The sequence below is a fragment of the Thunnus albacares genome, chromosome 2 (genome assembly GCF_914725855.1).
Source record: "Thunnus albacares chromosome 2, fThuAlb1.1, whole genome shotgun sequence".
Taxonomy (NCBI): domain Eukaryota; kingdom Metazoa; phylum Chordata; class Actinopteri; order Scombriformes; family Scombridae; genus Thunnus; species Thunnus albacares.
The window spans coordinates 6,591,234-6,663,322 of NC_058107.1; the positions used below are offsets into that span (position 1 = coordinate 6,591,234).

A 72,089-nucleotide genomic window follows, 5' to 3' on the forward strand; every position below is an offset into this window, starting at 1 on the left:
TTTGAAATGGACATTGCAGATTTCCTGTTGGATTTAGGTCAGGGGTGTCAGCGTATGATTTGTAGGTCTTGATGAGACGAATAATTGGGTTTTGGTTCGATCTCTCTACGACATTCCTACGGGCCGTGGCGGCCGTTTTAGATACATAGGTGGCGCTAGAGAGCCCATTTTGGCACTTTGGGGTTTAACTTTTACATTTTATCAAATTTTTCACCATTCCTGATGTGTGTGCCAAATTTGGTGAGTTTTTGAGCATGTTTAGGGGGTCAAATTTAGAGTTAAAGTGGCGTAATAATAAAGAATAATAAGAAGAAAGAAACAAACACACGAAAAACAATAGGGTCTTCGCCCTTTGGGCTCAGGCCCTAATTAAAGCTGCAAGCAGCGTTGGACGGGCCTTCGCGCCCTTGCGCACAGCGAGCCGCGGCGCAGTCAGTTGAGCTTGTGGGAACCAAGAAAACGTTTGGAGATGATTAGTGTGAGAGTCTTTTGACACACAATACTAACCAGTGTCTCTCTGTGAGCCCACCCCTCTGTTCACAGACAATTATGAATTATGAAATCAAAATATTGTTAACCTTAATCAATAATTCAGGTACCAACTGTAGGGTCTGCGAAGAACACAGTTAATTATTTGCTATAATTATCAATTATCAATAATAATTAATTATAACAATTAACAGAATTATTAATATGAACTAACAGATACGAAGCACCACCCCGAAACCGGGACCAGTAACCGAGCAAGGTAGTCTCATAAATGGGAGTTCTCCTTGAATGTTAATATCTGAGAGATAATCATTCAAGGGTGAACAAAGAAGGGTTGAATTCGAGCTCTGACTCCTTCAATCAGCCACTTTTCACAATATGTTACCAATAATGACTAAAGAACTTCTCTTTAAAGATATAACAGTGTTTATGAAACTTAGCAAAATTAACAAAGTTAACAAATGCTTCACTCAATAAATAGCTATTCTAAAATCTAATTCTACCAAACAAAACACAAACAGCTTTGCACAGAGTTGGACACTTGCAGGGGAATGCGTGTATGTATGTATGTATATATATATGTGTGTGTGTGTGTGTGTTAATAGCAAGAGAGGAAGGAGGGAAAGCGATCGTGAGAGAGAGAGAAGCGGTTCTTTTTCCACAGAGAGCGCACGTATGGACGGCAGTCTGTAACGCACGTTGTCTGGTTTAAGATCGACAAATCAGTTTACTTTCTCACTCACGGCAGCACAAACACAGTAGTCCCGAGCGGGACAAACACAAAATAGTCAAGCGTGGTGAACACAACTAACAGGCAGCAAACAGGCAGCAGCGGAGCGTTAACTGCAGCATGACCGAAAGAAGCACAACCAGTTAGCCTCTGCTAGCCTCTCAGCTAACCCCGGCTTTCTGTTTAGATCCAAACGGAGCACCGAGTCCCGAATTGTTATTTAGGTTAAAGCGGAGAGAATCAGCGGGTCTGTCGGCCAGCTGAGTGAAGTGAAACCTGCGGAAAAAACACCGTGACCATCAAGGTAAAACAGGTCGGCGAAAACACGGCAGCTGGCTCTGAGTGGAATGGCGGAGAGAACAGCAGAGATGACTCGGCGAAGACGCGCAGGGCAGAGCCGGTCCACGTTATCCCGAAGTAACTTCATTTCCTCTTTCTCGGGGGAATTTGAGGACGCTGGTTGCAGCAGCGGTCTCTCTCGGGTCTAGGAATGTGTTCGGGTGAACACGGGCAAAGTCTCGTCTCGTCCGACGAGGGGAGTCTTCGATGAGGGGAAAACATGTTCGTGGGGTAGTCAAGCTAACTCACAGGGGAACAGGAGTTACCCCTAGCTCAGTGACATGGGAAAGACGTATATTTCGGGCGTGCTCGCTTATAAAGGGGTGGTGATGTCATGGCTGCGTCCTCAGGACGCTCCGCTGTGCAGGAGCGTCTCCGCCAATGAGGGACCGATGTTGACTGCTCCCTGCTGAAGTGTGAAAATCGCAAAGCATCCTTGGAAATGGAGTTTGCTCCACCCTCATGGCAGGTCCATTACAGTTTTAATACGGAGCTCCGGAACTCCAGCCTTCCTGAGTTTTTCCCTCATATAGGCTATAGTTTTTCTTAATCATTACTACAATATATGATTACATATGTAATAGTCTCCTCAGCCAAGTTAGAAAAAATATGTGCATGTATGAACAACAGCAATTGGAGAAGATGACAGTCAAAAAGTAATCATGTTAAATAATCATGATCTCAATATTGAACAAAAATGATTGTGATTATAATTTTTGCCATAATCAAGCACCCCTAAAAACAGCAAATTGTGATTTACATACACACACACACACACACACACACATACACACACAGAGAGAGAGTTTAAATATGTATGTGATAAATTGTAAATATGTATGTAATGAATTGTTTTCTTTAAGAAACTCTTACTTGAACATTTTTCAGTGTGCTCCTAAAGTTATATGTATGCTCCTAATTTCTGTCATTTAGGAGCACATGTACTCCTTGAAAAAAAGTAAGGATTGCACACTGCTGTCACTGCTGCAGTCCAAGGGCTTCTGTCACAGGCAGTAGATGTTTACTTTACCCATCCCCCCCCTCCCATTCTCTCTCTCTCCCTCACAGTTGGAAGGAAAGATTTCAAAGTGATCTTCTTGTGGAAAATCCTCATAAATCCCATAACTTTGGCCAAATCCTACATAAAAATATCATTTTTTTGTAGGAATTTTTGTCGCGAATCCATTGATACAGGTTTGAAAGTGGTGGGACTCATAGTTTAGACGCCAGATGCCCCAGTTTGGCACAAAGTCCATGCCCAGAATTTGCCTCCCCATTGGTTTACATTGTAAGGTGTAATGTCGCACTCCAACTTTCAGGGCTTACTAAATCTAAACCGTTCGAGTTATTACAAAGTTTTTAATAACTTTTGCTCTACACAGTGTGATAAGTCATGTATTCAAGTTTGAAGCCGATACCATTAACGCCCTAGGAGGAGATAGCGTTTATTCAAGGTCCAAAATTGGCAAAAAATCATACTTTGAAATGGACATTGCAGATTTCCTGTTGGATTTAGGTCAGGGGTGTCAGCGTATGATTTGTAGGTCTTGATGAGACGAATAATTGGGTTTTGGTTCCATCTCTCTACGACATTCCTACGGGCCGTGGTGGCCGTTTTAGATACATAGGTGGCGCTAGAGAGCACATTTTGGCACTTTGGGGTTTAATTTTTACATTTTATCAAATTTTTCACCATTCCTGATGTGTGTGCCAAATTTGGTGAGTTTTTGAGCATGTTTAGGGGGTCAAATTTAGAGTTAAAGTCGCGTAACAAGAAAGAAAGAATAATAATAAACAAACAAACGCACGAAAAACAATAGGGTCTTCGCCCTTTGGGCTCAGGCCCGAATAATAAAGAAACAAACGCACGAAAAACAAGAGGGTCTTCGCCCTTTGGGCTCAGGCCCTAACAATAGGGTATTCGCCCTTTGGGCTCAGGCCCTAATAATTGCATAAAAGATGCACATGAAAATGTAATAATTGTACAAAAAGGGATATTCACCTTTGAGAGCAGACCCTACTGACTTATCAAAATTATGAAACTTTAACTGTCTTGTGGAAAATTTCAATCTCAGTGTACTAACTGTCACGGTTCTTTGACGACAAAAAGCTCTGAGCGCAAGTCGGTCCCCATATCTTACGATATACTGGCTTAACTCCTCATCTGTCATAACACCTATGATGTTGATGTCAATCTGTAAAATGCAAGGCAAACGTTTGCAAAATGACATTGCCTACAGAAAGCTAGTAACATTAAATGTAGGCTATTGCTTACTTTATGTGAAAGTTAACAATCATCCTCACCTTGTTATCTTTGGGTTGGCTGCTGACACTATCAGGTATATTCCGCATTTTCAGGAACGAGAATAAATCTACTTCTGCTGCCATCCTTTGTGTTTGTGTTGGAGGCTTAATCACATCAAGCACAACTCCTACTGTTGATTATTCCCTCGGTTTCTGGAGCATACCAGTGAATGTAACATGTGCACGGGAGATTATCTCGTGCTCACGAGATGTTTTTCTCATGCGCACAAAGAAGTATCTTGCGCGCACGAGAAACATATCTAAAAAAAAAATTTTCCCCTTGTCCCTTTAGGGGCTCCGCACTATTCAAATATATGAGTATTTTTCTGTGTCCAGCTGCAGTTACTTATTGTCTCTACACACCTGACAGTACACATGTCAAACTTTGACCAGGTCATGTGCATTAAAAGTCTTTCCTTTTCTAAAAATAGACTTGATGAAAATTAGGAAATTAATTTCTTTTACACACAAACTCATCAAAAGTTTTCAAATTATTAATTGAAATTACAGTGAAAGGTCCCAAAACTTGCATAATTTTGATGATACAGGGGTGAGCAAGACAGACATGTCTCACCCTGCAGAAAATTCTCATCTTCACACCGTTGAGATTTGATGTTTCACCATGACAGAGGAAATTGCTATAATTTTATTGTACATGCCCAGTCTGCACCAAACTTCACATGTTTGTAAAGTCAGACCTATCAGCCCACGTCTGGAGATATCTACATGCCCGTGTCAGAAGCCCTTGGACTGCACCGCACTCCGATATGCGCAAGGGTGCAAAGGTCCGTTCAACGCTGCTTGCAGCTTTACTTAACTATGAAGTTACAGAAATGAAATAAAACAGGGTGATTTTTTCACAGAAAACTGGTGTAACTGGTGTGCTGAGTTAGCCAGGGGGTGACACAGGTTAAATACACATTACAGTGCTTTCACATCTGCTATGATCACAGAAAATACAAAGCTAACATCTGTAACGTCAAGGCATGTTGACCAGTTAGATTTGTAACATGAAGCTGTTTCAGTTTAACACAATGCAGTCAGGTTAACATTGGATTTCTGTTAGCTAAGAGACCACTAGGTAGTAATAATGTTAGCACAACACACTTCTGAGCAGCTAGAAATCAATGTGAATAATTTAACTACAAAAACTAGCTTGCGGTAGTGTCTTGTGTTAGTCAGGAACGAGTGTTTTAATGATGTCAGACACTTACTGATCAGCTGCTGATGTTGGTGACTCCTGCTGCTGCTCCTGACTGACGGCTAACATTAGTTACTCCTCACCAAGCTGCAAGAAGTGCACTGTCCACACTGCAAAAAATATCTGATCAACAGACATTTTTTGGTCTTCCACATCTTCCAGTGCTCATTTATGAATATTCTGAGTTTGTTGTGTCCTTTATTTCAGAGTAAGTCACTCTGCAGTTAAATGTTAGCTGGTAAAGTTAGCAAGCTGTAAGATGTCAGAAAGTCGACTTTCTGAAAAAAATGACACAACACGCTCGACTCACAATAATAAAGCAGGGTGCTGAATCCTTTAAGTAATGAAAATGAATAAAAAAGGCTAGGACAGCACATCTAGTTTACTTTTTTTAATTGGGCAACACACCATTCTTCAGCGTGTGTTCTGGCAATTTACACACTCAACACAGGTGGGATTAATTATAGATATCCACAACTGGTACAAAAGGTCCATCCCAGCAGAGGGCGCTACAAACATATAATGTGGATTCATGACACATTATAGAAATGAATTCTGTTTAGTTCATGAAAAACAAGCAAATAAAATCACCTTACCATGTAGCAGATTCTTGACATAAAGCAAATCATAGAGAATTATATTCAGTTCATAAGAAACGAGAGAATGAAATCTCCTCATTCAACCCATTGGAAATGAGGGTATTCAGAGAGTGTATTCAATATGTCTCCCTCTGCTGAAGGATTCTGTCTCTGTTGCCACCTCTCTGTGGCATATTCACAGTTTCAATCGCCATGTAATGTAGGTCACACAAGCTATGGTTATGGCTGTTAAAATGCCTCGCCATTGATGATTTATCGTCATGATTGTGGATGGAGCACTTATGTTCACAGATCTTGGTTTTTAACTCTCGTTTTTTACCAACATAATATGAATTGCATGGCATTTTCACAAATAAACAACATATTTTGTATTGCATGTGATTCTGCTCCTAACCTTAATCTCCACACCAGATTTCAGATGGATGAAATAATTACCCTTAATCATAGCCTAACAATGTACACAACTATTATGACAAGGAAAATTTCCACTGGGAATCTGAGACAAGAAGTGAGTGTGACTCTAAGGCAAATCAAACCTCACAAAGACATCACATAAGTTATAAAAATATCTAGGTGCAGTTTGAAATGCACTTGCAATATGAGGGTCGCTCTCCAAAATGTGCCAGTGTCTACTCACTGCTTTTTGGACTGACTTAGAGATGGAACTATATGTAGAGACTAATGCCAGGCCCCAGAAAGAGGTCTCAGGAACTTGGTTTAAGTAACTCTGATTGCTGAACTAGGTGTACCCTCTTAAGATGATTATGCATTAATGTCTCTCCATACCCCCAGTTTCTAAAGAAAGTGCACTTTATCCATCATTGATACCGTCTGACAACTTTACACCAAGGAAAAACAGACAAGAATACGAGCACTCTGAAAAAGAAAATCCTATATGGTAAAAAGATTATGTAATCCAAAAGCTGCAGTGAAACCAGCTGCAGTGAAGTAAATTACTTTGATGCCTAGACTGACTCAGTGACGCTGTTCAAATTTGGGATCACATGATGTTTTTCTTTGGCTCAACCAATCAGCTCACGACTTCACAGACAGCCTATCATGACCTGATAAACGTTGAGACAATTTAAAAACTGAAAGTAACAGCGTGCAGAAGCATGACAAAACAATGCCATCTTGAAGTATTTGAATTCATATGAAAGAAATAATTATTTCAAACTCACGTTTAAATTATTTTATCTGCACCATGAATTTGAGGGTTTTATTTGAAAGTATTACAAAATAATGTTTGGTGATTTTCAAGGGAAAGCTGCTATCTTAAATAGAGTAACATAATGGTGTCTGTAGTAGTATGAATATTACTGTGATTTTCTACAGCAACATAATGGTTTCTGCAATGGTATGAAGATAACAGTGACTTTCTACAGTACTATAATAGTTACTGTGATTTTCTACAGTAGTACAATAGTTACTGTGATTTTCTACAATAACATAATGGTTTCTGCAGTGGTATCAATATTACAGTGACTTTCTACAGTATTATAATAGTTACTGTGATTTTCTACAGTAGTACAATAGTTACTGTGATTTCCTACAGTAATGTAATGTTTATTGTGGCTTTCTATAGTAACATAATGGTGACATAATGGAGCCATCTTCCAGATTCGGTCTGGGGGGCAGACACCCTCTCTATGTTTAAGAGTAGGCTTAAAACTTTCCTTTTTGATAAAGCTTATAAACATAGCACAAAAAGTTATGAACTTTGTGTTTGGTAGATTATTTCTTTGTTGTAACAATGCTTCTTGGCAATAAATCTTATACCGTTGTAAAGCCTATTTATTTCCCTTTTAAATGGTGCCACATTTGTGAGGAACATGCATTTGTGGGATGAGCAGCAGAGCTGAGTATATGGCTTACACCCATGAAAAATATGCCAAATCTTCTCTGCCAGTGCCAAACGGCTTATTTTGCTGTTGCTATTGACAATCAGGCACCTGATTGGCAGCACCTGTGAGCATGGGCCCTGCTACAGTGATCAGTAGTTGTCAGCTCCAAGAATCGGCATGCCACGTTTGACTGATTTGCCGATTCTTGGAGCAGACAACTACTGACCACTGTAGCAGGGCCCATGCTGATTGGCACCTGATTGGCCTGACTGGGGGTACCAGAAGCTCAAAACAAGAGTCAATAACAACAGCAAAATAAGCCGTTTGGCACTGGCAGAAAATATTTGGCATATTTTTCATGGGCGCAAGCCATATACTCAGCTCTGCTGCTCATCCCACAAATGCATGTTCCTTACAAATGTGGCACTATTTAAAAGGGAAATAAACAGGCATTCCAACAGTATAAGATTTATTGTCAAGAAGCATTGTCACAACAGAGAAATAATCTACCAAACACAAATTTCCTCACTTTTTGTGCTATGTTTAGTTAGGGCCAACCAAGCTTGCCCTGGACCAGCCCTTAGTTATGCTGCTATAGGCCTAGACTACCAGGGGTCTTCCCAAGATGCACTGAGCTCCTCTCTCCTCCTCTCCATCTGTAAGTATTCATATACCATTACTGCATGTTACTAACTTGGCTTCTTCTCCGGAGTTTTTTGTGCTTTGTCATCTGCAGGGATGCCCCAGGGACTGGACTGTGGCCCTTACCCGTGAGGATGTCCTTCTCCAGCCGTTGCTGCTGTTTGCTGTTGCTAGTCATGTATCTGATTGATTTGATTTATTGATTGGGACAGTGTGCAGTTTTAAACATTAAAGATGCACTGCACCGGAGTTAGCGCGAAGCTAATTTGCATCCGTAGTCCCCCACAATCAAAACATACAACAGCACAACAACAAGCAGTACAAAGAAAAAAACAAAAACAAAAATAAAACAAACAAACAAAAAACAAAAAAAAAACAAAAAACAAAAAAACAATAAAACACACTGAACATATCATACAAAATACAAAGCTACACACAACAGCACATCACATACACCCACAATGTCAATCAGAAATTGATGTAACCTAGACTCAGTGGTCACACAGCTGATTGGTCTTTAGTACATTTTTTAGTTTGGCCTTGAATGTATTGATTGAACTACAGTTCCTCATATCATCAGGTAGGGCATTCTACTGAGTTGTGGTGTTCACAGAGAAAGCTGACTGCCCAAATGCAGTGCAATGAAATGGTATGGTACAATCTTGTATAGAGGATATTCTGGAGGATCAATTTTTTCACCTTGGATGAAAATATCAGCATTAGGAGGTTGTACCATAGTTTTAGAGAAAAACATACCTTTTGTCTTGTTTACATTTAGACTCAGACATGATTGATCAAGCCAATGTGTCATCCTTTCCAATGCAATTGTTATCTTAGCAGCAACTAACTCAGCTGTTTTTGCATGTGTGTACACAATGGTATTATCTGCATACATTTGTAGTTCTACATCATGACACTGTTGAGGGAGATCATTAACATATAGGCTAAATAATAGGGGACCTAACACTGACCCTTGTGGAACACCCATTGTGCACTTCATGTTACTGGGCAGTGTGTCACCAACTTTAACACATTGTATCCTATTGGATAAATATGAAGACATCCATGCCAGTGCTCTAGATGAGAAGTTAAATTTAGAGAGTTTTGATATTAAAACATCATGATTGACTGTATCGAATGCTTTACACAGGTCTAAAAATACAGCACCAACTACTCCTCCTTTATCAAGTCTTGATTTAATTTGCTCTATTAAGTGCAAGGTAGAAGTTTCGGTGGAATGATTTGCTCTAAAGCCAAATTGCATACAATGTAGACCAAAATTGCTCGTATTAGGAAATGTTGTCAGTTGTTTAATGACAACTTTCTCAGCAACCTTTGAGAGTACTGGCAGTATATTTATTGGTCTGTAGTTACTGGCTTCAAGGCAGTCTCCAGATTTATAAATAGGCGTGACAATGGCACATTTCCAGTCATCAGGAAAGGAACTGTGTTTAAAAGACAAGTTAATTAAATGAGCAATATGGGGAGTTAAAATATCTTTGTGTGATTTGACAGATATAGTGTCAAATTGGAAAGCATCTCTACTTTTGGAGCTTTTTAAGGAACTGATGATTTTGTTTACTTGTAACTCATTAGTCCCTACCAGCTCGAAAATCTGACCTGTAGCATCAATAGGAACAATATCCAGTTTTTTTTCGTAATTTTTTTTTCTTAACTCATATACGGACTCAAGAAAAAAATTATTAAAGACAGAAGCAACAGTAAAATGATGTTCAATTAACTTTCCCTGTACTTTGGGTTTAAAATCACCTTTTGCCTCATTCAAAATATTGAATGAGTTTCTCTCTCAACCTCTCTCAACCAGTCAAAGCAGATGACCGCCCACCTAGAGCCGGGTTCTGCTTGAGGTTTTTTCCTGTTAAAGGGGAGTTTTTCCTTACCGCTGTCGCTAAGTGCTTGCTCATGGTAGAATTGTTGAGTCTCTGTAAATAAGAGTCTAGACCTGCTCTATGTGAAAAGTGCCCTGAGATGACTTTTGTTATGATTTGATGCTATATAAATACAACTGAATTGAATTTAATTGAATTACTGTGATATTCTACAGTAACATACTGGTGACTTTGATTTTCTACAGTAATGTAATGTTTACTGCAACTTTCTACAGTAACATAATGGTTACTGTGATTTTTGACAGTAGTATAATGGTTACTGTGATTTTCTACAATAATATAAAGGTTATTGTTATTTTCTACAATAATGTTGTTTACTGTGACTTTCTACAGTAGCATTATAGTTACTGTGATATTCTACAGTAACATGATGGTTACTTTGATTCTCTACAGTAATGTAATGTTAACTGATTTTCTACAGTGGTTGGATTATTACTGTGATTTTCTACAGTAGTATAATAGTTACTGTGATTTTCTACAGTAATGTAATGTTAACTGTGATTTTCTACAATAGTGTGTTCACTACTATGATTTCCTACAGTATCATGTTGATTACTGTGTTTCAGGCCTAATACACAGTATTATACTTTAAAAATGTAATTAACTGTGCAGAAAAAGTAAATTACTATAGATTTCACAGCCATTTTTTACAGTGTAGATAGAAACCAAAATACCTCCGGGATTAGGGTTATTATTCATTGTCCATCAGGGTCTCAAAATTAAGTGTCTCATCAACTCCACTCCACTGTAATTTAACTGTCTCACCCTCTGACCATAGACTGTATATAAAGATGGGCATAGTGAGATGTGGCGTCATCCGTTGGTTTACAGTGGAGCCAGTTTAAAGCCCAGCCAACCATCTTTTCTGTTTGGAGCCAGGACTCCAGATAAGAATTTCAGGATGTTGCCTTTCATGCTCCAGAAACACACCCCGCTACCTCAGACCGAGATGAACGCTAGCTTACTGGAAACACTGAGCACTGCACTTGGGCTAACGTTAGCTACTCTTGCTTAATAACATGGCAGATTTCATAACATTAAACTAATCCAAAAATGTTGTGACAACAGTCAGGTTCAGTGCGAGTCTTGAAGCCAGGGAGAGTAGCAGGTGTTTCAACTGTCAATCACAGCTGTAAATCAATGCCCACATGGGAGACATCAAAGCTACTACAAGCAATGGCACCCCCCCATACACACACACACTTTACCCTCCTCTCACATTCACTTTAAGTCACGATCAGTGTATACCCTCAAATGCCCCTATATTGCAACACTTAAAGTTAAAAGACGCAGGAGCTTTTCTGTGTTCATATCAACAACAGTGAACACAGCAGCTATGAGTGCAGTGCTTTCAGTCTGTCCTTTAGGTCCTGTGGGCTGCCACTGCTTCAGCCCTGAATAGTTTGAGCTAAGCCCCACATATTTCTGCTCCTCAAAACTCATGATCGGTCAGGATCTGACTGTAATTATTCCTCTGTGTTCTGCTTCACATCTACACCATTGACTGTAGGCCTATGTAAAGAGATCAGCGGTTACATACAGATTCCAGGTTCATATGGTGGAATTGTTTCTAATAAAGCAGCCCTTATGGATGAATCCTGCTCTCCATCAGAGCTGTCAGGACATTTTTATTTAAGTTAGCTAAAGCCCAAGATATGCCTTAAACCCCACACCCACTCGGATTTTGCCCTTGCCGACTACTATGCATGGCTATAAAACTATACGAGTTGGTGTGGGGGTGTTGTTTAAAGTGCCGGTGAGACGATCAAATATGGTCCCACAGGTCCGGTTGGAGTAGTGCTGATCAGAAAAACACTTTGTAGTGGTTTGTAATGCTCACAACTCCGGAAAGTTATCATGTTACAACCCTGTTTACCACTGTGCACATGTGGAATGCGTCTGTGTCTGCAGACCCTGAAAAGTATGAGTGGAGCCATGTACGCATCCGCAGCCTGTGTGCAAGTCCACAGACTCTGACAGGCTCATAATAGATAAGACCCGTCTTCTTGAAGCCTGGCAACGAATCAGAAATTAAAAATGGCAATCTGTGACTGTGACAGTTCACACACTTTTGGTTTTTAGTGTCATTGAATACATTTGGCAGATAGGACTGTTGTTTCATGAGTTTTTGAGACGTTTCTGCACATGGTTTCCTTCAATTTTCTTTCAGCTCAGGCCTTCTCACTTCAAAATATGGACATTGCTGTATTCAAAACAGTAACCTTTAGATGTACAGTAGGTATACAGCTGAGTGTTGGTTGAAGGAGTTGACGCTTGTTTTTTGCATCATGCATGTCTGCAGTGGATTTAGTTCCTAGTTGCATTCCTAGTTCCTACTGCATTTGCTACATCGTTGCACTTATTTCACTTGCACTGGAAAGTAACTGTCACTACAAACACAGGCTATGACTGAAAAGGAACTTTGGGGTTGGGGATGTTTAACAATAATTGCAGTATGACACTATTATATCCAGTTGCCACTGTCACTTAAGTGTACTGTACAAGAAGAAATGATGTACTGAAGAAAGAAGGGACGAACAATATGTGTACAAATACAGGCACTCAATGGCATTAAGAACAAAATAGGCTTGATACTGCAGATACTGCTACTACTGGATTGCCTTCATTTCAACCTTGGCACTCTTCCTCAGGTAGCAACAAGAAATAAAGAGAAGGCAGGAAGTGATGTGGTAAATACAGCATAATGTAAAACTAGACAAAATGATAATGGGATGGTTGCATTATTGATAAAGAGGATTAGAGTATTACACATGTTGCTTTCTTAGTGACTTATTTAACTCAAGAAAAACAATATTCATAAGGGTAGACATGCTGAAACATGTATGTCTGAAAGCAGCCTGCTAAATAAACCAAAAATATGTCAAAATGAGGTGATAATGCTTGTATGCAGAACTATTTAAACCTATTGTAAGAGAGGTTTAAATGAGACATGACAGTGCGAGTTCCTCATTAAGCCCATGGCCTGTGTCCAGGCTAAGGGCAGTAATCATATTCACCACCTTTGCTTGTTGGTGTGATGAGTCCACTGCCCAGAACGTCAAATCGCTGGAAGAGTGTCCCTGTGGAATAAAATGTGTGGCAAGGGGGAATGAGTCTTTTAATGACAACTTTATGTTTGATTATCCCACTTTGGAGGGTGCATTAAGTTTAACTGATGTACAGTTTAGGGCAGGGGTACTCAATGGTATAAATGACGCCCTTAGAGGTGTATGTGGTGAAGGAGGGTGTGTGACAGTTACACCAGTAATTTGGTTATGATTAGTCTGCAGCCTTAGAGGATAAATTAACAATTTTTCCAAGTGTGTCTTAAAACACACTGAAAAAGGTTTTCCTCGTTATGATCATTCCTTCTGTTCATACTGGCCATTAAAAGATCCCCTTCAAATGTGCTCTCAATGTAAGTGATGGCGGACAAAATCCACAGTGTCATTTTGTGCAAAATGCAATTAAAAGTTCATCAACTTTGATTTGGACACCCGACTGTTGTTTTAAGACAGACGACTGTGAACACATCCTTTAATCTGAAAGGGGGCAGAACAATGTCCACAAGGTTTGTGTCTTGTGGATAGCACTAATGGTTTGTGTTGTGTGCAATGATGGGTTTTTCCATAGATGTTTTGTGCAGTTGCAGCACATGCCAGTGTCTGAGTATGATGCGTTTTATTCGTTTGGTCAAAGTAGACTGTAGATACTGTATGTGGTCAGTGGTGGGTTTTGTAGTGGGCTGCATTAACAGATCTCTGTAGGAGTATATGAATTTCTGATGGTTTTGTTGCCATACCCACACCCCTGGAACCTGAGAATCATGTCCTGGGCATTTCAGATGAAGTCATTTAGGCCTTTTGGATGGTATTAAGAAGCTAGTTCAATGGGTTCCAGTCAGTGAATATTGCTGAAAGATAATTACTCTCCAAACTTAATAGAATGTCCAAGAAACAGATACTCTCTTATAATTTTGACATGGTCAATTTGAGGTTATGGTGTTGGGTAAGGAGTAGAATTCCTCCTGTTCACCTGACCAGATCATGAATATGCTGTCTATGTAACAGTGCCACCCTCAGATGTATATAAGGATGGACCTCTGTATTGTATACACACTGCTCCTCAAGCACAAAGCGTCCCACATAGAGGGAGGCTGCAGAGGGCGCCACTGTAGCTCCCATAGCCACCCCTTTGAATTTGTTAACTGATCTCTTCAAAATTGAAAAGGTACAGTGAAGAACAAGATTAGCAAGAGAACCGATGAGACTCTATACATTATATAGCTTCATTTTCAAGTTTCTGCATGTCAATTTATTTGGCTCACATGATTAAACCCTTCAATTCAAAATACAAACTATTTGATGGCATAAATGCTGGCTTGTCCATTCAATGTTAAGTAGTAGGGGCACCTTTGGCAGCAAATATCTCCTTGCATTTGTGTTGACAGGTCTAAGCTAAATGGGAAATGGACTGTACTTGTATAGAGCTTTTCCAGTCTTTCTGACCACTCAAAGCACTTTTTACACTACGAGTCCCATTCACTCATTCATACGCTGAATGGGTACAGGGACTACCATGCAAGGACCCAACCTGCCCATCAGAGGAATCTGAGCATTTACACACATTCAATTTGGGGCTCAGTAGCTTGCCTAGCAACTTCAACATGCAGACTGGAGGAGCCGGGAATTGAACCACCAATCTTCCAATTAGAGGACAACCCGCTCTACCTCCTGAGCCACAGCCACCCCAAAGCTTTGTACACTTGTGCACTGCATATTTTTCCCCATTCCTCGCAAAACAGCCCAACACTGCCAGGTTGAATGAGGGCTGAGTTACCAGCAGTAACTTAATCATTTGTTTCTACACTATGAAAATAAAGGTGAAACCTGCTGTGTAGAAACAGCCAGGACTTTTAAGTATGACTGCAATCACATGGGCTTCATCTTTCTGCTTATCTGCATTTTGTACTCACGTGCAATTGAGTGCCATCATTCCCAGAGTAGTTGTCTAAGTCACTTAAGTTCAGATATGTTAAGTCTCTCGGTTAAAGGGTCAGTTAACCCAATTAATAAAATCATATTTTCTCACTTCCCTCTGGTGGTATCTATCTGTGCAGATAGTTTTAGTTTAATTTTGCTAACAGATTTCTTTACACAAATACAATTGAGAAGAATGGCACACAGTATTTTGTGCTGCTTGCTTCACTGAAAAATGACATTAAAACATCCAACAGGTACATGTCCTTCCAGTAAGTGTCCCTTTGACTCTAGCACCAACCCTTTTTAGAACTACAACTCTCTACTGAAAAAAACTTCTTTTGAAAACTGTTGGCATATGACAAACTATCTTAATGGCTTCACTTACACTAGAGACGAGAAAATTGTTTGTTTGTTGGTTTTTTTTTGTAATTTTGGATTTATGGTTTAATTTTGTAATTATTCACACAGACTGCCAAATCTAGACAGGTTTACTGCTGGCACATTTGATTTACTGAGATTTGATGAAATTGACCAAACTAACTGTTGCACCTTCTGCATACAAATGTATGTGCTGTCACACGTTGATTACGTCAACTCCATTTAACATATTTTGGGCCTTCTAAATACTACTGTGTGCACCAATAATGATTAAGGTCATACTAAAGCAAGTGAGAACTTACACTTCTAATTTATTAATTTGGTATTCTGTCTGTAGAGACATTTTTAATAAACTGTCATTACATCCACTGGGATTCAATGTGTGCAAAAAAAAAAAATACAGTCTGGAGAGGGGAGAAATCCATCACACCATATGCCAGGGTAAGTGTGGCTTCTTTCAGCGTGAAATCATTCTCATTAAAGTACAGCCTAGTATTTGTATTCCACAATAAAAATAATGTGTCCAAGTGGAAAACAAGTTGCCATTACAACTCAGAAAAACACTAAAAAGTTAAATCAGTTGTATGATTAGGCACTTCAAAGCTCTTGGTTTATTTTCTAGGGTCAAGAAAAGTACACAGACTAGAGGTCCCTTTATTTAGATAACATATATAATCTCTCATATTCACTCCACAATTTGAGGTGATTTTCTGATGCATAAACCTCTTGGTCACCTCTCATCTTCCCCCACAATCACTGACTAATCACTCCCTGCTTTTTTGCTACATACAAGATCAGAAAGAGGCTATCTGTAGTAAAGCAAAGTCTTTCACAACATCCATGAGGATGAGTAGCAAAAGTTTTGTTAAAACAGAGAACAGTTAAACAAATGTGAAAATAAAATTCATAAAATTGAGGCAATATGAAATTAAGAGCAAGATACGGTTGGCGATGAAAAGGCTTTGAATGTTTTAAGCACAATGTCCAACATTCTGAAAGCAGCTGAACCACAGATTTGAGATAGCAGATAGTACAATTGTAATAAAAATGTCTAATGTGCCAGACTATTAAGCTGCTGCACACGTATATACATCAACTTATGGAATGTGGGCCCATATTTTGATTCTTCTGGTCAGACTTTGGTGAGCGTGTTACATAATCCATCAGATTTTTACAAATGTTTGCTAAATACAATGGATTTATTCTGAGAGTAAGACTGTCTGCACATTAAAGCATCGATGACAGTTTAAGAAATGCAGTTGCTTGCCATCAAGACCATGCTCACATGAGAAGATCAATAACACTTTCAACTCCACGCATCCAATACAGTGATGAGTCTGGAATATGTTTAGCCTAGCTAAGCACAAAGACTGGAGGAGGGGGAAACTGCTAGCCTAGCTCCATTAACAAAATACACCGTCCAACAGCTCTGAAGCTGTCTGTTCTAAGTGGACTACCCAGCTGGTCAACAAGTTGACTCAGAGATTTGATTAGCTGACAATAGATTGGGGTTCCAACCTCCACTACAAGGGCAGGACTTTTCAGATCTTGTGTGGAGTCACTGCGCAATCAGTAAAAACTCCATATTTAAACATTTCTGGGGTTTTTTGTATGTTTAAATGGAGAAAATATATATGAATGTAATAATGTAAATGAGGCCATTTGGGATATTGTTGCACTTTATTTTTTCATGTTTGAGAGAGCTGTGGTAGCAGCTTGTCTGATCCAATTTTTTTTTAAGCAACTAAACACACACATTCTGGACCTCTGGCTGTACTGGGGATAGAGATGGAATTCACATTCATCTTCAGATTAGTGTACATCACTAAATGTCTAGAGTGAATGACTTGAATGTATTCAATCATTTGTAAACCAAGCCCAAGCTGTGTTAAACCCTGTGGATTACTTAATTTGTGTTTCTATTTAAAGTCACTAATAAGTGAAAACTATGTGTATTTGAATTCTGCTAATAAAAAGTAACTGGCATTGATTGGGTCCGCTTTCCTGAGTTTGTTTCTTCTACTAAAATATTTCAGTTTGATTCTCAACAGCCACTCGTGCAAAGAGCCATTTTACCCCAGTGTTCACGGTGTTAGCTGGCAGACTGCCAGTCCAATATATTACACTTTTTATCAAGGAGATACAGGCAAAAATGGAAAATCATGGCACTGGATCCAGACTACGATACTTAAGCTTTCAACTGTTACCATTCAGACTAGATTCCAGAATGTACCCTAACTTACATTAGACCTGTACACATGACAGTGTATCTAGATGAGAAACAATCCTCCACCAAAACTAATATGTTGTTATAATTAAAAAAAAAAAGATTACTACACATTTTTGGCCACAAACCACTGAGACCTGTTTTCAATTAATTATGACAGAGAGGTTCATTAATATTTTGTATATTAAGTATTTAATTGTTTCCTCCATCACTCTTTGTATTTCTAAGTGTTTGCAGAATTTAGCGATTTGTGTAATTCCAGTACTATCTTTTTACACCACGCCCTTAACAAGTCTGTCTAATGATGTTCACCAGATTTTTGCTTTTCATTTTTTAAGTGTTTCCAAAATATTGAACAGGGCTGATGTCTACCTAACCAACAAGGAAACTAAAACAAATCAGCACTCCATCTTCCTCGGATTTACCTGGGAAGGAAGGCCTATATGTTGTCTCAGGAAGCTACCATGCATGTCCAGACTTAGACCCAGTCCTGTTGACAAAATGAATGATCTTCCACACATTAGGCCAGAAGGGATGGAATGTTTGGCAGCACGGTGGCTCAGTAGTCAGCACTGTCACCTCACGGCAAAAAAATCCTTATTCGAATCCGGCAGGCAGATGGGGTCTTTCTTTGTGGGATTTGGATTTTCTCCAAGTGCCCCGTCACGATGTGTCAGCCCCGTGATTTACTGGGATGTACCCCACCTCTTGCCTAGAGTGTGGGCTGGGATTCCCCTGCCCCCTGCACAGGATAGGCAGGTATATACATACGATGGATAGATGGGATGGAATAAGAGGCATCAACTGAGTTGAAATTCTAATTCTATTAGTTGACTCACACTTTTGGATATAACCGCATTAGATGTCTCCCTGTGCTTAATATGAAAGTCAAAGAAGGCTGTGACACCAAATACTTCATATCCATACACTTCAATCACATTTGGTAGAAGATTTGACTTTTCAGAATCATCAGCTAACCTTTCATTCCTTTCATGCCCTGTAAATGGTTTGTACATGTGTCAGGATGGTACCTAGAGCAACCTGCACCATACATACCTCGTAGGTGTGTCTGAAAGATATACCCAAAAGAAAGCAGACATGTATCGACATCTTGATTCTGGCTTCATCACCAACCACTTCATTCAAAGTTCCATGAGACTTAGTATTTTTTTAGCAAAAGTGAACACATAAATGACGGGGGGGGGGGGACATGAAGTACAGTTATCTGGAAGGAAAAGAAAATTAGGGAAGGGGAGGGGTGAGAAAAGAGTGCAGCCCATTCCAAAAGTCCAGGCACGGAATGCAAGTCAGTCAAGTTACCATGTTAAGGTCAGTGCCCCAGTGTACAATGCCACTTGAATGCCACAACTGCTTGCTGTCCTCTTTGTGGTAGCCTCATTTGGTGAAGGCAGCTACCACAGCCCACAACAACTCGTTGGTACTGGCCTTCATGCACTCCCCCTCAGGCTCCAGTTCCAGCAACTGCCGCACTCTCTTCATGGCCAGGTCATATTGGTCGTCTAGCAGCGGGGCGAAGGCATTTTCCAGGACGTCAGAGGAATGGGCTAAGAAGATGAGTGCAAGCAACCGCTTGTCCATTCGATGAGGGTCATTCACCCACTTTTCCAGTACAGCCTCCTGGACCTTCTTGATGAGGCGCTGCTTGATGTTGTTGTTGGTCAGAGGATGTGTGGTCATATCAAAAAGCAGGAAGTTCTGCTTCTCAGTGGTGAGGACACCTTTTTCCACCAAGTTTTTTGCCAGCCGCTCACGGACGTTCCGCAGTTGATAATGAAGCTTCAGGGGGTTCCACGTCTCTCCTAAAGACAAGCCAATAAAAATAAGACAGTTAATGCTGTCACAAAAAGATGTGTACATCTACATGTATAACCACATGCTATGGCAAAGACCACAGAAAGAACAGAGTCAGTGCCAGTATCTCAGTAACTGCACACACTACAGTGGTAGATGTGGACTAACATCCACTGTAGATGGAGACATCATCTTTCAAACCAACTGAGTGGTATAACATACTCACTAAAGCTGCTAGGAAAAGATGAGAGTTATAGTCTCAGTGGATCATTGCTTCTTGAGAGTTGGGTGTTATGCTATTTTCCGTCACCTGTTCCACCTCTGTATGTCTGCCTTTTGACTTCCATTCAACCACTGTAAACTACAACAAAAAAACTCTGTAGTTGCTTTGTCATATGCAAAAACTGCATCTCAAAACAGAGCTGTTACTGTTTGATCTTTTATCAGTCAATACTACTTATCTTCACACAGGGTTGCCTCACACAAATGTAATGTGTTTTAAGACCTTTTTAAGACCTAAACATAGAAAATAGGGCTGTGCAATATGATGATATATATCATGTGACAAGAGAAAAATGTCTATCATTGCATATTATACTCTATCTTTTATATCGTTGTGGCACAAATCACACTCTTTACGGCAATATTTTTCATCATTTGGAGTCTGTCCAACTTTTGCACAGATTAAATTGATAAATTACTCTTCTTGGCTTTTTACTCACAAAGCTTTTATTGCACTTACAGTAACATAACAAGTTTAGTTGTTTTAAACTCTCCAACTCTCCACTGCTGTTTGTCTTTCCTGCCTCGCTGCGCACACGAGGAGGGCTCAGCCCCACCGGCACTGAGAGGGGGATTAAAATGTGCTATACTGGGATAGATATCGTTATCATATGAAGTTACCTATATTGGGATATGAGATTTTGGTTATGTCGCCCAGCCCTAATAGAAAATGTATTACCCTTTCCACAGCAAAACAAATGCACGTTAGGGCTGAGCCATATGTTTGGCAGCAATGTCACAATAATACGGACATTTTTCTGGATATTTTTCTATCTCCATGTATCAATCATATGTAAAATCACATAAAGTAATCAAATTAATGGATAATGCAATTAACTGTATCCCACTGTTGCTTTACATTAGATAAAACTCTACTGTAAAAAAATAAACATTGATTTAAAATTTTAATTACAATTTGCTTGGAATTGTTCATTTGACAATATTCTGTATTACAATAATGCGGTATGATCATATAATGATAGGATTCCACTCAGCAAATAATAATATTGAATAATTTCCCCTGTCCTAATGCACATACAAACTGTCAAAACCACCCCAGTCTAGACTTAACACACCAATTTTAAGTAAAGAGAGTCCAAATGAGCCTGAGTCTGAGTCTAGACCAAGGACAAAACAAATAGTCCTATTCCAATACCAATCCCCCAAGCACCCATTTAAGCACTTTTTTTGTTGTTATTTCCAAGTTTAATATTGTATGATACCTTATGACACTACACTAGTTTAAAACATGCAGGATAAGCCGGTAGTGAATGTAGTAAATTGACATTAGATAACGTACAACAAAGTAAGTCTGGTAATCTTGCTCATTCTCTCACTCACAGTATAGTATATAATACCCATTAAGACACATACATGTCAGCTAGCTCAGCAGTTGTGGACATATAGTATATCTACTAACCTTCCATCCACTTTCGCTATCTTGTAGGAAACACCACCTGAGTGATTACCAAATTGAAAAGTCCACTCCTCTCCTTCACTCTGTCCACATACAGTGTGTCAGTGCTTGGCTCTGCACTAAAACATTACTGTCCAGATTGTAGGAACTGTCTATCAGAAATAATAAACGGTAATGTGTCTTCTCTGAGAACCCCTGGCTAACTGTCTTCAGCATCTTCTATATTGTTTTATAAGACTCTTTTAGGATTTGCGAGAACCCTGTCGTATCAGATTCAGGGGAAATACAAACAGTGCAAAAAGGATATTTAGCTCCCTGTTAAACTCTAGGACTCCTCAGTTCCTGGTATTTTTTGGTCAAAAAAAAAGACTACTACACATTTTTTGGTTTATTGTTGTTGGCACAAGTCTGACAGCATACTGACAGATTCCTAGTTTAAAACTGGGTGTGTCAACCTAATCAAAAATCAAAGTTATCCCAAAATATATTAACATCAGCCTCTGTTGCAGTTTGTGGACAAAACTTTCAATTTTAATTTCATACAAATGGCACTCACAGCCTGTGCAGTAATTGCAGACATACACTTTTAAACAACCTGCATTTTCAAACCACATGATGTATAGTTCAACATTAAGTTGGGTACCAACAGAGCGAAGCACAATGGGTCAGTTTTGTTTATATATCTCATCACAGATACACCACCAGTGCGGGGCTGAACTCACCACTGAGCAGTTCGATCCAGCTCTGCACAGTCTCTGGTGGTTGGGTGTCTTTGATGTGTTTTAGGGCTTCATCCAGGAGCACGTCACCTGTTGGAGCATCTGACTTACAAATCACCTGCAAAGAAAATACAGAATGATGACAGCCAATTACAAAGTGTAGTTATCAGAGGACAGCTGCTGAAATAGACGTGAAATGATGCTTTTATTTTAATGAATAGAGGCTGTGCTCACATGGTTGATTGACGTTCCCAGTCACATCAGACATTGAAACTGCTTACAACTTTTGTACACTGTCTGCTTTGTAGTCCACCCACTCACTCAACTAGGCCTGTAACTAAAATCAATTTTCATTATTGATTTACTTACTGATTAAGTTACTTTTTCTGATTAATTGTTTGGTCTATAAAAAACATCAGAAAATTGAGAAAAATACCCATCATTTTCCAAGAAGCCCAGGCTGAATCCTTTAAATGTTTTGTTTTGTCCGACCAACAGTCCAAAACCCCCACATAATCAGTTTATGGAAAACAGCGGAAAACATGGCAGCGTGCAGCAGTGCAGTGGCTTCTCAGCTACCGTCGGTTGTACTTAATAACACAGGATACACGGTGAAGTACTGTTTTTCTGAACTACTTCAACTCATGAATCCCAGTGTGGTGATTAAATGAGAGCTCAAGGTAGCATTAGGCAGATAGAGGCTCCTGAGAACAGTGGGCTAGAGAAGGGAAACACACCGGCTGAGAGGAAGGAGGAAGTGGTGTGCCCAGAGGCAGAAAAGGGGCAAGCGAGTCAGCCTGCTAGCCAGGCTGGAAGCTACCAACAGACCCGCTTTGCCAACACTTTTTCTGGCAAATATCTGCTCGCTGGATAACAAAATAGACTTAATGAGACTCCAATTGAGCAGGTACAAGGAGATAAGGAAATGCTGCGCACTTCTGCTTACAGAGACACGGCTAAACAACAACATGCCTGACGCAGCTTACCAGATCAAGGGTCTACTCTTCTTCCGAGCCAACCGCAATGAGCTGTCAGGGGAAACCCACGGAGGAGGACTTGGTGCCTACAAACGTAAATATGGTACGATTGTCATCCATGTCGGCGGCAACAACTCCCGATTACGCCAATCGGAGGTCACCAAAATTAATGTTGAGCCGGTGTGTACATTTGCAAAAACAATGTCGGACTCCGTAATTTTCTGTGGACCGCTGCCTAATCTGACCAGTGATGACATGTATAGCCACATGTTACAATTCAACCGCTGGCTGTCGAGGTGGTGTCCAGCAAACGATGTGGGCTTCATAGATAATTGGCAGACTTTCTGGGGAAGACCTGGTCTGGTTAGGAGAGACGGCATACATCCCACGTTGGATGGAGCTGCTCTGATATCTAGAAATATGGCTGGCCCGTACTCTGAATTCCTATCTGAATTCTCAGAGTTTTTAATCAAACTTAGTCCTTAGTACAGATTAAGTAATTATAGTAGGTGATTTTGATATTCATGTGGACGTCAATAATGATAGTCTCAGTACTGCATTTATCTCATTATTAGACTCAACTGGCTTCTCTCAGTGTGTAAATAATCCCACTCACTGTCTTAACCACACCCTAGACCTTGTTCTGACTTATGGGATTGAAGTTGCATTTAATAATTTTTCCACAAAATCCTATTTTATTAGATCATTTTTAATAACTTTTGAATTCCTATTACTGGATTTCACACGATTGGACAAAAATGTCCTCACTAGATGTCTATCTGATAGTGTTTTAGATACATTTAAGGAAGCAATTCCATCAGTACCGAATTCAATGCCATGTCTCAATACTACAGAGGACTCTTATGTTAACTTTAGTCCCTCCTAAATTGATAATCTTGTTGATAGTGTTGCAGGCTCATTACGAATAACAATCGACTCCATCGCCCCCTTAAAAAGGAAGATAATAAAACAAAAGAGGTTAGCTCCGTGGTATAACTCCCAAACCCACAAATTAAAGCAAACATCGCAAAAATCAGAGAGGATTTGGCGTTCCATCAAAGTGGAAGAATCTCGCTTAGTCTGGCAAGATAGTCTTAAAACATGGGAAGACCCTCTGTAATGCCAGAGCCACCTATTACTCAGCATTAATAGAGGAGAATAAAAACAGCCCTAGGTTCCTTTTCAGCACTTTGGCCAGGCTGACAAAGAGTCATAACTCTATTGATCCATGTATTCCTATAGTTCTCAGTAGTAATGACTTTATGAGCTTCTTTAATGATAAATTTCTAACTATTAGAGGCAAAATTAACCACCTCCTTCCCACAACAGGCACCATTTTCTCCCCAAACACAGGCACCTTAGAAACAGCTGTAAATCTTGACATACATATGGACTGTTTTTCTCCAGTCAACTTTCCTGAACTAACTTCAATGATTTGTTCAGCCAAACCATCAACCTGTCTCTTAGACCCCATCCAAACTAGTATGCTTAAGGAAGCCTTACCCTTAGTTAGCACTTCCTTACTAGATATGATCAATCTGTCTTTAGTAACAAGCTATGTACCACAGTCCTTTAAAGTAGCTGTAATTAAACCTCTTCTTAAGAAGCCTACTCTTGATTCAGGTGTTTTAGCCAATTATAGACCTATATCTAACCTTCCATTTCTCTCTAAGATCCTTGAGAAAGCAGTCTCTAATCAGTTACGTGACTTTCTACATAACAATAGTTTATTTGAGGATTTTCAGTCAGGATTTAGAGCACATCATAGCACAGAGACAGCACTGGTGAAGGTCACAAATGACCTCCTAACTGCATCGGACAAAGGATTTGTCTCCATACTTGTCCTGTTAGATCTTAGTGCCGCATTCGACACAATTGACCATCAAATCCTTTTGCAGAGACTGGAAGAATTAATTGACACAGCATTAAGCTGGTTTCAGTCCTATTTATCAGACCAATTTCAGTTTGTACATGTTAATGATGAATCCTCCATGAAGGCAAAAGTTAGACACGGAGCTCCACAAGGTTCTGTACTTGGACCAATTCTGTTCACCTTGTATATGCTTCCTTTAAGTAATATTATTAGGAAACACTCCATAAATTTTCATTGTTATGCAGATGATACCCAATTATATTTATCAATGAAGCCTGATGAAACCAATCAGTTAAACAAACTCCAAGCATGCCTTAAGGACATAAAGACCTGGATGACCTGCAATTTTCTACTACTAAACTCAGATAAAACTGAAATTATTGTGCTTAGCCCTAAACACCTTAGAAACACATTATCTAATGATATAGCTACTCTGGATGGCATTACCCTGGCCTCCAGCACCACCGTAAGGAATCTGGGAGTTATCTTTGATCAGGATATGATATATATAACTCCCACATAAATCAAATCTCAAGGACTGCCTTTTTTCACTTACGTAATATCGCAAAAATCAGGCACATCCTGTCCCAAAAAGATGCAGAAAAACTAGTCCACGCATTTGTTACTTCTAGGCTGGCTTATTGCAATTCCTTATTATCAGGCTACTCTAACAAGTCTCTAAAGACTCTCCAGCTGAACCAGAATGCAGCTGCACGTGTACTGATTAAAACTAGAAAAAGAGATCACATTTCTCCCATTTTAGCTTCACTACATTGGCTTCTCATTGGCTCATAGTACCGTATTATCCCACTAGAACACTGCGCTCCCAGAATGCAGGTTTACTGGTGGTTCCTACAGTCTTTAAAAGCAGAACGGGAGGCAGAGCCTTCAGCTATCAGGCTCCTCTCCTGTGGAACCATCCTCCAGATTCGGTCCGGGGTGCAGACACCCTCTCTATGTTTAAGAGTAGGCTTAAAACTTTCCTTTTTGATAAAGCTTATAGTTAGGGCCGACCAGGCTCACCTTGGATCAGCCCTTAGGTATGCTGCTATAGGCCTTGACTGCTGGGGGACTTCCCATGATGCACTGAGCTCCTCTCTCCTCCTCCTCCTCTCCACCTGCATTCAGTTCCACATGCATTCATGTAACATCAATGCATGCCACTAACTTTCCTTCTTCCCCAGAGTTTTTTTTGTGCTTTCTCCTCTCGCAGGAAACCCTGGCTTCCGAGCCGAGCCTTCATGGTCCTTCACTGTCCTGTTGGCATCCTTCCCTGGCTGCTGCTGTTGTCGTTGTTGTGATTGTTGCTATTCTGCCCCCCTCCCTTTCTTTCTCTCACTCAACCCAACTGGTCAAAGCGGATGGACGCCCACCTAGAGCCGGGTTCTGCTTGAGGTTTCTACCCGTTAAAGGGGAGTTTTTCCTGACCGCTGTCGCCAAGTGCTTGCTCATGGGGGAATTGTTGGGTCTCTGTAAATTAAAGAGTATGGTCTTGACCTGCTCTGTGTGAAGAGTGCCCTGAGATGACTTTTGTTGTGATTTGGTGCTATATAAATAAAAATTGATTGACTGATTGATTGATTGATTGATACATCAATAAGCATTAGTGTACCCACTGTTCTCTGGTAAGCAGCCATTGTTCCAAAGCAGTGGAATATCTGATGCTGAGTGCTGGCCACACTATCTGCCACGGGAGTTTATAGTTGTGTTCATTGTGACTGTGTATGTTCCCCCAAGTGCTAATGCTAACGTGGCTCTTGGGGAGCTATATGACCACATCTGTGAGCTCCAGAACAAGCATCTGAAGGCATTCTTCATGGTAGCAGGGGACTTTAACCACGCTCAGCTGACAGACACTCTGCTTCAGTTCTATGAGCATGTCTCCACAGCAACAAAGGGAAACAACACGCTAGACCGGGTGTACACTAACAGACGTGAGGCATACAGAGCAGTGCCCTGTCCCCATCTGGGCTTCTCTGACCACATTTCTATCATGCTGATTCCTGCTCATCGTCCTGTGCTCAGACACAATAAGTCCACACAGAAGAACATCACTGTGTGGTCCAATACAGCTGTTCCCATGCTTCAGAACTGCTTTGAGCAAATCAACTGGAAGATATTCAGAGAAGCTGCACCAACATGGCAGGGTTGAACTGGAGGACTATGTGTCAGCCGTCTACGGTTACATCAGTAAATGTATTGATGACATCACAGTCCCCAGGAAGATCACCATCCGCCCCAACCAGCAACCTCATCTGAAAAGTAAAGATTCAAAATTATTGCTTATGTCAGGATAGAATATAGGCCTATCCAGGATGAACTGACCTATGCAATATCACTGATATTTAAATATGGGTATTAGTTATCTGAATTATGGAGCTGATTCATCATGTGAGGTCAAAATTGGGGAAGAAAATGGTTCAAACGTCATAAGGGAGAAAATCCCCATTGAAACACATTCAAATGGGCTTAATGGGAGCAGGTGAGCTTAAAGGGAACATCGGTGAATTTATGGTTAAAAGACAACATATTTGATTCCATGCACCTAACATTAAAAAAACTTTACGAAATAAATCTATACATGGTGCTCTAACACGAAAAGTATAAATTTATTATGCAGAGAAGTAATTAGCTATACTCATTTACTTCCACCCCCGACAGTGTGATTTTTTTGTAGCGTCCCCTTTAAGCCCACCAGGTAAAAATGTTAATTAAAAAAATAAAGATAAACATACACATTTAATACTATTTAATAGTATAATAATGTAAGCTATATGTAAACTATATGTAAATGTAAACTATACATGCTTATCATGCTTTATGTCATTGCAATGAACCATACTGTGCAGCTACTGTATTGATGCAGCATGTTGTCTAGTTGTTTTCCAGCATGCTAAAACTCATATTTTGATTTCAAAATATTTCTAATTCAAGTTAATATTCTAACATTTGTCTTATTCAAACCACTAATCACTTAAATTTTGATAACAAATGAGTATTTACCAAAAACAAGAATAAAAATAGGCAAAACATGGTATCTTCTGAGGGTACCAAAATCACCAAAGTTTTTAGGGATGCACGATATTGGATTTTTTGCTGATATGCCGATATTTCCAACTCATTGTGGCCTATTGCTGATACCGATACCGATATATGCACATATTTTTTTCCAGCTGGCTGAGGAGACTATTACACATGCAATCATAGATTGTACTAAGTATGATCAAGAAAGACAATATATGAAGGAAGAACTTAGGAAGACTGGAGTTCAGGAGGTCAGTATTAAAACTTTAATGAACCTGCCAAGTGGGTGGAGCAGTAGAGTTTTCATTGAGTTCATTAGACAGACAGGATTAACATGTAGGATTTAATCTCTGGTCCACACTCCAGAGCAGAAGGTGGCAGTAAAGCACCTAATGCGCTGGTTGCCAACCGCCATTATAAACCAAAAAGAAGAAGATTTTTTCCCCAAACAGAGCAACAGACTGGTACATCCTGTCAGCCGAAGTGTTTCCTGTCTGTGCAGCCGAACATAGCAGCACCTCCGCGGACTCTTTACCCTTACGGTCCCGGTGCTTCCTCCGCAGGCTCCACATCACTCAAGCTGCCTGTCAGACCCACTGCTTCTTCCCACTTTAACCTGAATAACAAACCGGGGCTCGATTGCTCTAGTTGGATCTACACGGAGAGCCAGGGCTAACGTTAGCTGAGAGGCTAGTGGAGCGTTATTGGCAGCAGAATGGCTGGAGGGAAGCACAGCCAGCTAGCCTCTGCTAGAAGAAGCAGCTGGTGCAGCTGAGTGAAGTGGAGCATGCGGAGGAAGCACCGGGACCGTCAGGGTGAAACAGTCTGTGGAGGGAAGCACAGTTATGCGGCGGAGGAGAAGGCAACAAATTGGCCTCTCATAATCGGCAGAAAATGTTCATTTCGGCTGATGCCGATATTTCATTTTAGAGCTTATATCGGCCGATACTGATGACATGCCAATAATATCGTGCATTCCTAAAAGTTTTTTTGCATCTTCTTCTGGGATCAGCAGGCACATGTAACACATGTGCTTCGATAACGCAATACTGACAAATATGATTGACTTACAATAAAAAGTGTAATTTATGTAACAAGCAGCTTCATTGGAAGAAACCTCACACATCAAAAAAACAAACGTTTTCTTTTTTATTTGCCTCAGAAGTTGCAAGTGGGCTTATATGGTATATGGGCTTAAAGCTGTATTCAGACCAAATCAGGCAGTGCAGCGTTCAGCCGCTGGGTCGAGCGCAGGTGTGTGGGGTTGTGGGCATGTTTATTTGGGCTCTAGAACATAACAGCTGTGAAACAACCAGAAAATAACGTTTTCTTGATCTGACTCACTGGCTTTCTCACTAACAGGGCTCCCTCTCTTCATTCACTTTCAAGATCGCTCGACCATAGCTGCTCTCTCTTTCTCGCTGGTGCTTTCAGTTCTTTCTCTCGTCTTTTTTTTAAATGAGTTGGGAAGCCAACAGAAAATTTAAACTTAACTTTTAACATTATCACACAGAGAGAAATGTCCTCCCCTTGTCCTAGTAATGTCTTTGTACTCCCTGGTGGCAGAGTTTACAACTCTGAGCAGTCTGATCTCCCGCTGTGATTGGCTACCACAGCCTTCAGCCGCAGTGACGTCAGGTTGCGTTTCTCCAAAAGTTAACTCTGGCTCAACATTCCGGCCGCAGTCCAGTGTGGCACCGCAGCAGCCAAAACAGCCACAGCTGAAACACACTACCCCAATTCAAATGAATGGGAGGACTGGCATTTTCGCCACACCGCCTGATTTGGTCTGAATACGGCCTAATAGAGACGTTTAACCTAGTACTGTTCGTAGCTAATAAATTAATGATGTCGCTAAGTTGGGCCTGCTGCATTGTGATGGTTTTGTTAATGTTTTTTTGCTTTTATTTCAGACCTGGTCTTTGTGCGTGTTCAGGACAACAGGACAACATAGAGAAGTACATGCAGTTGAAGGTACCTGACAATATCAGTCACTTAGTAACTTACTATGAGGAACATCATTCATTAATTCATTGTATTAGCTTACAGTATTAGATCATTTTGTCAGAACACTGCTTAGCCTACATATCACTCAGATGTTTTATTTTTCCTAATACTGTCATAGTCATTCTCCATAATAGTGACTGTGTTGGTATGGTAGTTGATAGTGTTGTCATTTTTCTTGAATATCAGATATCTAAGATATGGGTATGAGATATATGTGAAGGCAGACAGTTTTATTATGTGTGTGGATTTTAATTAATAGTAGTTTGTTAGATGTTCAGGTACCACGTCTGCCATTATGAAGAGGTGGATTCATTGGGAGACCACGTTGGTTTTGATGCCACTTGCCATAGGCCAAGGAGTGGGTGACACTGTTGAAGGGGTTGTCAGGGGTGACATGGAGGGTGGATATTACCCGACCAAGGTTGGAGTAAGAGTTCTGGTGTCGAAATTTCCTAAAGCAACTTCTTAGTGGACCTTTTTCCTTTGGCCAATACTGCAGTAAATCTACTATATTTTGCTCAGGCAAGTTACAAATGTCAGCAAAGGGTGAATGTGAAAGCTGCAATCAGCAGCAGAGCATCTAAGAATCTGCTGTCAAGCTAAAATGCTATATATATATATATATATATATATATATATATATATATATATATATATATATATATATATATATATATACACACACACACACACACACACACACATATAGATAGATAGATAGATTAGATAGATGATAGATAGATATATATATATAGATATATAGATAGATATAGATATATAGATATATGTTATAGGATTGAAGACCCACATCTGATTTCCTGTTTGAGGTACGAATAGTCAATAGGCACAATTACCACCTGTATGTTGCGGACGCCATCCGCCACCGAGATGTTGGGGGAAAGAAACAGAAGTCCTGACAGGGCTATTTGAAATTGGCACCACCCCCACATCTGCTCTGGCGGTACTTAAACAAGATCTCCAAATGGAATATGGACGGAAATTTGTGTATGCATCTGCCAACATGGAGATTTGCCCCGACCTGCCCTATGTGCAAATGTGGGCATCACATTGGGAAAAAAAGTCAAGATAACTACTACCCACTATATTTGTCACAATGCAATGAAATAGTATAACATATTCAGTGAATGGAATTACAATTTTCTGCAGTATGTAAGAAACACCCATACCAACTAAGTTAATGTATTTCCTAGACTGTTCCACAAGGTGTGTCGGGAGGAGTATGGCATTCAAAGTGGTCCAACCATGTTTGCAGCACTACAAAATCAAGTGGAGAGCAACAACAAGAAGTGCAAGGACAGCTGTGCCCTAATGGACACATCTTCCCAGGGAGCTCCTCTTGTTGCTGTGTGTTCTCCCTTGATGAAGAAAGTGCAACAACTCAAGAACAGTGGGGAGCTGTGCTTCTTAGATTTCTCAGGGAATATGGACAGGGAGAACTGCAGAGTGTTTCTCTTCCTGATCCACAGCTGTGCTGGTGGCCTCCCGCTGGGCATTCTCCTCTGCCAGTCGGAGGATGAGCAGACCATTTCTGAAGGGCTGGAGCTATTAAAACCACTACATTTTTGATGTATGTGCATTTCCCATGTTTTGTGCATTTGGTTTTTTTTTTTATCAATTGCAGGTTTGAAAAATACCTGAAGCACATGGAATGGCTGTACAACCATAGGGTAGTTGTCCAGCACTCAGTTACAGAGGCAGTCTTCTCACCAGACAAAACAATACCAACAATTTTGCGGAAGCAACAATGTGTGTCCTCAAGGACAAAATACTGTAGAGGACGAAGGCCTTCAATCCTCCACAGCTCTTCACCCTCCTGACATCAAGGCTGGAGGCTCAAGACACCAGTATTTCCCCTATGTTGACTGCTTTGGCCTGGCAGGGAGCGATCTTAGCAGCCATACATTTCTCCGTTTTCTATTTCTCTGTTTATCTTTGTCCAGTTAGGCTCACCCATTGTTGCTAACTTCTGGGCTAACCCCCTTCACTTTTCCAGCAGATGGGGAAAGAACAAAACTTTTCTCAGTCTTGAGAAGCTGCAGCATTTGTTAAGTGACACACTGTAGCCTGTACTGTACATTTACAGACACTACTTCACTTACAGATTGACAATTTACTGCTAACCTTTTTCTCTGCTCGCATTCACCATCACTTTTCTGCCGCTCGCTCTTTCACTTAACCACTCACTCGCTTACACACTGCTCTATTACTTTAAAGGAGATACGCTACCAGGAGTTTCCCAGGCAACGACACAGACGTTGACTCACAAAACAGCGCTGCTCAGAGGCTCCTAAATGCTATTGATTTCCAAATAAATGGGCATTTGGCATTATTTTTCGTATTTAAACAAATATTTTTTGGTCTAGCGTGGGTTCTTGTTGGCCTGGCGGTCCACCAGGCCTGTAAAATTATAGGGGAAACAATGGAGACACGCATTGTTGATGGTGCCCTTGGACGCTGGGAATCATTCTAGAGATACAGATTCCTTCCCCAAGATTCGCATTTTCAGCAGGTAATGGATCATAACAGCTGTCATTAGTTGACATCCTACAGGTTTGTCACAGAGGAATCTATATCACAGAGGAATCTATATGCACACACACCAAATATACTGCCCCTTGTATTACTTATGTTTTAAATAGACTGAGGAGAAGAAGTTCATGGTGGAGGGGTTCAGGCAAACCTATGTTGTGGACATGGAGTTGGAGCTGTGTTCGTGCCCTGCAGGACAAACTGGGGCGTCATGCAAACACCAGGCAGCAGTGGCTAAAATCTACAGCTGTTTGTCCGACAAGTCCAGAGAAGAGAGCAGAACTGTTAAAACTAACATCGAGAAGTAAAGCCAATATTTTCACAATAACTGTGATAGTAAGACTCCCAACATTTCCAGTTTAAATTACCCAATAAGGGAAAGACACTTAATTTCATTTCAAGTGGCCAATCAGGCCACTGAATTTGGTGGCCAGTGCAAGTAATGTTTATTGGGGCCACCAATGCTGTGTTTTTAGTGGCCACACTGTATAATTTAGGGGTCAAGGACCACCGGACCATGGTTAATGTTGATCCTTCTAATGTTTTACAGAAACAATCTCTTTGGGCTTCTTACAACCCCCAAGGCTTACTCAGCCGGCATATCAGTCATTTACGGGTAAGTAATAAACAACAGTAATTTCAATAATAGTAAAAAAAATGAGGAAATATATTTTCTGCCAAGATTCTGTTTTAACAGCACTACATTTTACACCAATGGCCCCTTGTCCTAATTTCCATACATTTTGTAAGAACTGAATAGTGGACAAAGTGCTGCAGTAAAATTACTAATACAAAATATAGTAGTACTTAAGTAAAGCAACAAAGTAGTTCTGTTCAATTACTGTTCACCCCTGAGACACACAGAATGGATATATTTCTTTATATCTATAGGAGCCACCACTGAACCAAGCACTATGCCTCAGGAGCAACAGCAACTGCAAGAACTTAATTATGGTTAATTATGAACATTTCAGCTGACCAGCAATATGTTACATGAGACATTTTGGAGACCTCACTGTTACTTAATATGTGTTCTACATATGTAGCACAAGCGTACAGTATTTTATTGTATTATTCTCATAAAGCCTTAAAGCTGTTACAGTAACCAACATGTCTGACTTATCAAGTCTCTAGCTAGACTTTTCTCTGCCTCGTACCATTACATCAGAAAATGGGCAGTTTGAGAAATGTTAATAATTGATTTAATACTAGCATCTACTACTCTTCACAGGTGTACTGACAGGACAACAGACCCAACCCTTCACAAGTGCTGCTGCTGATAAGCCACAAGAAGGTGAGCTGTGAGTGTGTAAGTTTATATTCACATGTGATTTGGTGCTTTTGAAAACAAAGATGTCTACTTACACGGTAAGATTGTTTCAAATAACTTCTCCTATCTAGAACAACAGTTCATATGAAGGGGGGAGGCTGTGGCTCAGGAGGTAGAGTGGGTATGAATGTGTGTGGGAATGGGTGAATGTGACACATAGTGTGAAAGCACTTTGAGTGGTTGGAAGACTAGAAAGATGCTATACGAACACATATTCTAGCATTCATAGCTTCAGTGGAGAGCAATGGACAGTTCCTATAATGCCAACTTGAAATTTAAAGATAAACATATCATTCAAACTTATTTCCTTCTTAGATATCACACATTCAAGTGATGTCTCTCTTGTAGAGGACATGATGGAGGATTTGAAAAGATGGACAGAATCCCTTCGTCACTGCTGGGCTAGTGGGAATGGCTAAGCAGTACCACCTCCTGAAGACCAACCCCTCCAAACTGCTGTCAGCCATTCACATTTTCAGGAAGTCCAGCAGCCTGACCAGCAAAAGGGCTGCCACATTAAGGTGGACTTCCAGACTTCAAGGCCCGATGATTGGCTGCCAGCCTACTGCTGTGGCACACAGGCAGTCAGGTGCTGGCTCAAAGAGGCGTCTTTCAGCTGGGCGTCCTGTGAAATGTCACAGCTTTCACAGAGTTCATCAGTGGCTTTGAACACCACCCTTGCCAAAAAACACTAAGGAACTCTACCCCCTCTCATCCCTCTCCTCGGAGACACGACATTGGGTTTTGACGCCCCTCTACCCCCTCTTATCCCTCTCCTCAGAGGCAGGACATTGGGTTTTGACAGTCCTCTTGCCCCCTTAGCCCTCTCTCAATGTCCTGCCTCTAAGGAGAGGGATTAGACGGGGCAGAGGGGAATTGAAAATCAACTTTCCTTCATATTAACAGCTTATAAGTTTAAAAACTGAGCTTAGTTACCTTTTGACTTTTATATTTTTCTAGGAGGATGACGTGAATCAACTCATCCTGATTGCAATATAAGAGAGCTGGGTATGTTAGTCCATTCTCTCTCTGCCATGCTGCTGCTGCTGAGGCAGCCCTCTCTCATCTTTTCTCTATAACCACCCGTTTTAGGTTTGGTTTAGTTCTGCTGTCCTATGTTATCTTTATACCTTGTTTCACATCTTACAGCATATACACTCACATTCATCACTCATACTTACACCACTGACCACTGTTTCCCCTAGGTTGATTGCTTTGGCCTAGCAGCAGTGCCCAGGGGTCATATTCCTCCGTTTTCTATTTCTCTGTTTAGAGTCTGCAGGTTAGGCTAAGGCCATATTCAGACAAAATCCCATTCATTTGAATGGGGGTAGTGCGTTTAAGCTGTGGCCGTTTTGGCCGCTGCAGCACCACACCGGACTGCGGCTGGAAAGTTGAGCCAGAGTCAACTTTTGGAGAAATGCAACCCAACGTCACTGCGGCTGAAGGCTGCAGTGGCCAATCACAGCCAGAGATCAGACTGATCAGAGCTGTAAACTCTGCCATGGGGGAGTAAAAACACGTTACTAGGAGGGGAGGACATTTCTCTTTGTTTGATAACGTTAAAAGTAAAGTAGACTGTGCTGTCAACTTCCCAACTCATTTTAAAAAAGACGAGAGAGAGAGAGAGAGAGAGAGAGAGAGAGAGAGAGAGAGAGAGAGAGAGAGAGAGAGAGAGAGAGAGAGAGAGAAAGAGATAGAGAGCACCAGCACCAGCTGGTGAATCAGATCAATAAAACTTTATTTTCTGATTGTTTCACAGCGGTTACGCTCTAGAGCATAAATAAACACGCCCACAACCCCACACACTTCCGCTCAACCCTGCGGCTGAACACCACACTGCCTGATTTAGTCTGAATACGGCCTAACCAATTGTTGCTACCTTTGGGGCTAACCCCCTCCACTTTTCCAGCAGTTGGGGAAACAGACATGACTTTTCTTGGTCTTGACAAGCTGCAACATTTATTAACTGACACACTGTAGTCTGTACTGTACATTTACTGCCAGATTGACACCTTACTGCTAACCTTTTCCTGTGCTCCGGCATACCATCACTTTTCTGCCACTCGCTCGCTCACTCAACCACGCCCTCACCAGCTACGCCACATTTTATGCACTGTCCTGTTCCTTAAAAAGGAGCTACACTACCAAGAGTTTCCTCGGCAACAACACAGAGGTTAACTCACGACTCAAAACAGAGTTGTACAGTGGCTCCCAAACGCTATTGATTTCCGAATGAATGGATGTTTGGCATTATTTTTGGCATTACAAAATATTTTTTTGGCCTGACAGGGGTTCTCAGTGGCCTGGGGGCCCGTCAGGCCTGTACTATTATGGGGGAAACACTGGACCATACTGACATCCATATCCCATATCTTATTAATCCTTAATTGGCACATTAATTTACTTTGGTTTAATAAAACATTACTTACTACATCTCTCTGTCAATAAGATTTTTTTTTTGTGAGAAAAAGAGTGTTAGTGGAGCTTTGATTTGAGATTATTTTATCACAGTACAAACTTCTGAGGACGAGGACGCTTAATAAAATAAAATAAAATGTAATACAGACTGATCTGTTCATTTTAATACATTTATATTTATTGAAATGTGGTGACATCTGTACATATAGAGCCCTAGAGGCAGCGCTGTTGTTCTGTCCAGTAAAAACAGGAGGCTTCACTTTACATTCAGACAAACTAATGTGGCACCTACAACTTTTAGATTTCATCTGTGAGACCAACATTTATATTCCAAAAGGAATTATATCATATATCAAAATGCTGCGGAGAGCCAGTGGTAAATCTCCAAAGAGCTGCACAGATCAGTTGATCAGATCACGTTCTCCCCGGAACGACAATGTGTTGACTGGCCGATCATCTTAGGAGTCGGGCTGCTAACAGCTGAGATGACCAGCTGGTCTCACTCAGCCAGCAGCTCTTCACATTCAAAATTCAAGATTAATTTATTATCATTTTACCACACAAGATTGTATAACGAAATGTAGTTTGTAGTCCTTTAATGCTACTCACAAAAACAGAAATTATATAAATGGATTAATAAATAATAAGTCATTAAAATAAAACTACTTTTTATGAGTGCAGAGGATGAATTGAGGAGTCTCACAGCCTGAGGAAAGAAACTGCTCTGTAGTCTGGTGGTACTACAGCGGATATTTCTGTATCTCTTGCCATATGGCAGCAGGGTAAACAAGCTGTGGTTGGGGTGGGTATTGTCTTTTAGTATCCTTTGGGCTCTATGCCGGCACCTCACCTAACCAATATCACTGATGCTCAGTAGATGGGCACCGATGATGTTCTGGCCGGTTTTAATCACCTGCTGCAGAGCCTTCCTGTCTTGGGCTGTGCACATCCCATGCCAAATTCTGATGTTTCTAGTCAGGAGGCTTTCTTTTGTTCCTCTGTAAAAGTTAACAAGAATTTGGGATGGGAATTTTGCCTTCTTAAGTTTCCTTAAGAAGTACTGTCGTTTATGAGCTTTTTTTTCATGTCTGAAAACGTCTGAGCAGATTTACAAACAGGCGTGATTTGGATAAACCGACCACATATTGCGAATGTACATGGTTACTTTCTAACCTGAAAAAATATTTAAACTTCATAAAGTGGCATATTAACAGTCCTACAGCGAAAATTACGACAGCTTGTAACCTGGCTCATCTGCGCCATAGCACAGTATGAAGAGATGCAATGCATTTTGGGACAGTTTGTTATATTGATGCTTTCATCATACAGAAGTGGGTGTGGTTTCATCTAAACTGGGTTGGAAAAATGATAGACGCCACTGGCTCTGGTTCTAAGCTGTGATCATCCTCTGGCTAGTCCCTGCATCTGTGCGCTACAGACCGGTGTTAGCGCAGCCACACACATGCTCTCTCTTGACCGCACACTGAGCTATTCCTGAAAGTAGCTACGCTACTTGTATAACACATTTTAGTGTAGAAAACATTAAAATACTTACTAAAACCCTGCAAGTTATCTCTGATAAGTTAGTCTATGTTCTTAACACAACACTGTCAAAATACAGCTGAGTTGTCAAGGTTAGCTGTACAGAGCTGTGTGCTATTTACAGTGGAGTACCTCATAAACAGTATTATTGAATTATTAAGAAAGCCCCCTCATCAGCTACCACCACAGACAGAATCCAATGCTATGGGAAACACTGCCCTGAGATATGGACATAGTTACAATTCAGGGAGAAATAGTACAAGCAGAAACAGCCACTGTGATATGTTTAATGAAAAGCTGCAGACAACCAACACACCTCCAACAGGTAAACAACTTATTTTACTTTGCCATGCTGTATAATGGAAAAAAACACTCACAGCTCACAGCACGCCAGCTCGACTTGAGTCATGGCTCATCGTGACAACCCCCCCAAAAATGGAAAAATGTTGTAAGGTTAGCGGAATGCAGCAGTGAACTTGCGTGGAGCACATGACCATATAAAGAAATCCCTCACGAGCTGACGTCAGCTTGGGCCGGTGGTCTTTGCTCACAAGAATTACTTCTACATATGTTTACCTCATTATTTGATACTTTGGCCACATTTAATATGAACATCCAACATTGTAACATTATTTTTATATATATATATATATATATATATATATATATATATATATATATATATATATATATATATATATATATATATATATATATATATACACACACACATATATATATGGGTCAATGACATGACATGCAGAGTTTTGTGTCCGAGGGCACTACTTTGATTTTAAATAATTTTAAATGATTCATAATAAGCTTCATTTTATTCTATTAAACCTATTTATTATTATCATTATTGTTATTATTAGTGAACATATTTCTAGTTTATCATATAAATTATAGATATTTCATGTTTTTCCATCTCAAACCCTCAAAATGTCAGGTGGCGCAACCGTCCGAGGAAGTTAACACTATATGAAATGTATTAAATATGTAATTTAAAATATGAATTAATATAACATAAATATGGGGGCATAATTTTATATTGAAAACCTTTCAAATAAACAAAGTTTAATAGTTTAATTGTTCTTAAATTGTTTGGAATATTAAAAACAACTTTGTCTGGAAATCTGTATATCTGAAATGTCAGGGTGGCGCAACTGCATTCATACAACTTATTTTGAATTGAAGAGAGAGATGAGTAAACAGGATATTGCATCATCTAAAGGATCCCAACTGACCTTGACTGATGAGTGAAAGGTATCTAAATCTCTCTCATATATTGCTAAAAAATTGCTATTTTCTCTTCATAGTTAGACTTGTGCTGTTTACATGTCAGGTGGTACAACCAATATAAAACTAAGAAAAAGTTGTTTTAGTCTAAAACTCTTTATTGTATTGTAAAAATGAATGAATGAGTTAGCTAGCAAAGTCAAAAGGTTAAATACATATCCAAGTAGATGCCTGAATAATTGGGAAATAATAGAAAATGTCAGGTGGCGCAACCAGTAATTCAGGGGGTGCAACCAGAAGGAATGTAGTTTCTTGATTAAATAAACATGTTAAACTGAGATATACAAATGTATATCATTAAATATATTAATTAAATGTATACTATACTTTATATAATTTATATAATATTTTATAATTTATATAATTTATACTTTTAATGCCCAGCTCAACCACAAAATAGTAATGTTTTAGGCAGAGTAGACACTCTCAGGTATACTTGCTAAAAAAAATTACTTTAAAAAAAAAGAAGGAAGTGTGTTTTTTTTTCAAGAAACTTTTGGTTGCACCACCTGACATTTTTTGGCTGGTGCAATTGCAAATATAGTCTAGAACTGAACTAAATCCCTGTAAATGTTGTGCAACCATTAAGACTTGTTTAAACCCACTCTTCCAACATCAAATAAATGTATTCTGTACATTTTTAAGGCATTATAAAAAAATTAAAAAAAAAAAAATTTAAAAGGCTTATTTGTAATTGACCCATATATATACAAAGAGAGAGAGAGAGAGAGAGAGAGAGAGAGAGAGAGAGAGAGAGAGAGAGAGAGAGAGAGAGAGAGAGAGATTAAGGAAAAGCATAAAAGGTCTTTAAGGTGGTGGAAAAGCACCAGCAAGGTGAAAAAGACAATAATAAAATAACTATTTATGTCATAAAGCAGAAGAACATATCCTACCTTTCTGGCCAGCAGACCTTTCCTCCTCATGCCACAGGCCTCCAACTGAAGGCGTCCTCGCAGGGCCAGTTCAATCAGCATGCACCCTCGCAATCCTGATGAAATGCAGTCGTTCCAAAATGAGGTATAGCCCTATATCATGGAAAAGAATCAGAATTCTGGTTTGTTAAAAAGTTAACATGCAGTTAACAACAGTTAAGTATACCCAAATCCAGAAGCTACGCCTCAGTACAAATGAAGCCAGAAACAAAAAGTTTAAATAAATTTTTTAGCGCTAATGCAGATTCAGCATTATACCATATATGCAGAAAGGAAAGCAACCTAGAATGCCTCTAGCATTGGCCTCACAAGTTCTGTGTTACTGAAGCAAAACAAACATCAGTTCACCACAGTACTGCACTCAGTCATTACTTTAGAAACATCCAGCAGCACTGTGACTGTGCCTTGTCATAGATATACTTAACATTGCTATGATGTGTAGCCTTGGGTCTTCTCTCCAGAGTACTAGATAAGTATTAGTAAGAATTATTAAGAATTATTAGTAAGAATGAAAATTGTAAGTAAAAATGTTATATATAATTTTTTTAGGGGTCGACTGATAATCAGATCCGACTTTCAGCATTTTTACAACTATTGGAATCCTTATTTTTTTATCTGATTGCTGATATGCGCTACTTCAGCTCTGATGCAGCAGCCTCTTTCTGTCTGTAGTCAGCACTCTGTGGTCACCAGCACTGTCCCACCTACAGCACCACAGCATCTGATTGGTTACACATCACGAGAAATAGCCTATCACCACTGAAGGCTGTGCATGCTGCTGTGCCAGAGACCTGCAGACTGAAGCAGCTCCAGTGAGCAAACAGAGCTGTGTTTCGAAGGTGAGGCAGCAGATATTGCTGAACTTGCAATTAACATCACAATCCTTTATGCTGAAGTTTCAAAAACACCACAGTCTTATGATCTATTTCTATGATGACAAGCATGCCTGGTTTCCCAGTTACACTGCTGAAAATGCCTGAATAATGCACTTTTTTTTTTGCAGTGATATAATGTACATTAAGTTAATGTTGAGTCTCATATAGCTAACTTGAATGTGATAGCGAAGGTTTACAAGTTCATTTGTTGAACCATAATTTAACCACCTGACTACAGAAAAAAAAAATTGACTGGCTATAATGTTATTACTTGCACATCACTTAACAAGGCAGGTCATACTCTCAGTCTCAACCCATAACTACTAGTGATGTTAATGAAGCGTGTCCTGAAGCTGTCTCTGAATCTGTTTCTTGTGACTGTTAGAGAAGTGCTGGATTGTTTTTAGAGACTTTAGATTAAATGGGACAGTTGTCAGTTGAGTTGAATGGTCATTTCTATTGCTGTTGTACATATTCAGCTATAGTAATCATTAGTAATGAAGTAGCCAAGTTTTGAATGACGTTCCCCGCTATCACATGTTGTTAATGTATAACTGTTTGGCTGTAATAAATGAAGCATAATTGTGCGTTCTAAATTTTGACACCAAGATTTTCATTTTTACTGCACATGTATCATCATCTCATTTTTTTGACACTGATCAAAAAATTACTTCCCCAATTTCTAGTCTGTAAACTTGACGCAGATTTGTCTTTTGAGAAGACAAGAATGTTTATTTCTCATATATCATGATTTTTTTATAGGTTTTGAGAGGAAATGGACCAGCCATCTGTTGGGACTTCCAGACACAGATGTCGGTATAACTATAACTCACATCTTGGTTACATACAGATGATCTCCATTCAAATAATAATGAAACTGGGGGCACCAGTGATGATATGGATCAGTTTTATATTTGACTCAATTTACAGCAAGTTGTAGATATTAGAGCCCGACCGATACATTGGCGGGACAATTCTTCATGCAAGGCCTCCTCAATAAACTTTACATTTATTTGTGAAACAGTCAGTAAAACCATTCTAGTGAGTGAATGAACAACAGCTCTATCATTTTCTCGTCAGTGTAACACTGACAGCTGCTATATAAAACACATGCTTACAGTTTCTGTTGCTAAATTTGTTAGCCATGAAGCTAGCTCATGTCATGGCTTGTGAGTAGTGTGGATGTTGGCTAATGGGTTGTTAATGGTTAGCGTTATACTTATTCTAGCCTAAATATATCCACAACTCACATTTTAGTGTGTGGTAGTACAGTTATAGTGGATGTATTGGAAACACATGTCTGATTTTCACTGCAGATATTATATCGGTAGTTTGTCTGAAAAGTTAAAGGCTGAGACACAGTGCCTTTTCAGAGTTATTAATCCCCTCAACTAATGTCTGATCATCACATAAAACATTCTAGCCTGAATCGGCTAGAATAGGTAATAATGGAGGGCAGAGAGATTATTAGGCAGAAAAACACAAGAACTAATGTGTGCACATTGAGAGACGCAAATGACAGTGAAAACTAATGCAGTTATTTGTCTTGTTTCTGCAGCAGCATTCACTCTCAGTAACTGTATCAGTTTATTGTATCATTACACACACACAGTAAACGACTTTTTCAATCTGCTGACATAAATGGTAGTTGGCAAATGCTTTTCTGTAGCTTTTGTTGTATAGACAGAAATAAAATCGTATGGGTAAAAGGATAAACTGGAAAAATTAATACATGAAAATAAACAGTCTTTGATGACAAGCTATTGTTAATCACAGTAACTTAATCAAATATTAATTTAGCCCAATACCTATTACATAAATAGTTGTCTATAAAAAGGAGAACATTTGCTTGCTTGCCAATTATAATAACCATCAGTAACAATAATTATTATTATTTCAATGAAGTTCACTGCTGCTATTAGTTACGTTTTTGATAATAAAACAAGTGTATTTTTCAACTGCATAATGTCCTGCACAGTATATATCTCTTTCAGAACTCTTCATTAACTAAATGTAAGGGATCCATATAAAGATGTTTATGACATATCATTATCAGAATGTTTAATCCCATATCAAAATTGTAGATCTTTGTCTTCAGTTTGGTTTTTAAAGTTGGTTGTTGTTGTTGATCAGAGTGAACAAATCCTAATTCCCTCTTATGTTTTTCTTTGAGTTTAAAAAAAATGACTTGAAACAATACAAGGGGGTGCCAATACTTATTGATGGGTACTGTATTGTACCTCTCTCTCAGTAGTATTCTGTTTAGTCAGTGTTAAGATCACAGTACAGAATGACCCTTGAACAGCAGATTAAAAGTTTCACTTTGTGGCAATACTCTGCGTTTCTTGAAATGTACATTTACACCAACAAAATTACCCCGACCACTGACAAAAAATGTTTTATTGTTTACCTTGCTAGCTGTTAAGCAACTGGTGCAATAATAGGCACACACGTCACAAGAAAGACTGTCAAAAAACAACATTCAGTTCACAGACCGCCACAGTTAACTGCATGTATAAGATCGCTTCATAGCAACATAGCGTTAACCGGGATTGATCAAAAGACTAAACGTTCGTCAGCTCGGCTGGCATTATAACAACCAAGAACGCTAGCTAACGTAAAAGCTATGTCGATTAGCAAAATATAGCTAACGTTGGCTTGGGTAACTTCCCATCGTTTAACGTCAAGGTTTATCTTAATTTAACAGTCTCAAAGACCATCAGATTTTACCTCTCGGTCCTTGAGTCCTAACAACAGCACTTCTTCCATCAAAGTGAGACGCGTTTCTTTGGAGTCTCCGGTATCGTCGTCGTCCTGCTCGTCTCCACGTCGGGGCTCGTCGTCCTCCTCACCGGACGGACGGTCTTTGACGGCGGCGTTGCGCGAGGCTTCGGTCCTCCTCTGCACGAGGCCTGAACTCCGCTGAGTCAAAGAAGTCATGCCGGCTAGCTAGCTAAACAACGACGAAAACAACACGCCTCGGACTCCGCTGCCCGAGATGTTTGACTCAATTACTTGATGAGAACCATATAGCTGTAACGAGTGTTTTGCGTATGGACTACTGCTGTCCGAGCACTGTTGTCATCTGGAGTACTATTCCCTTGCCTTGACTCTGTCCGCAGCAATATAATGTCTATCTAATATGGCGCCGCGTGGTGTATGTGGTACCGACCTTATCCAGCAGGTAGAGGCCGAGATAACCTGAATACCCGGCACAGACAGGCTGCAAGTAACTTTAAGTTCGGTTTAATGCCATCAGGTAATTTCATTAACTAAATACAGTCACACTATTATACCAAAGCCCTTTCATCACGCACCATTTTATCTTATTCATTGCGGCACTTGTATATTGACGCTATTTAGCCTCTTTAATAGATGTAGCCAAACCCTCGTCATCATCAAATACACAAATAGGCTCAACTCAATCCTATAATTGCACAGTAGAGCATTACAAAAGACCCGGTAATACAATGGCAATGGCAAAAATATAAAAGGACACCAAGGATCAAATAGGCATTTACTTCAATATAAACATTTCTGTTTACATGATATAGTATAAGATGCCACGTTTATTGCGATACAAATAGCTATATATATATATGTAATGGACATTTCTCCCTATCTCCTACCCCCATTCAGTTGAGTGGAATTTCTTTTGTGGTGATTTAACACGTCTGTTAGTCATCGGGGGCCTCATTTATAACTTGCGTATGCACAAAAACGGGGCTTGAAAGATATGTACATCACTCCCCATGAAAAAGTTGGAAATTATAAAACAAACTTATTTCTCTCATACTCTCAACTCTCAACTGCCTCAAATTGTTGTAAATCTGTCGTGGCCGTGAAGTGCAAATCACAACAGCAAATAGGAAAATACAATAACAAATCAAAAAACACAATGGCATAGGTCTATAGGAAATCACAACAGCAAATCACAAATCAACAGGAAATAGGAAAACATAACTCACAAAACAGCGAAATATATATACCCGAGATATATAGGGAATCATAACAACAATTCACAAAACACAAATAAAACACAACAAATTGCGATTCAAATTAACAAAAGAGAAAACATGACAACAAATCAGAAATCACAACGGCAAAACAGAAACCACAACCACAAAACAGAAAACACAACGGCATTAACTTACATTGGAAAAGGTGGGTACCTGCTCAAGGATCATTGCTAACTGGACTCACGCACTGTCCGTCTTTTTAACAGGAATGAAATGTGCCATATGCCTTCATCTGTTAAACTTGTTTGACAACAGGATAAACAAATGCAATGCATGATACAATGCATTAGTCTGTTTACACCTGGCATTAACATGCGTCTCCACGTGTCGTGAGTGACCACTTGTGATCAGATCTCACTTCTCCACTCTATATGAAAATAAACATGGACATCATTTCCTTTTGCAAAGACCAAATTTGTTGTTGTTTTTAACTGGCGGGAGGATATGGAGTTATATGCAACAATCTCCCCAAAGCTGCATCTCCCCATTGAGAGACGCTGTGCGCATTTAGCCTACGCACAAGGCACAGCAGCATAACTTCATTGATTATTTAAATCTCCGACACACTGACAGCATCGGTCAGGATCTAATGTAAATTAATGTCCTGTGTTCGTCTACACATACAGTAGGTCAGCTGTTACACACACAGTCCAGGTTCATACAGTGAAACTGTTTAAAGTAAGGCAGCCGTCCTCCTGATAAATCCTGAGCTCATTTTGTCGAGCAGCGCAGCAAAACTAAAAAACTGTAGTTATCAATTTAACAGGACAGAGGAAATTATCCAGCAACGTTTAGCTTCTGAAATATTTTTTAGACAGACAAGCGAAAAATGAATGGTTTCATTTCTATTCCAGACGTCAATTAGATGAGGGAAACGGGTTAGTGGAACGGGAAAAACAGGAAAAAAACGAGAAGTGGATTACATTTTTTAATTCACATGAAAAATGGAAAAACAGAATAATGCATGTCTTTATCCTGTTATCAAATTTGAACACAGCTTTGGACGGAGGGTTCACAGACCAGGAAGCAGCAATGCACTTCTTGTACCTCGTCTGCTTGAAAATTTAGGACGTTAGCTGAGTAGGCGGTCCTTTTGGCCCAGGACACATTGCGTTTAATACTGCTAAAAGGATGTGGCTACATGCGGCCCAGACCACCTTTGCATGTGGTCTCAGTGCGTCCTCAATGTTTCTTTGGTGCGTTCACACCTGTACTTAGAGCTGTCCACTTGTGATCGGCCCGAGACGCATGATAATGCCTGGTGTAAACAGGGCCTATGTGTCATTTAGGCCTCAATTCCTGTTGAATGTAGGCAATACTACATAAGTGAAATATAATTGCAGCAATACATTTAACAGAGGGCAACTGACGTGGATACATATTTTCATGAATAATGGAAATTGCATGTAGGAAAAAACTCTCACCTCCTGTGTCCTCTGTGTGGCGCTAGACAACAACCACTAAACATACGTCACTCTGTATATCATGTGTAGACAACACCATTTAAATTTCATGTTAATGATCATGTTTTTCACATACGGCTGATTTCCCTTTGCCAGTAGGTGGTGCTATGACTATGAGTCAATATTGACATGTAGGTGTGTTCATGCCTGGACTATTATCAAACATGGGAAATTTGGGGCACATTGGACAATGTAAAATGGAGTTACAACAACTTCCTGTTTAATGCCCCCAACATGTTTTGGACAAAATTCCCCAGCACACCATGCTAAGGGTGTTCTATGAAATATAAAAAGCTTCCCAATTTAGCATTGCAAATGCCTTAAATTGTAACCTACCAAATTTGAAGTTGCTCGGATTAAATCTCTAGGAGGAGTTTGTTAAAATACAACGCCTGACAATGGCTTCACTTTGCGAAAAAATGCAGTTTATTCAAAATGGCTGACTTCCTGTTGGACTTAGGGTGTGGCTCCAAGAGGTCTTTTTAAGTCTGATGGTACGTCTGCCAACCAAATTTCATAAATCTACGTCAAAATTAAAGCTGGGGGCTTTGACTTTGAAATTTTCTAGGGGGCGCCTTGAGCCATTTTGCCACACCCATGCCCAAGACCCATATCCGATATCAAGTCACACCACTCTTGGTACATGTGCAAAGTTATGTGAGTTTTCGAGCACACCTAGCACCTCAAAAATGCTAAAAGTAGTTAGGGGGCGCTATAAAGCTGATGTGCCATGCCCAAGCCCGATTATGATACTAATCACAATACTTACTAATTCGAACATAGGTACAAAGTTTCATGAGTGTTTGCACAACCTAATGGTCTCAAATGTGTTCGTAATATGAAAATTGAAGCACAAAATCAAAAATGGCCGACTTCCAGCTAGGCAAAAAAATTTGAAAAAATATGTATTGTGTCGATAATGATAAGAGCAAGGAACTCACTGTATTTCATGCACATCAAAGAATCTTTGTTCCAAAATCAAAATCAAAAAATCAAAAATCAAATCATTTTGCATTTTAAAAATGAGGGATATTTCTTACAAGTGTGGTGTGCCTTTATTTTGAAAGTTTGATTGACAGGTGTGTAGAGACAATAAGTAACTGCAGCTGGAAACAGAAAAATAGTCATATATTTGAATTGAGAGTATGAGCGAACCCACACCTTTTTGAACATTTACTGCTTCCACATAGTTTGAGACACAGACTTTGAACTTTAAATGAGTCACGAGACTTTGACCTACAAATCTTGAATGTACATGTTTTTTCTATCTTTTACTGATTTAGAGATATTAGAGTTTGACTTTTAAAGTCTTTTCTTGCTCTTCCTGTGATTTTATAATGAGTGTGTTTTGCAGAATGTTTCACAGCACTGAGGGAGTGACATCATTAGGAGCAGGTGGAGAGGAGGATTTTAGAGTACACTTCTTGTGAAATCTTCTCATAAGTCTCCCCGTGACTTTGGCCAAATCTTACATTAAAAATTATATTTTAGTAGGAAATTTCATGGCAAATCCATTGATACAGGTTTGAAAGTGGTCAGACTTATAGTTTAGACGTCAGGCGCCTCTGTTTGACACAAAGTTCATGCCTCCCCATTGTTTTACATTGTAAGAGTGATGTGGCACTGCAACTTTGAGGACTTATAAAATCCAAACCGTTTAAGTTATTACAAAGTTTTTAACAACTTTTTTTCAGCATAGTGTCATAAGACATCTATTAAAGTTTGAAGTTGATACCATTAACGCCCTTGGAGGAGATAGCGTTTGTTCGAGGGCCAAAATTGGGGCAAAGTCTTATTTTGAAAGGCTAATTGCGGACTTCCTGTTGGATTTAGGTCAGGGCTGTCATCTATGATTTGTAGGTCTTGATGAGATAAATAATTGAGTTTTGGTTTGATCTCTCTACAACATTCCCACAGGCTGTGGTGGCCATTTTAGTTACATAGGTGGCGCTAGAGAGCACATTTTGGCACTTTGGGGGTTAATTTTACATCTTATCAAATTTTTCACCAGACCTGATGTGTGTGCCAAATTTGGTGAGTTTCTGAGCATGTTTAGGGGGTGAAAATTAGGGTTTAAGTGGCGCAATAATAAAGACAGAAAGAAAGAAAGAAAGAAAGAAAGAAAGAGACAAACAAACAAACACATGAGAAACAATAGGGTCCTAGCCCTGCTCAAAAGCTTCAGGAGTTATCATCGTCAAGGTCTTACACCTTGGCTGACCAAATTTTATGTGTTTTTTGCTAACCTGCTAGGAGTAGTTAGCAAAAGAGTGGCGCTTAAGACTTCCTGTTGCCAGTAGGTGGTGCTATGAATATGACTCAATATGAGCCTGTACTTGCCCTCAGACCTGGACCCTTATCAAGCATGGGAAATTTGGAAAAGATCTGATCATGCAGAGTCAAGTAATAACACTTTGTTTGTTCATGGGGAAACATCGAAATTCACTGTGCCACCACAGGAAAGGCGTCCAGTGCTCAGGCCCTAATAAAACTACTTCCTTGAATTCCAATAGGGCCTTCGCACTGTCGGTGCTTGGGCCCTAATAATTCCTTCAGATACAATAGGGCCTTCGCAGATAGGAGTGTGGTTCGATTGAATGTAAAAATGGCTTGCCATAGGAGCAAGTAGGTTTTCTCTGAAGACCGTATATATAGGGTTAATCAGGGCAGTTCTAGACTACGGCTACATAATTTATCAGTCTGCATCAAATACATTACTAAAGAAGTTGGATACAATTCAATGTCAGGCCTTGAGACTCTGCTGTGGTGGCATAAAGACAACCCCAGTTTCAGCAGGTTTCAGCATGGCTAAATTCAGCCAGGATAACTGGAAAATCCCCGTTTAATCCCAGCTATGTAGGTTTTGTGCAGTAGCCCTCTGCTTTTCTCGGGTGTATTGACAAATATTTTGGTGAAATGTTTTCAAAAATTGAATGAAATAGAAAATTTTTGTTTACAGCACAAATTACATTAAGACATGTTATATCACTGCAGACGCACCATTCTGGACACCATTTTGAAATGTGATATGTAGTATCCAAAGAATGTCCAAACTGTTTCCCATTTTTCTTTCTATTTTTTAAACTTCCTGATAAAAATCTGTTAATGATGAAATTTACAAACCTTAGGTGTAGTTAGGTCTTCACATACTTTACCAAATTAGAGGTTTCTTCCATCTAAAAAAGCAATTTTAATAAACTAGTTTTTAATTTTACCTGAATGAATGATTTTTTTTTATTATTGTGTCATGCATACAATTATTTATACTTTGAAACTCATACAAATACATACAGCACAAATTTCATTCATATACAGTACAATTCCAAACAACAAAAAAAGTCCAAGATAAAAAGCATCTTAAACAACATTCACAATCAAATCATCAGACCTTCAATATCTACAAAAAAATTCTTAAATCCCTCTGTGTTTTAGGATCTTGGTGTTTAATTTTATTTTTAATGTTATTTTTTTCTTTGTTAAGAAGGGTCCTATATAAATTAAAGCTGCAAGCAGCGTTGGACGGGCCTTCGCGCCCTTGCGCACATCGGGCCGCGGCGCAGTCAGCTAAGCTTCTGGGAACCAAGAAAACGTTTGGAGATGATCAGTGTGAGAGTCTTTTGACACACAATGCTAACCAGTGTCTCTCTGTGAGCCCACCCCTCTGTTCACAGACAATTATATATATGAGGGATATTTCTTACAAGTGTGGTGTGCTTTTATTTTGGAAGTTTGATTGACATGTGTACTGTCAGGTGTGTAGAGACAATAAGTAACTGCAGCTGGACACAGAAAAATACTCATATATTTGAATGGAGAGTGTGAGCGAACCCACACCTTTTTGAACATTTACTGCTTCCACATAATTTTAGATACAAACTTCATTTGAACTTTAAATGAGCCACGAGACTTTGACCTACAAATCTTGAATTTACATGTGTTTTCTATCTTTTATTGTTTTTGAGATATTAGAGTGTGAGTTTTAAAGTCTTTTCTTGCTCCTCCTGTGATTTTATAATGAGTGTGTATTGCGGAATGTTTCAGAGCACTGAGGGAGTGACATCACCAGGAGCAGTTGGAGAGGAGGATATTAGAGAACACTTCTTGTGAAATATCCTCATAAATCCCATGACTTTGGCCAAATCCTACATAAAAATCACATTTTTTTGTAGGAATTTTCGTCGCGAATCCATTGATACAGGTTTGAAAGTGGTCGGACTTATAGTTTAGACGCCAGATGCCCCAGTTTGGCACAAAGTCCATGCCCAGAGATTGCCTCCCCATTGGTTTACATTGTAAGGTGTAATGTCGCACTCCAACTTTCAGGGCTTACTAAATCTAAACCGTTCGAGTTATTACAAAGTTTTTAATAACTTTTGCTCAACACAGTGTGATAAGTCATGTATTCAAGTTTGAAGCCGATACCATTAACGCCCTCGGAGGAGATAGCGTTTGTTCGGGGGCCAAAATTGGGGCAAAGTCTTATTTTGAAAAGCTGATTGCAGACTTCCTGTTGGATTTAGGTCAGGGGTGTCAGCATATGATTTGTAGGTCTTGATGAGACGAATAATTGAGTTTTGGTTCGATCTCTCTACGACATTCCTACGGGCCGTGGCGGCCGTTTTAGATACATAGGTGGCGCTAGAGAGCACATTTTGGCACTTCGGGGGTTAATTTTTACATTTTATCAAATTTTTCACCAGACCTGATGTGCGTGCCAAATTTGGTGACTTTTTGAGCATGTTTAGTGGGTCAAATTTAGAGTTAAAGTGGCGTAACAAGAAAGAAGAAAGAAACAGACACACGAAAAACAATAGGGTCTTCGCCCTTTGGGCTCAGGCCCTAATAAAGTCTTCTTGTCCACAGTGGCTGGCAGTGGCTGTTCAATCTGCTCTGCTCTGCTTAACCTCCTGGAGTGTTTAAATTGACTCATAATGCCACCTGCTGTTGTAGAAGACGAATTACTCAGGACATTTGTGAGAAAATCCTCCGCACAATCAAGAGGGACCTGGATGCAGACAAAATGGTGGACACAGAGGCAGACATCTTGGACCTCCGCCTTCGCAGGAAATCACGTGACCTTAGCAGCGGAAGTTTGTCCTCTACATGTTGTTTTTGCATGAACATCTGCATTGTGCATGTGTGGCAGAAAAGGTGAGAAGGTGGGAAGACTTTACAGCGGTGAGATACAATTGATTAAGGATCTTTTAAAAAGTTTGTTGGCTTTTTTAAGGTTTTATTCAATGTTGTCTGTTAAACTTTAACATGTCAAAGAATCCAGCAAGTACAGGTATAACGATATGGAGAAAATGATTTGAAAATGCAAAGCGGCCCCAAGTATTTAACGTTAACGATTTTTATCTTATTGTTGCAGGTGACGCAAGCACTTTTAAAAAATATCTGTGTAAATGAATCCTGAGTTCAAATGAGTTTAAAATGGATGCTGTACTATTGAGTACAAACTAACTAACTTAGAGATTGCAGTGTGTTATCGGATAAAGTCACTTTAATGACACCTCCACAATTTATTTGTTTAACCTCAAGATATGTTATTTATGAAGAAGGGATTTTGCTCAATTCAGCATATTAATGATATAATTTGCAATTAATTTAATACAGTTTCAGCTGTCAGACTTGCTTCGCTCCCCTGCAGTTGTCTGCAGTGTTTCAGTAAATGATTGTAGTAAATAACGCTGATTAACTGGTTGTAAAAGTCAAAGTAAAGCTATTTTGGTGAATCGCAGAGTAGCCAAATCTCTCGGTAGGCAGAATAGACTAATGACCAAACTGAATGGATGTTTTAAGTCATATTAGACGAGTAATGAATGTTTGTTGCTAATGTATTAAAAATTAAAACTGTTTGGTTTAGCAGCGTTTTCTCAATGAGAGAACAAGCTGTTTCTGGCTAAATTACCTCAACATAGTAGTGACGCCTATTATCACAGATTGCTAATACAACACATGTGTACAGATGATCAATTGGTTTATGGTTTTATTTTAGTTGTTTCTGTCATTTTGACATTAACTGTGTGCTTCTCTTTTCTTTCAATTCTCTGGATTCAGACGCTACACGCTGAACTTCCCCCTTCAGAGTGGTCGGACAGCGACTTCCAGTGGCAGATTGGTGCAACTGCAGCTGCATTTTTTGAATAAAACCAAAACTAGCAGAGAACAAAATCACAATTATATTCGTTTTTATTTCACACTTACTTTGACAATGTAAATGCATGTTCCCCATGAAAATAAAGCCTACAAAGCCCTTTGAATTGAACATTGAATTGATAGAGAGGGAATACAGGATTGTGCACAAATGTCCCTGTTTGATTTTGGTTTCCAGCACAGATTTCATGTCTTTTCCATAAGAGTACCTTGTAGGTTTACTGGGGGCAATTTGACCCCAAACATAAAAGATCTTTATTTTCACGTAATAGCTAGGTTAATTTTGATTTGACGTAGTAGGGGAGACCAGGTATGGTTGTAACATGGGTTAGTTGGAACACTTTCAATTTCTCCAATCAGGAACAAGTTACAAATCACCTGAGTCACACTGCACATGCTCAATTTAGTACTTGTTCAAAATATGAGGAAGTAGCGCCCTGTGGCAGAAACAGCCCATTTTAGAGAGAAAAACTAATTTTGAAGTAAGAAAGTTTTTTTTTTTACTTCATTTATTTTGTAGATAAACTCATCAAATTTAAATCATGTTAATTATGTGTCTGTGTAGATATCTTTCATGCAAGTTGTTAGTGCTAATGTTTTAGTTGTCAGCTGTAAGGTAAACTAGTTCATGGCTACAAGAGTCTGGGTTAGTTGTAACAACATGTGAAAAAATGTTGCAACCTACCCCAAGCAAAACATTTCATTATATTTATATGTTTACCTTGAATTGCCTAGGTCCTAATAGAGAAAGACTGACGGGCGGGTACCTCTCAACATTTAGAAGAGAGCATCAAAATATGTAAAAGAGCGGGGAAAGCTAAGATTGGGTTTGGTGTATGACATGTAGTCTGTGGGCCCACAAAGCCTGCACTCCAGGAGTGCCATACATTTGTCACCACTGTGAGTCTGACAGTGACTAACATACTTGACACACACAGACACACTCACACACATTTGCACATTTGTTTTCAGTTTTATTATTATGTTCAAATGTTAGTGTGACACAGAAACACACACACACACACAAACACATCCCAATTATGTTAAAGAGTCATTTAAGTGTTGAATAAAAAGTAAATATGATAATAATAATAATAATAATAATAATAATTAAAGCTGCAAGCAGCGATGATCGGGCCCTCGCACCCCAGCGCATGTCGAAGTGACGCTCAGTCGAAGGGCTTTTGTCAGTGACTTGTTGTGTAAAGTTTGAGGCAGATCCAACCGTGTACACTCAAGTTATATCAATTTCCTCTGTCATGGCGAAACATCAAAAGTCAACGCCACGCCACGGCCAAACCATCATGATCATACACTAGTCTAGATGACACACACTGATTTTGAAGTCCTTACCATGGATTCTGTAGGAGGAGTTCTTTAAAATACAAGGTATGCGAAATGGCCAAGAAAAGGCGAAAATGTACCATTTTTTTCAAGATGGCCGACTTCCTGTTCGACTTACAATAAGGCTTCAAGAGGCTTTTTTGTGCGTGTTGACATTATACATGTGCCCTGTGAATTTCATCTTTCTACGTTAATCTGGAAGGCGGGGCTGCAATTTTGAAATTTTAAAGGGGGCGCTGTTGAGCCATTTTGCCACGCCCATTCAAAGCGACCACATAGGATTTGAGCTGACATCACTCTAGACATGTGTGTCAAGTTTCATGACTGTAGAGCAATCCCTTCTCCCTGAAAAACAGTATCATATTTCATGGCGAAGGATGTGTCGCCATGGTAACAGCATTCAGGGTCATGAGCTGCCAAATGTAGCATCACCAAGGTCTTGTTTATTAGCTGACTTAATTTCAGGTGCATCAGCCAAATTTCCTAGGAGTAATTAGACAAAGTACGACGCATGATACTTCCTGTTGCCAGTAGGTGGCGCTATGACTTTCGCTAAATATGAGACTGAACATGTGTTCAGATCGGGACTCTTAACAAGCATATGAAATTTGGAAAAGATCAGACCACGTGGAGTCAAGTTATAAGGCATTGAAATTTCATGGCGTCACATCGAAATTGGCCGCGTCGCCATGGCAACACCTTTCAACGAAGGGTCACCAACTTCATAATATAAGATCTCCAAGGTCTTGAGGCTATTCTCAGTAAATTTCAGCTGGATTTCATCACCGTGCTGCCCACAGGGCGTCAGAGCGTAAAACATGTAACTTCCTGTTGCCAGGAGGTGGCGCTATGACTCATATCCTGTATTGTCACATGGACCCGTTCAGGGCGGGACTCTTATGAAGCACAAAAGGTTTGGCTCTCTTAGGATCATGTATGCCGGAGTTATAGCCGTTTCATTTTTCATGGCGAAGGATCGAAATTCGCCGCCCAGCCACGCCCCCTAGGAAAGACTAATGAGAATTGTTTTAATAACTTTTAATCTCCTATGCCTGTAGATGATACGGACCGAATTTGAAAGTCCTGGGGTCAAATCTCTAGGAGGAGTTCGTTAAAGTATGCGGGCTGGAAATGACAAAATCGGTGCAAAATTTCAACTTTGATACAAAATGGCCGACTTCCCGTTGGAGTTAGGCTATGTGTCCTTGAGACTTTTTGGTGCGTCTGGTCATGATACATATGCATACCGAATTTCGTTCTCCTACGACAATCTGTATCGAGGGGCTCAATTTTCTTGACTTTCTAGGTGGCGCTGTCGAGCCATTTTGTCCCGCTTTATTTCGAGACCCATAAAATATCGCAATTTTCGCCAGTCCTGACATCTGTGCAAATTTTCATGAGTTTTCGTGCATGTTTAGGCCCTCAAAAATGCGTTTGTTTCGGAGGAATAATAATAATAATAATTCCTTCAGTTTCAATAGGGCTTCGCACCGGTCGGTGCTCGGGCCCTAATAATAATTAAAGCTGCAAGCAGCGATGATCGGGCCCTCGCGTCCTTGCGTATGTCGGGGCTCGGCGCTGGTGAAGGGCTTCTGTCACGGGCATATAGATGTCCCCAGACCTGGGGTCCGTTTTACAAAGCAGGTTTAGTGAAAACTCAGAGTCTGTTAACCCTGAAATGAGGGAAACTCTGAGTTTTCCGTTTCAAAAAGGGAGGTAACTCAAACCAGAGAAAGAGGGATAACTCTAGCCTGTTTCAGAGAGAGGGGTAACTTAAGCTCTCGGTCAGTTACCGTAGCAACAGACTCTATGAATCTAACCTGGTCGGGACCAGGTTTTTCTCAATGAACCTCGACTTTCTCTCAGTCTCCGCCCTCTTTCAGAGCCACACACTCCATTTGATTTCCTCATTCATTCAGGCAGCAGGCGAGTTTTGGCGTAGCCTAGTTCTGCCGTCTGTCATTTAAAGAAATCATTAAAAAAAATAAATAAATTAAAAAAAAAATCAGAGTCAGTATATTAGAAGTCCATTAGGCACAGTAAGTGGCGACTTTTTTTCACTAACATGGCATGTCCTTTTGATAACGATCCCGTGGATGAAGGTGCAGCATTACTGCGCAGAGAATTAAATATTCGTCGAGAGATGGTTATCAGACCACGCATAGATGTTCTAGCATTTCCAGCCATTATCTTTTTGAGCGGTACCATTTCACGTCACAGTCCATCATCTACATACACAACCTAAGCCGTCTTTACATTTGCAACATTACCAATCGTAGTCATGCTCTCACATCCCAGCAGATATTGTGTGTTGCGCTGCGTTTCTTTGCAAATGGTTTGCAAAAGTTTTTTGTACAATGTCGGAGCCAGCCACTGGCCTTCCTAAATTCTGGCTTAGGGCCAGCTCCTCTGCCTCCGTTAGAGGTGGCGGTGCTGGACCACCACCCATTTTACGGGCATCTGCCTTCTTTCTGTTGGCTGAGTAGAAGTCTGTGTTAGTTGAAATAGGATTAATTATTTAACAGAACATGATGTAGATGAGAAGACATTTATGTGTGTGAAACCAGCATTATGTTGGGGATAAAACAACTGCACAGTCAAACAGCCACTTAATATTTACTTTACAATGTAAACCATGATCAAAATGAGGTACCCCCATGAGATTATGCCGAGGTCTCACCTGTTTGAACAATGTTTTTAAATTTCATCCTAAACTGCTGCCAAGTGCGCTTGGACCTAAATGAAATAAATTAATAGGCCACCATTCAAGCAGTTTTCCTCTGTAATATTATTGTGATTACAAAGGACTACATTTAAACTTACGCAATGACCGAGCAGCAGCCGTCTCCCTCTCTTTTGCAGCTGCAGCGGTGTTGCACTTCTTTCTGAAAACATGCTCAAACTCGTCGTATGAGCGAATTAAGATGTCTAGTTCTAGGGGGGCGAAAAACGCAGCCATCCTCTTCCCCGTTGCCATGGTGACTCGTTGAATCGGGGCTCCATTGATGCTGGCTTTTTATAGTTGTGGTGCACGCGCTTAACTCCAGGTGAAACTACTCCGAGTTGATTAAACTGACTCAAATCAGCTGTTCTGGAACCGGAAACTCAGAGTTTTCTATCTCAGAGTAGATCAACTCAGAGTTCAGGATTAGACTCAGAGTTTGTTGAACCTGCTTTGTGAAACGGACCCCTGAGCTGTTTTCAGACAGTGCAAGGGGAAATTAACGTCACATCCTCAATCACCTACTCTGCCTGCTGCAGGGGCTGCTGCATTGAAATGTGGTAGGGGGCGCTATGGAGCCAGTTTTCATCACTGACTGAATATTGCTATTTAGACGTGTTCAGGCTGGGAGTCTTATCAAACATGTAAAGTTTGGTGTAGACTCCAGCATTTACACTAAACTTATAGCAATTTCGCCTGTCATGGCGAAACATCAAAACTCAACGCCACGCCGCGGCCACACGCTTCAATGCTAAGTAAATGTTTTGATAACTTTTGATCACACACTAGTGTAGATGACACACACTGATTTTGAAGTCGTTACCATGAATTCTGTAGGAGGAGTTCGTTAAAATACAAGGTATGCCAAATGGTCAAAAAAACGCGAAAAATGACCACTTTTATCAAGATGGCCGACTTCCTGTAGGACTTACGATATGGCTCCAAGAGGCTTTTTTGTGCGTCTTGACATGATACATTAGCCTCCCGAATTTCATTTTCCTAGGTTCATCTGGAAGGCGGGGCTACAATTTTGAAATTTTCAAGGGGGCGCTGTTGAGCCATATTGTCACGTCTATGCAAATGACCTATCCAGGATTTTAGCTGGTGTCGCTCCAGACATGTGTGCCAAGTTTCGTGACTGTAGACCCATCCCTTATCCCTAAAATACAGCATCGTATTTCATGGCGAAGGATGTGTCGCCATGGCAACGGCGTTTGGTCATGGGTCACGACCTACCCAATGTAGCATCACCAAGGTCTTACATCTTAGCTGAGTCAATTTCAGATGCATCGGCCAAATTTCCTAGGAGTAATACAACAAAGAACGACGCATGATACTTCCTGTTGCCAGTAGGTGGCGCTATGACTCTCACTAAATATGGGCCTGAAAATGTGTTCAGACCGGGACTCTTAACAAGCATATGAAATTTGGAAAAGATCAGACCATGTGGAGTCAAGTTATAAGGCTTTGAAATTTCATGGCGAGACATCGAAATTCGCCGCGTCGTCATGGCAACACCTTTCCACGAAAAGTCACCAACTTCATAATATACCATCTCCAAGGTCCTTAGGCTATTCTGAGTAAATTTGAGGTGGATCCCATCACCGTGCCACCCACAGAGCGTCAAAGTGTAAAACATGTAACTTCCTGTTGCCAGTAGGTGGCGCTATGACTTACATCCAATATTGACACATGGATGTGTTCAGGACGGGACTCTTTCCAAGCACAAAAGGTTTGGGTCTCTTAGGATCGTGCATGCCGGAGTTATGGCTGTTTGAATTTTCACGGCGAAGGATCGAAATTCGCCGCCCGACCACACCCCCTCAACAATGTCGAAAACTCACCGTTTTGATAACTTTTCATCTCCCAGGTCTGTAGATGATACTGACCGAATTTCAAGTTGCTGAGGTCAAATCCCTAGGAGGAGTTCGTTAAAGTACGCGGGCTAAAAACGGCAAAATTGGCCTGAAAATGGCAACTTTGAACCAAAATGGCCGACTTCCTGTTGGATTTAGGGTATGGCTCCAAGAGACTTTTTGGTGCGTCTGGTCATGATATATAAGCACACCAAATTTCATTGTTCTACGACCATCTGTATCGTGGGGCTCGCTTTTCTTAATTTTCTAGGTGGCGCTGTCGAGCCATTTTTCCCCGCATTTTTTGCGAGACGCATAAAATCTGCGATTTTCACCAGAACTGACGCGCACGCCAATTTCGGTGAGTTTTGGTACACGTTTGTAGAAGTTATTTGAGGTCAAAGAGTCGCAATAATAATTAAAGCTGCAAGCAGCGATGATCGGGCCCTCGCACCCCAGCGCATGTCCAAGTGACGCTCAGTCGAAGGGCTTTTGTCAGTGACTTGTTGTGTAAAGTTTGAGGCAGATCCAACCGTGTACACTCAAGTTATATCAATTTCCTCTGTCATGGCGAAACATCAAAACTCAACGCCACGCCACGGCCAAACCATCATGATCATACACTAGTCTAGATGACACACACTGATTTTTAAGTCCTTACGATGAATTCTGTAGAAGGAGTTCTTTAAAATACAAGGTATGCGAAATGGCCAAGAAAAGGCGAAAATTGACCAGTTTTTCAAGATGGCCGACTTCCTGTTCGACTTACAATAAGGCTTCAAGAGACTTTTTTGTGCGTGTTGACATTATACATGTGCCCTGTGAATTTCATCTTTCTATGTTAATCTGGAAGGCGGGGCTGCAATTTTGAAATTTTAAAGGGGGCGCTGTTGAGCCATTTTGCCACGCCCATTCAAAGCGACCACATAGGATTTGAGCTGACATCACTCTAGACATGTGTGTCAAGTTTCATGATTGTAGAGCAATCCCTTCTCCCTGAAAAACAGTATCATATTTCATGGCGAAGGATGTGTCGCCATGGTAACAGCATTCAGTTTTGGGTCATGAGCTGCCAAATGTAGCATCACCAAGGTCTTGTTTATTAGCTGACTTAATTTCAGGTGCATCAGCCAAATTTCCTAGGAGTAATTAGACAAAGTACGACGCATGATACTTCCTGTTGCCAGTAGGTGGCGCTATGACTTTCGCTAAATATGAGACTGAACATGTGTTCAGATTGGGACTCTTAACAAGCATATGAAATTTGGAAAAGATCAGACCACGTGGAGTCAAGTTATAAGGCATTGAAATTTCATGGCGTCACATCGAAATTCGCCGCGTCGCCATGGCAACACCTTTCAACGAAGGGTCACCAACTTCATAATATAAGATCTCCAAGGCCTTGAGGCTATTCTCAGTAAATTTCAGCTGGATTCCATCACCGTGCTGCCCACAGGGCGTCAGAGCGTAAAACATGTAACTTCCTGTTGCCAGGAGGTGGCGCTATGACTCATATCCTGTATTGTCACATGGACCCGTTCAGGGCGGGACTCTTATGAAGCACAAAAGGTTTGGCTCTCTTAGGATCATGTATGCCGGAGTTATAGCCGTTTCATTTTTCATGGCGAACGATCGAAATTCGCCGCCCAGCCACGCCCCCTAGGAAAGACTAATGAGAATTGTTTTAATAACTTTTAATCTCCTATGCCTGTAGATGATACGGACCGAATTTGAAAGTCCTGGGGTCAAATCTCTAGGAGGAGTTCGTTAAAGTATGCGGGCTGGAAATGACAAAATCGGTGCAAAATTTCAACTTTGATACAAAATGGCCGACTTCCTGTTGGAGTTAGGCTATGTGTCCTTGAGACTTTTTGGTGCGTCTGGTCATGATACATATGCATACCGAATTTCGTTCTCCTACGACAATCTGTATCGAGGGGCTCAATTTTCTTGACTTTCTAGGTGGCGCTGTCGAGCCATTTTGTCCCGCTTTATTTCGAGACCCATAAAATATCGCAATTTTCGCCAGTCCTGACATCTGTGCAAATTTTCATGAGTTTTCGTGCATGTTTAGGCCCTCAAAAATGCGTTTGTTTCGGAGGAATAATAATAATAATAATTCCTTCAGTTTCAATAGGGCTTCGCACCGGTCGGTGCTCGGGCCCTAATAATAATTAAAGCTGCAAGCAGCGATGATCGGGCCCTCGCGTCCTTGCGTATGTCGGGGCTCGGCGCTGGTGAAGGGCTTCTGTCACGGGCATATAGATGTCCCCAGACCTGGGGTCCGTTTTACAAAGCAGGTTTAGTGAAAACTCAGAGTCTGTTAACCCTGAAATGAGGGAAACTCTGAGTTTTCCGTTTCAAAAAGGGAGGTAACTCAAACCAGAGAAAGAGGGATAACTCTAGCCTGTTTCAGAGAGAGGGGTAACTTAAGCTCTCGGTCAGTTACCGTAGCAACAGACTCTATGAATCTAACCTGGTCGGGACCAGGTTTTTCTCAATGAACCTCGACTTTCTCTCAGTCTCCGCCCTCTTTCAGAGCCACACACTCCATTTGATTTCCTCATTCATTCAGGCAGCAGGCGAGTTTTGGCGTAGCCTAGTTCTGCCGTCTGTCATTTAAAGAAATCATTAAAAAAAATAAATAAATTAAAAAAAAAATCAGAGTCAGTATATTAGAAGTCCATTAGGCACAGTAAGTGGCGACTTTTTTTCACTAACATGGCATGTCCTTTTGATAACGATCCCGTGGATGAAGGTGCAGCATTACTGCGCAGAGAATTAAATATTCGTCGAGAGATGGTTATCAGACCACGCATAGATGTTCTAGCATTTCCAGCCATTATCTTTTTGAGCGGTACCATTTCACGTCACAGTCCATCATCTACATACACAACCTAAGCCGTCTTTACATTTGCAACATTACCAATCGTAGTCATGCTCTCACATCCCAGCAGATATTGTGTGTTGCGCTGCGTTTCTTTGCAAATGGTTTGCAAAAGTTTTTTGTACAATGTCGGAGCCAGCCACTGGCCTTCCTAAATTCTGGCTTAGGGCCAGCTCCTCTGCCTCCGTTAGAGGTGGCGGTGCTGGACCACCACCCATTTTACGGGCATCTGCCTTCTTTCTGTTGGCTGAGTAGAAGTCTGTGTTAGTTGAAATAGGATTAATTATTTAACAGAACATGATGTAGATGAGAAGACATTTATGTGTGTGAAACCAGCATTATGTTGGGGATAAAACAACTGCACAGTCAAACAGCCACTTAATATTTACTTTACAATGTAAACCATGATCAAAATGAGGTACCCCCATGAGATTATGCCGAGGTCTCACCTGTTTGAACAATGTTTTTAAATTTCATCCTAAACTGCTGCCAAGTGCGCTTGGACCTAAATGAAATAAATTAATAGGCCACCATTCAAGCAGTTTTCCTCTGTAATATTATTGTGATTACAAAGGACTACATTTAAACTTACGCAATGACCGAGCAGCAGCCGTCTCCCTCTCTTTTGCAGCTGCAGCGGTGTTGCACTTCTTTCTGAAAACATGCTCAAACTCGTCGTATGAGCGAATTAAGATGTCTAGTTCTAGGGGGGCGAAAAACGCAGCCATCCTCTTCCCCGTTGCCATGGTGACTCGTTGAATCGGGGCTCCATTGATGCTGGCTTTTTATAGTTGTGGTGCACGCGCTTAACTCCAGGTGAAACTACTCCGAGTTGATTAAACTGACTCAAATCAGCTGTTCTGGAACCGGAAACTCAGAGTTTTCTATCTCAGAGTAGATCAACTCAGAGTTCAGGATTAGACTCAGAGTTTGTTGAACCTGCTTTGTGAAACGGACCCCTGAGCTGTTTTCAGACAGTGCAAGGGGAAATTAACGTCACATCCTCAATCACCTACTCTGCCTGCTGCAGGGGCTGCTGCATTGAAATGTGGTAGGGGGCGCTATGGAGCCAGTTTTCATCACTGACTGAATATTGCTATTTAGACGTGTTCAGGCTGGGAGTCTTATCAAACATGTAAAGTTTGGTGTAGACTCCAGCATTTACACTAAACTTATAGCAATTTCGCCTGTCATGGCGAAACATCAAAACTCAACGCCACGCCACGGCCACACGCTTCAATGCTAAGTAAATGTTTTGATAACTTTTGATCACACACTAGTGTAGATGACACACACTGATTTTGAAGTCGTTACCATGAATTCTGTAGGAGGAGTTCGTTAAAATACAAGGTATGCCAAATGGTCAAAAAAACGCGAAAAATGACCACTTTTATCAAGATGGCCGACTTCCTGTAGGACTTACGATATGGCTCCAAGAGGCTTTTTTGTGCGTCTTGACATGATACATTAGCCTCCCGAATTTCATTTTCCTAGGTTCATCTGGAAGGCGGGGCTACAATTTTGAAATTTTCAAGGGGGCGCTGTTGAGCCATATTGTCACGTCTATGCAAATGACCTATCCAGGATTTTAGCTGGTGTCGCTCCAGACATGTGTGCCAAGTTTCGTGACTGTAGACCCATCCCTTATCCCTAAAATACAGCATCGTATTTCATGGCGAAGGATGTGTCGCCATGGCAACGGCGTTTGGTCATGGGTCACGACCTACCCAATGTAGCATCACCAAGGTCTTACATCTTAGCTGAGTCAATTTCAGATGCATCGGCCAAATTTCCTAGGAGTAATACAACAAAGAACGACGCATGATACTTCCTGTTGCCAGTAGGTAGCGCTATGACTCTCACTAAATATGGGCCTGAAAATGTGTTCAGACCGGGACTCTTAACAAGCATATGAAATTTGGAAAAGATCAGACCATGTGGAGTCAAGTTATAAGGCTTTGAAATTTCATGGCGAGACATCGAAATTCGCCGCGTCGTCATGGCAACACCTTTCCACGAAAAGTCACCAACTTCATAATATACCATCTCCAAGGTCCTTAGGCTATTCTGAGTAAATTTGAGGTGGATCCCATCACCGTGCCACCCACAGAGCGTCAAAGTGTAAAACATGTAACTTCCTGTTGCCAGTAGGTGGCGCTATGACTTACATCCAATATTGACACATGGATGTGTTCAGGACGGGACTCTTTCCAAGCACAAAAGGTTTGGGTCTCTTAGGATCGTGCATGCCGGAGTTATGGCTGTTTGAATTTTCACGGCGAAGGATCGAAATTCGCCGCCCGACCACACCCCCTCAACAATGTCGAAAACTCACCGTTTTGATAACTTTTCATCTCCCAGGTCTGTAGATGATACTGACCGAATTTCAAGTTGCTGAGGTCAAATCCCTAGGAGGAGTTCGTTAAAGTACGCGGGCTAAAAACGGCAAAATTGGCCTGAAAATGGCAACTTTGAACCAAAATGGCCGACTTCCTGTTGGATTTAGGGTATGGCTCCAAGAGACTTTTTGGTGCGTCTGGTCATGATATATAAGCACACCAAATTTCATTGTTCTACGACCATCTGTATCGTGGGGCTCGCTTTTCTTAATTTTCTAGGTGGCGCTGTCGAGCCATTTTTCCCCGCATTTTTTGCGAGACGCATAAAATCTGCGATTTTCACCAGAACTGACGCGCACGCCAATTTCGGTGAGTTTTGGTACACGTTTGTAGAAGTTATTTGAGGTCAAAGAGTCGCAATAATAATAATAATTAAAGCTGCAAGCAGCGTTGGACGGGCCTTCGCGCCCTTGCGCACAGCGAGCCGCGGCGCAGTCAGTTGAGCTTGTGGGAACCAAGAAAACGTTTGGAGATGATTAGTGTGAGAGTCTTTTGACACACAATACTAACCAGTGTCTCTCTGTGAGCCCACCCCTCTGTTCACAGACAATTATGAATTATGAAATCAAAATATTGTTAACCTTAATCAATAATTCAGGTACCAACTGTAGGGTCTGCGAAGAACACAGTTAATTATTTGCTATAATTATCAATTATCAATAATAATTAATTATAACAATTAACAGAATTATTAATATGAACTAACAGATACGAAGCACCACCCCGAAATCGGGACCAGTAACCGAGCAAGGTAGTCTCATAAATGGGAGTTCTCCTTGAATGTTAATATCTGAGAGATAATCATTCAAGGGTGAACAAAGAAGGGTTGAATTCGAGCTCTGACTCCTTCAATCAGCCACTTTTCACAATATGTTACCAATAATGACTAAAGAACTTCTCTTTAAAGATATAACAGTGTTTATGAAACTTAGCAAAATTAACAAAGTTAACAAATGCTTCACTCAATAAATAGCTATTCTAAAATCTAATTCTACCAAACAAAACACAAACAGCTTTGCACAGAGTTGGACACTTGCAGGGGAATGCGTGTATGTATGTATGTATATATATATGTGTGTGTGTGTGTGTGTTAATAGCAAGAGAGGAAGAAGGGAAAGCGATCGTGAGAGAGAGAGAAGCGGTTCTTTTTCCACAGAGAGCGCACGTATGGACGGCAGTCTGTAACGCACGTTGTCTGGTTTAAGATCGACAAATCAGTTTACTTTCTCACTCACGGCAGCACAAACACAGTAGTCCCGAGCGGGACAAACACAAATTAAAGCTGCAAGCAGCGATGATCGGGCCCTCGCACCCCAGCGCATGTCCAAGTGACGCTCAGTCGAAGGGCTTTTGTCAGTGACTTGTTGTGTAAAGTTTGAGGCAGATCCAACCGCGTACACTCAAGTTATATCAATTTCCTCTGTCATGGCGAAACATCAAAACTCAACGCCACGCCACGGCCAAACCATCATGATCATACACTAGTCTAGATGACACACACTGATTTTTAAGTCCTTACCATGGATTCTGTAGGAGGAGTTCTTTAAAATACAAGGTATGCGAAATGGCCAAGAAAAGGCGAAAATGTACCATTTTTTTCAAGATGGCCGACTTCCTGTTCCACTTACAATAAGGCTTCAAGAGGCTTTTTTGTGCGTGTTGACATTATACATGTGCCCTGTGAATTTCATCTTTCTACGTTAATCTGGAAGGCGGGGCTGCAATTTTGAAATTTTAAAGGGGGCGCTGTTGAGCCATTTTGCCATGCCCATTCAAAGCGACCACATAGGATTTGAGCTGACATCACTCTAGACATGTGTGTCAAGTTTCATGACTGTAGAGCAATCCCTTCTCCCTGAAAAACAGTATCATATTTCATGGCGAAGGATGTGTCGCCATGGTAACAGCATTCAGTTTTGGGTCATGAGCTGCCAAATGTAGCATCACCAAGGTCTTGTTTATTAGCTGACTTAATTTCAGGTGCATCAGCCAAATTTCCTAGGAGTAACTAGACAAAGTACGACGCATGATACTTCCTGTTGCCAGTAGGTGGCGCTATGACTTTCGCTAAATATGAGACTGAACATGTGTTCAGATCGGGACTCTTAACAAGCATATGAAATTTGGAAAAGATCAGACCACGTGGAGTCAAGTTATAAGGCATTGAAATTTCATGGCGTCACATCGAAATTCGCCGCGTCGCCATGGCAACACCTTTCAACGAAGGGTCACCAACTTCATAATATAAGATCTCCAAGGTCTTGAGGCTATTCTCAGTAAATTTCAGCTGGATTCCATCACCGTGCTGCCCACAGGGCGTCAGAGCGTAAAACATGTAACTTCCTGTTGCCAGGAGGTGGCGCTATGACTCATATCCTGTATTGTCACATGGACCCGTTCAGGGCGGGACTCTTATGAAGCACAAAAGGTTTGGCTCTCTTAGGATCATGTATGCCGGAGTTATAGCCGTTTCATTTTTCATGGCGAAGGATTGAAATTCGCCGCCCAGCCACGCCCCCTAGGAAAGACTAATGAGAATTGTTTTAACAACTTTTAATCTCCTATGCCTGTAGATGATACGGACCGAATTTGAAAGTCCTGGGGTCAAATCTCTAGGAGGAGTTCGTTAAAGTATGCGGGCTGGAAATAACAAAATCGGTGCAAAATTTCAACTTTGATACAAAATGGCCGACTTCCTGTTGGAGTTAGGCTATGTGTCCTTGAGACTTTTTGGTGCGCCTGGTCATGATACATATGCATACCGAATTTCGTTCTCCTACGACAATCTGTATCGAGGGGCTCAATTTTCTTGACTTTCTAGGTGGCGCTGTCGAGCCATTTTGTCCCGCTTTATTTCGAGACCCATAAAATATCGAAATTTTCGCCAGTCCTGACATCTGTGCAAATTTTCATGAGTTTTCGTGCATGTTTAGGCCCTCAAAAATGCGTTTGTTTCGGAGGAATAATAATAATAATAATGATAATTAAAGCTGCAAGCAGCGATGATCGGGCCCTCGCACCCCAGCGCATGTCCAAGTGACGCTCAGTCGAAGGGCTTTTGTCAGTGACTTGTTGTGTAAAGTTTGAGGCAGATCCAACCGTGTACACTCAAGTTATATCAATTTCCTCTGTCATGGCGAAACATCAAAACTCAACGCCACGCCACGGCCAAACCATCATGATCATACACTAGTCTAGATGACACACACTGATTTTTAAGTCCTTACCATGGATTCTGTAGGAGGAGTTCTTTAAAATACAAGGTATGCGAAATGGCCAAGAAAAGGCGAAAATGTACCATTTTTTTCAAGATGGCCGACTTCCTGTTCCACTTACAATAAGGCTTCAAGAGGCTTTTTTGTGCGTGTTGACATTATACATGTGCCCTGTGAATTTCATCTTTCTACGTTAATCTGGAAGGCGGGGCTGCAATTTTGAAATTTTAAAGGGGGCGCTGTTGAGCCATTTTGCCACACCCATTCAAAGCGACCACATAGGATTTGAGCTGACATCACTCTAGACATGTGTGTCAAGTTTCATGACTGTAGAGCAATCCCTTCTCCCTGAAAAACAGTATCATATTTCATGGCGAAGGATGTGTCGCCATGGTAACAGCATTCAGTTTCGGGTCATGAGCTGCCAAATGTAGCATCACCAAGGTCTTGTTTATTAGCTGACTTAATTTCAGGTGCATCAGCCAAATTTCCTAGGAGTAATTAGACAAAGTACGACGCATGATACTTCCTGTTGCCAGTAGGTGGCGCTATGACTTTCGCTAAATATGAGACTGAACATGTGTTCAGATTGGGACTCTTAACAAGCATATGAAATTTGGAAAAGATCAGACCACGTGGAGTCAAGTTATAAGGCATTGAAATTTCATGGCGTCACATCGAAATTGGCCGCGTCGCCATGGCAACACCTTTCAACGAAGGGTCACCAACTTCATAATATAAGATCTCCAAGGTCTTGAGGCTATTCTCAGTAAATTTCAGCTGGATTCCATCACCGTGCTGCCCACAGGGCGTCAGAGCGTAAAACATGTAACTTCCTGTTGCCAGGAGGTGGCGCTATGACTCATATCCTGTATTGTCACATGGACCCGTTCAGGGCGGGACTCTTATGAAGCACAAAAGGTTTGGCTCTCTTAGGATCATGTATGCCGGAGTTATAGCCGTTTCATTTTTCATGGCGAAGGATCGAAATTCGCCGCCCAGCCACGCCCCCTAGGAAAGACTAATGAGAATTGTTTTAATAACTTTTAATCTCCTATGCCTGTAGATGATACGGACCGAATTTGAAAGTCCTGGGGTCAAATCTCTAGGAGGAGTTCGTTAAAGTATGCGGGCTGGAAATGACAAAATCGGTGCAAAATTTCAACTTTGATACAAAATGGCCGACTTCCTGTTGGAGTTAGGCTATGTGTCCTTGAGACTTTTTGGTGCGCCTGGTCATGATACATATGCATACCGAATTTCGTTCTCCTACGACAATCTGTATCGAGGGGCTCAATTTTCTTGACTTTCTAGGTGGCGCTGTCGAGCCATTTTGTCCCGCTTTATTTCGAGACCCATAAAATATCGCAATTTTCGCCAGTCCTGACATCTGTGCAAATTTTCATGAGTTTTCGTGCATGTTTAGGCCCTCAAAAATGCGTTTGTTTCGGAGGAATAATAATAATAATAATAATTAAAGCTGCAAGCAGCGATGATCGGGCCCTCGCACCCCAGCGCATGTCGAAGTGACGCTCAGTCGAAGGGCTTTTGTCAGTGACTTGTTGTGTAAAGTTTGAGGCAGATCCAACCGTGTACACTCAAGTTATATCAATTTCCTCTGTCATGGCGAAACATCAAAACTCAACGCCACGCCACGGCCAAACCATCATGATCATACACTAGTCTAGATGACACACACTGATTTTGAAGTCCTTACCATGGATTCTGTAGGAGGAGTTCTTTAAAATACAAGGTATGCGAAATGGCCAAGAAAAGGCGAAAATGTACCATTTTTTTCAAGATGGCCGACTTCCTGTTCGACTTACAATAAGGCTTCAAGAGGCTTTTTTGTGCGTGTTGACATTATACATGTGCCCTGTGAATTTCATCTTTCTACGTTAATCTGGAAGGCGGGGCTGCAATTTTGAAATTTTAAAGGGGGCGCTGTTGAGCCATTTTGCCACGCCCATTCAAAGCGACCACATAGGATTTGAGCTGACATCACTCTAGACATGTGTGTCAAGTTTCATGACTGTAGAGCAATCCCTTCTCCCTGAAAAACAGTATCATATTTCATGGCGAAGGATGTGTCGCCATGGTAACAGCATTCAGTTTTGGGTCATGAGCTGCCAAATGTAGCATCACCAAGGTCTTGTTTATTAGCTGACTTAATTTCAGGTGCATCAGCCAAATTTCCTAGGAGTAATTAGACAAAGTACGACGCATGATACTTCCTGTTGCCAGTAGGTGGCGCTATGACTTTCGCTAAATATGAGACTGAACATGTGTTCAGATCGGGACTCTTAACAAGCATATGAAATTTGGAAAAGATCAGACCACGTGGAGTCAAGTTATAAGGCATTGAAATTTCATGGCGTCACATCGAAATTCGCCGCGTCGCCATGGCAACACCTTTCGACGAAGGGTCACCAACTTCATAATATAAGATCTCCAAGGTCTTGAGGCTATTCTCAGTAAATTTCAGCTGGATTCCATCACCGTGCTGCCCACAGGGCGTCAGAGCGTAAAACATGTAACTTCCTGTTGCCAGGAGGTGGCGCTATGACTCATATCCTGTATTGTCACATGGACCCGTTCAGGGCGGGACTCTTATGAAGCACAAAAGGTTTGGCTCTCTTAGGATCATGTATGCCGGAGTTATAGCCGTTTCATTTTTCATGGCGAAGGATCGAAATTCGCCGCCCAGCCACGCCCCCTAGGAAAGACTAATGAGAATTGTTTTAATAACTTTTAATCTCCTATGCCTGTAGATGATACGGACCGAATTTGAAAGTCCTGGGGTCAAATCTCTAGGAGGAGTTCGTTAAAGTATGCGGGCTGGAAATGACAAAATCGGTGCAAAATTTCAACTTTGATACAAAATGGCCGACTTCCTGTTGGAGTTAGGCTATGTGTCCTTGAGACTTTTTGGTGCGTCTGGTCATGATACATATGCATACCGAATTTCGTTCTCCTACGACAATCTGTATCGAGGGGCTCAATTTTCTTGACTTTCTAGGTGGCGCTGTCGAGCCATTTTGTCCCGCTTTATTTCGAGACCCATAAAATATCGCAATTTTCGCCAGTCTTGACATCTGTGCAAATTTTCATGAGTTTTCGTGCATGTTTAGGCCCTCAAAAATGCGTTTGTTTCGGAGGAATAATAATAATAATAATAATAATAATAATAACTCCTTCAGTTTCAATAGGGCTTCGCACCGGTCGGTGCTCGGGCCCTAATTAAAGCTGCAAGCAGCGATGATCGGGCCCTCGCACCCCAGCGCATGTCGAAGTGACGCTCAGTCGAAGGGCTTTTGTCAGTGACTTGTGTAAAGTTTGAGGCAGATCCAACCGTGTACACTCAAGTTATATCAATTTCCTCTGTCATGGCGAAACATCAAAACTCAATGCCACGCCACGGCCAAACCATCATGATCATACACTAGTCTAGATGACACACACTGATTTTGAAGTCCTTACCATGGATTCTGTAGGAGGAGTTCTTTAAAATACAAGGTATGCGAAATGGCCAAGAAAAGGCCAAAATGTACCATTTTTTTCAAGATGGCCGACTTCCTGTTCGACTTACAATAAGGCTTCAAGAGGCTTTTTTGTGCGTGTTGACATTATACATGTGCCCTGTGAATTTCATCTTTCTACGTTAATCTGGAAGGCGGGGCTGCAATTTTGAAATTTTAAAGGGGGCGCTGTTGAGCCATTTTGCCACGCCCATTCAAAGTGACCACATAGGATTTTAGCTGACATCACTCTAGACATGTGTGTCAAGTTTCATGACTGTAGAGCAATCCCTTCTCCCTGAAAAACAGTATCGTATTTCATGGCGAAGGATGTGTCGCCATGGTAACAGCATTCCGTTTTGGGTCATGAGCTGCCAAATGTAGCATCACCAAGGTCTCGTTTATTAGCTGACTTAATTTCAGGTGCATCAGCCAAATTTCCTAGGAGTAATTAGACAAAGTACGACGCATGATACTTCCTGTTGCCAGTAGGTGGCGCTATGACTTTGGCTAAATATGAGACTGAACATGTGTTCAGATCGGGACTCTTAACAAGCATATGAAATTTGGAAAAGATCAGACCACGTGGAGTCAAGTTATAAGGCATTGAAATTTCATGGCGTCACATCGAAATTCGCCGCGTCGCCATGGCAACACCTTTCCACGAAGGGTCACCAACTTCATAATATAAGATCTCCAAGGTCTTGAGGCTATTCTCTGTAAATTTCAGCTGGATTCCATCACCGTGCTGCCCACAGGGCGTCAGAGCGTAAAACATGTAACTTCCTGTTGCCAGGAGGTGGCGCTATGACTCATATCCTGTATTGTCACATGGACCCGTTCAGGGCGGGACTTTTATGAAGCACAAAAGGTTTGGCTCTCTTAGGATCATGTATGCCGGAGTTATAGCCGTTTCATTTTTTAAAGGGGGCGCTGTTGAGCCATTTTGCCACGCCCATTCAAAGCGACCACACAGGATTTTAGCTGACATCACTCTAGACATGTGTGTCAAGTTTCATGACTGTAGAGCAATCCCTTCTCCCTGAAAAACAGTATCGTATTTCATGGCGAAGGATGTGTCGCCATGGTAACAGCATTCCGTTTTGGGTCATGAGCTGCCAAATGTAGCATCACCAAGGTCTCGTTTATTAGCTGACTTAATTTCAGGTGCATCAGCCAAATTTCCTAGGAGTAATTAGACAAAGTACGACGCATGATACTTCCTGTTGCCAGTAGGTGGCGCTATGACTTTGGCTAAATATGAGACTGAACATGTGTTCAGATCGGGACTCTTAACAAGCATATGAAATTTGGAAAAGATCAGACCACGTGGAGTCAAGTTATAAGGCATTGAAATTTCATGGCGTCACATCGAAATTGGCCGCGTCGCCATGGCAACACCTTTCCACGAAGGGTCACCAACTTCATAATATAAGATCTCCAAGGTCTTGAGGCTATTCTCTGTAAATTTCAGCTGGATTCCATCACCGTGCTGCCCACAGGGCGTCAGAGCGTAAAACATGTAACTTCCTGTTGCCAGGAGGTGGCGCTATGACTCATATCCTGTATTGTCACATGGACCCGTTCAGGGCGGGACTCTTATGAAGCACAAAAGGTTTGGCTCTCTTAGGATCATGTATGCCGGAGTTATAGCCGTTTCATTTTTTAAAGGGGGCGCTGTTGAGCCATTTTGCCACGCCCATTCAAAGCGACCACACAGGATTTTAGCTGACATCACTCTAGACATGTGTGTCAAGTTTCATGACTGTAGAGCAATCCCTTCTCCCTGAAAAACAGTATCGTAT

General features: G+C 40.7%; 1 protein-coding gene and 2 long non-coding RNA genes across 3 annotated transcripts; 2 read left to right on the top strand and 1 right to left on the bottom strand.

The window, feature by feature from the left end:
* The first annotated feature begins 15,697 nt into the window (after positions 1 to 15,697).
* Positions 15,698 to 30,359, top strand: LOC122990633. The gene is made up of 3 exons (XR_006405429.1): positions 15,698 to 15,708; positions 27,993 to 28,000; positions 30,035 to 30,359. It is a non-coding gene; the product is annotated as an uncharacterized LOC122990633 (long non-coding RNA).
* On the bottom strand, positions 15,995 to 43,838 carry LOC122990622 (Golgi phosphoprotein 3). The gene is made up of 4 exons (XM_044364033.1): positions 43,436 to 43,838; positions 39,792 to 39,923; positions 21,879 to 21,993; positions 15,995 to 19,465 (listed from the first exon to the last, which is right to left on the bottom strand). Exons 1-4 carry the CDS (start codon positions 43,643 to 43,645, stop codon positions 19,041 to 19,043), a joined length of 882 nt encoding a protein of 293 aa, XP_044219968.1. The 5' UTR covers positions 43,646 to 43,838; the 3' UTR covers positions 15,995 to 19,040.
* A 38-nt stretch (positions 43,839 to 43,876) lies between these two features.
* LOC122990627 lies at positions 43,877 to 52,424 on the top strand. Its single transcript, XR_006405426.1, has 3 exons — positions 43,877 to 43,964; positions 51,051 to 51,338; positions 52,248 to 52,424. It is a non-coding gene; the product is annotated as an uncharacterized LOC122990627 (long non-coding RNA).
* Positions 52,425 to 72,089: the final 19,665 nt, after the last annotated feature.

Coding starts and splice junctions, on each gene's coding strand:
- LOC122990622 (XM_044364033.1), bottom strand. CDS start 43,645: ATGACTTCTTTGACTCAGCGGAGTTCAGGCCTCGTGCAGAGGAGGACC. Junction 39,924..43,435: donor TAGGACTCAAGGACCGAGAG/GTAAAATCTGAT, acceptor TCCATGATATAG/GGCTATACCTCATTTTGGAA. Junction 19,466..21,878: donor CTGGATCGAACTGCTCAGTG/GTGAGTTCAGCC, acceptor GCTTGTCTTTAG/GAGAGACGTGGAACCCCCTG.